We start from the raw sequence: 72,089 nt of genomic DNA on the forward strand, positions 1-72,089 counted from the left end.
ATATGAAAGTTTTAATTTATATACAGTTGTGGCATACAAGGTAAACTCTAGTGTCGAACAATAAAACACGGAGTTTGTGTTCATTTCGCAAACTCAGAAACTGTGGAACGCAGACTACTGCAAGGCTTGGGAATGATGCTGGATGCAGTTTTGGACAACGAAAGACAACATTAATGAATGGTGTTTTATATTGTGGTACACTGGTGATACCTGTGATCGATTAATACCTTAATGTAAAACACTGTTCTGAGCACTGATAGGAGTTCCGTATGTTAATGCATAGAGGCAACACACGGTGTATAGTACACTGGTTAAATAACTGAATGCATTCCTCTAGCGCACTGGCTTGGAACACTGGTACAATGACGTCCGTTTATGCATTTATGGGATATAGTAGTGTCGCGGTTCAGGGACAAAATAATACCAGATCGTGCGTTCAATTAATACTTTCTTGTGATGAACTGATATAGTTCTGTCTGTCACTACATCGTTATTCTGCTCATAAAGTAGTAGGAGATTATGCACTGAAGCAGGACATTATTGTAGTGCATTGATAAAGTATTAGAAATGCCAAAATATAATACCAAATGATAATGCCATCACGCTTACTATTTCAGAATACAATACCACAAGCCATCCAGCTTGGTATATTGTTATACAACTATTGTCATGCCATGATTCTCCTCCATTCCGACCAATGCACTCCTCATGTTTGCAACCATCATGTAATTTAGCTTCACGGTTACCCTGGCAAAACTCAATAGTTTAATCAAGCGGTATATGGATTGAGCGCCTCGTTCGGCTGATGCCACCGCACGATGAATTCACACAGGTTCCGAGCAATTAGAAAAATGAACCAGGCCACAGCGCTAGCTCTCTCTAGTACAGCAGCAATATATTAAGTAAACCTTCATCACAATGAAGGACCACCAGTTCAAATAATATGATCAATGCTAATTATTGTTGTTCTAACAATGGTGTGTGTTAGATAATGGATTCAGTCAGGACATGCAACCTGTATGTTCGGGTATCAGGGTCCTGAAACCACTGGGGCCATATCATGGTTTCGGGGATGCTGCACCTTTTGATGTGAGTATTGATTCTGCTTGTAATTTTATCTTAAGGTAAACCATATGCACTCATAGTGGAATGTATTGATCAAAATGTTATATTGCTGATATGTTACTTCGGATATGATTGGAACTGTTAGATAATCTGGTCGTGGTTTGACGATCACCCATGGTAAGTGATACTCACCTACCCTGTAGAAACCCAGCTCCCGAAGAGCAGTGTGAACTGGGCGGTTCTTTCTGTGTGGCTGTTGTCTGCATGAAAACTGTACATGTCAGTAAAAGTTTGAAGAACCATTCATTCTAATTTCAAAGTCATGTCCTCTCAGATGTATGATGTTGTGAATGTACTTTAGAGACATTGAGTATTCAAGTATCGAACATGATATCTACATAACAGTATGCGATGTAACATTGGGACAAGTCATTGCCGTTGTTGCATTGTTACTCAAATCATTGAGAAAGTATCATATTTTGCCCTGGGACTAATATCTACATCTGAGGTACTATGTACCTAATGAAGATATCTTGGTGGTTGATGCCCAAAGAGGATGACAGAACATGAGCCCGAGTCTCTGTAAGACTCAGAATTGACTTTGGGTAAGATAAAACCTTCACTTCAGGATTCGAAATCTTTTGATGACAAATGTAAAGCTTTCGTGTCCACATTCTGCCTAAAGTTTCATTGTAATATGTCTCCTCTATTATGGATTTATTCAAATGTGGTTTATTGCATTGGCATATTATTCTAGAGGACATTAGATCAAATCACGATCAGCTCCTTACTAATTAATGACCTTCTGTCGCCCTTTTAACACCGGTACAATGAAACCTCCCATTCACTTTGACGTCATGTATTTCATTATAATCATATTCACATAGAATATCAATTCGCTTCATACCATACGGTGTCACATCTTCTCAGAAATCTCTGCATATCGATAAACGATTTCCCATGTGATCGCAAAGCTACTGTTCAGATCAGTCTTTGAAATATTCGGAACAGTTGAAGGAGGAAATCTGAAATATTTAAAATGTCGACGAAAAAACACAGTGTTTGTGAACGCTCTTCGGCTAGCTTGAAATGTTTCGATTCGTTTATGAAAGTGACCTTGGTGATCGACCAATGTGTTATGCAAATACATCTTGGAACAATTAGTCATGGATTTCGCATTTAGAGTACGGTTTGGCGTTCCACACGGGTGTGCCTAAAGGCAGAACGTAGGTTCAGAGACCTTCCACTGTGAATTTACTATGAGAAACTTTTTGGGGTGAGTGTAAAATTAGTATTTGCAATAACAACGACCCACGACCAATATGCTATGCAAATGCATAACTGGTGCAATTAGGATTTCTTGCATAGGAGGACGGTTTCAGGTTGATGTGTTGGCTGGATGAGATATTCTACTGTGACTTTACGAGATGAGAATCTCGTGGGATGAGTGCAGCATTAGCTGTATGTGCAACAACAACAACAGCAACAACAAAATAACAACATCGTGTGTAGAATTTTGCATGTGTCAGCGATGACACGTTTGACAATGCTGTTAAGATGCAGAATGTATGCACAAATGTGATATTGAGCGAAATGAATATTCATTGTTTAGGCATGAAACAGATGCTAAAAGAGATAAGTGAAGCTTATGTGAAGAACCATCCATTCTGTCATCGGCAGCGGTGATCTATAATCAATGCAAACAAATCCATCCAGATCGTACAAAATAATCAAGACGAAGGACATTTCAACGAGTAACCGTTTCCTTGTAAGTTCATGCACAAAACGCAAACTTGTTCTCTGAATCAAAATATCATTTGTAGGAAGTTTTTATATGAGGTTGAAAACTTGCATTAGAAAGGTGAGGAGTATTGACTTGACGGAAGGTGAAGTGATGTGTGGTGAAATTTTGCTTTCAAATTTATTCCACATATGAAAGTGTGTTCGCTGGAACTGTTCTTGAATCCAACCACACTGTGAGATTACATACTCAAATGATTACCCCACTCAGACGCTAATGAGATATTAATTATTGTGACAATGCAACATTGCTGGCATGATACACGTACAATGGGTTTTCACCAAAGTCATATCAGCTTAATTCACGTACCCTGGGTTTCACCAATGTTGTCTATCAATTTAATTCACGTACCCTGGATTTCACCAAAGTTGTCTATCAGCTTAATACACGTACTCTGGGTTTCACCAAAATTGTCTATCAGCTTAACATACATACCCTGGGTTTCACCAAAGTTGTCTATCAGCTTAATTCACGTACCCTGGGTTTCACCAAAGTTGTGTATCAGCTTAATACACATACCCTGGGTTTCACCAAAGTTGTCTATCAGCTTAATTCGTGCATACTGGGTTTCACCAGTGTAGTCTGTGAACACAATTCAAGCACATTGGGTGTTGCAAAAGTGGACTGTCAGATACAAGCGTAATACAAGTACTCAAGATTTCATCAATGTGGTCTCTCAAGTTCATTCATTCACCTTGAGGATCAACAATGTGGTCTGTCTAGTTAATACACGTATACTGAGTTTATCCACTGTGATGAATATTTACTGCCTGCATCGCGTCAGTTCCTAGTTTGGCATACCGCTTCAGTGCTAGGTGTATGTGTGTAACCCCTGTATCTAGCTTTGTTTCGTTTATGGAACACGGCTTATCCATTTTTATTTCGCAACATATTTCGTTAACATGTCTAAAATCAATGAAATTCTATTCAGAGTTTTCCCACACCCGCAAAATAACTCATGCTAGATGGGGAAAAAGAAGTTTTTCAGTTGCTCAAGAAACTGTAGTCATTAGGTATCAATAAATTTTCCCTAGTTGTGACATTTTCTGATAATTTAAATAAGATTGATTAACACTAAATACGATTGATTAACACTAAATATGACTGATTAACAACATATCAACAATGTTTCATCCATCACGGGAACCATAATCCGCGCCATTCCATTCCAATAATAGTTTTCACGTCGATAACGAGTTTTTGGATACCTATTGTTCAAACTGTGTCGTTTTCTGTCACCCATTTGAATTAAAGCAAAAAGAATATGCAGAATATTTACACGATTTATAATGTTACTAACATGTTGCTATGAAGTTCTTACATGTATATGCAGATTTTTTAGATGCTGTGATTCATAGCATTACGATGTTGGTGTCAGCATATTCTATTAACAAGGTCATCATATGTACCTTTCTACTTAAATTCTACTTACATATTACGAGAATTAGTTTTGAAAAAATGTTGCCATAAAAGAGGATGGCCATAGTACAAGATAGATTATGTATGCCCTCAGACGCATCTGGGTATCTGTTCCACCAATATCACGTTTCACATATTAATTCTGTTGTTTTGTGTGAAAGTGCGGCAGATGTAAAACAATATACCTGCATGTATTATATGTTTTAGTGTGAACCTACTAAGACGTATTTTTTTAAAACAAATGGTATATCTTTGTTGATGAACATGTTTACGACTGTGGTAATGCTAAAGGGACACATGCGTATAAAGGAGACTGTCCAGCATCACTGTATTCAAACAATTGCCAGTAGATGTTCGTATAGTGACGATGGCATCAATGGTGGAAGAACATGTTTTATGCCAATGTAACGCTGATCGGGTGGCTATGCATAAAAATACAATTATCAACACTATCAAAGCGTGTGAAATAGGCGATGGCAAAACAAACAGAGAAAAGTGATACAACACTGCAGTGTTGCATATATACGTGCAATACATGTGAAGTAAGATCGATATGGGTATAAACTGGAACTATACCTGTGGAAGTTCAAAAGTTGATGTTTACGACAGAAACGTAAGCATCACTTTACAATTCTTAATGTGAATATTAATGCATTAAATAATACATTTTGTGTCCGAACGTTTAAAATAGAAAGAGATACAGATAACGTTGTTGTTACCATTGAAACTCGAATTGTAACAAATATATAAAATGATCCGACGGGGAAGTTGACTTGATTACTAAACCAATTGTTCAGCTTGGACTCAGTAATGATAACAACCAACAACTAATCCAACAAATAGTGCGAGAGTTTTCAGAAATATACATAGCAGATGAAGTATAAAAATACAAAATATTTATGCACCAGGACTGACTATTCACAGTAGATGTCTGCATGGCTAGGAAATAATGGTCACTGCAGACATGTCTGTATTGTGTTGTCAACGCGTGGTATATGGTTCACGGAAATTACAAGAGACTTTGACGTAGACGAATACTAAGGCACAGTTGAGTTCAGATGTCTTTAGTTGATCGCAAGCAAGTATACAAGACAGAAATGACCTGGGGTGTTCCAGCTTAACCCAAGGGCATTTCCTACGAGAGGCATTATTCCGCTCGGAATAGTGGACCTTACTTTTCCAATATAAATGTGAGCATATATTAATACATACAGTTTTAACAACCCATAACAACAATGGGCAGGCATAGATTCAATAATGGACAGACAAGAAACAATAGCACTTCCTGGGCCAGTCGATGTGCTGGCAGACACAGCCAAGGGAGAGGACCAATAAAGGCCATAAATGTCATATACAGTAATTAATGGAAGTGAACAAGTGGCACAGGGTGTCTGACAAGACTGCAAACTGTGGTAGCGATAAAGATTAAGAATGCAGATTAAATGATAACAAATACGTGTAATTTGGCTTGGCTACATAGTTTCTGGTATTGGAAATATTAGGACGATTGCTGTCCTGAATTTGATCCAATTGTACGTTTTTGGAGTAAAACGTCACATTTTTCATACACCTTTGTCTTCCTGTTGAAATTTGTTTATGCTGTTGACTGACCGTGTTGTTTCTGTAAAATTGGCTTTCTGAGTTAATACGGGATGCGCTCAGCTGTATATAATTGAATGCATATGCAGCCTAAAGGTTTCAGGTGACGCGTGACATTCAGCATGTACAACGATAACTCTTGACGTGTTTACTAGTCAGTCTGGTAAATGAACCAGTACTACATAATGACATGTCTCTTGACAATAGCGGTATGACAATTACCACGATCAGGTGTTTATGATAATTGTGTACTAGGAGTGCATGCAATGCAACATCATGTGCATACTGTAAAGCTTTTATAATGGGACAGCTGGTAGATTCATGATAAGCCTAAAAACTAAACTGAAATGAATATATCTACGCACGTAGTGGAACACCAAACATGGTCACACATTGTACTCATGCACAGAGACTAATCAGACCACTGCCCGAAAACGTAAAGGTTCAGCTGAGCAGATTAAGTTATATTTTGTTACCTTAACTTGGTGCTAGAAATAGTTTCGCCCTGATTGTATTGCCACACATCCTTTGGATATTGCAGTAATGTGATCTGTCATTTTGCTGTAAAATATTTGCAGTTTGTTGTCGCACAGTGTGTTATTGTAAATGCCGAACAACTATAAATGAGTGAGTAAATGAAGGTTATATCACCTTTTATCAGTATTCTAGCAATATCAAGCGTGGTTGACACCAAAACTGGACTTCACACATTGTGGACCCGTGAACATCCAGGGTCAAATAGACCTTCAGCAACCCATGGCTGCCATAAAACACAGCCAAAATAACTTCGTTTCCGGACACGGTAACCTAACTGAAACAAAATGGAAACTTATGTTTCAGTTAGATTTCCGGATCGTTTCTGTACATTTCCTTCAAGTTTTCGACTCACAAGCTACGGTAAGGGTCCAGTGAGTTTCCGTTACCCAGATTCCAGTAAAGTCTCTAGTGGGTTTCCGTTACCCAGATTCCAGTATGGGCTCCAATGATTTTCCGTTACCCAGATTCCTGGAAGTCTCCACTGGGTTTCAGTTACCCACATTAAAGGCACCTATGCTTGTAAGAATCGACTAACGGATCGGTTGGTCAGATTCGCTGACTTGGTTGATAGATGTCATCGGTTACCAATTGCGCAGATCGATGTTCATGCTGTTCTTCACTGGATTGTCTGCTCCAGGCTCGATTATTTTCAGACAGCCGCTTCAACGCTGGAATATTGCTGAGTGCGGCGCGAAACTAAACTCACTCACTGATTCTGGCTATGTCAGGATTCGAACCTGGGTTTTCGTCATGACAAGCAAATGCTTTAACCACTGGACTACCCCGCTTCAATGAATGAAAAAGAACGTCTATTAATGATAGATTCTGCAGGGATGCAGTCGTCAAGTAAGGTTTGTTTTGAGCGAGTGGGTGAGTATAGTTTTACGCCGCACTCAGCAATACTCCAGCAATATCACAACGGGTGTCACGAGATATCGGTTTCCAACATTGTACCCATATAGAGAATCAAACCCAGATCTTCGCCGTGACGTTGTAAACCCCAAGGCCCTCAGGGGTGTTTGTGAGATTTGATACCCGAGACTGACCGGCAAGATCTACTTTTCCCACATGAACATAATGAAGATAACCATTAAAAACACTATCTCTGCCTTTTTTCGTTTAAATCCTTGCATAGTGTGAAAAAAGCATGACTTGTTAAACTGTGAATCTTTCTATCTTTAATCAACAGGAATGAACCTCTAGATCCCAAACCATCCATGAGGTCATACTTTCTGGAGATGCAGGAAAGAGATGTCTGTACTCATCGCTACCACTGATACGTTTCTATCAGCTGTTGCAACAGACAATAGATGTACATTTTGAATAACCTCACGGGAAGGTTTGATGTATTGTAGAGACCATGTGATGCATAACAAAAGCAGGAACGGTGATGGATCATCTCTGTACAGCGATGCTTTGAAATCACAATGATAACATATGATTGTACTTGATTTGGAGAGAACAATAGTGCCTTCAAGACGAAGATGTCGTGAAACAGAAGGTTGGATTTAATTCTGTGAACAATCTGTAAAGGAATCTGTACGTGTTTTGTTAACGTCTATTGTTCACGTGTCCTTTGAGTTGTACCGTAACGTTGAATTTGCAAGATTCACACGAACACGTCCGACAATAATTTCGCTTTGGAGTCTAAATGAAGTCTACTGAAGACCAAATTGTTGACCATGAAGATTCTCAAAAAGATGAAGAAAAAACATAATAATAATAATAAGAAGAATGTAAACAATGCACCAATAGCTCCAAGGATACCTAATTCAATGGATTCAATTCTATCGGAGCGAGGTTCGTTTTACAATAAATAATACATTTTATTCTGATACGGTGTATCTCTAGATATTTTGTGGGTACCAAGGGCATTATGCTCTACATAGGAACTACTGTACTGATTTCACAACAGCGGATATAGTGTGTTGTTAGTAACCTATGCGCAAAACTTTGAATAGGCAAAGAACTTCAGCCACTTGTTCTGGATGTTTCACTAGCAGCCGCCAAGTTAACAGTACATTGCCTCTTTTATCAGCCAGGAAACGGACGAAGCAATGACTCCGTGCTCATTTCGACACAAGAACTAACATGATAATACTTTCAAATGAATCTGGTAGTAAATAACCGTCTTCATCATGCTACATAATTGCCAGAAAAGGGCAATAACAGCCACAGCCCGAGCAGGATATTCATTCCGTGTCCAGTACACCGGTATCTGACACAGGGACTAGGAAGAGTCGAAACCAGCACGTATTCCCCAGCGATCACTATGGAAATACCAGAACATAACGTTTACTATCCATCGCTGGCGAAATCGCATTGTGACCAAGACGAGGAGGCTCCACTTCCATACACAGCCTCCAATACCCTTATAGTGGATTCCAGCAAACGCTTCCAGAAGCCGAGAACTCCGGTAATACAGAAGAGAATTCAGTTCACGGAGATGGAGGACGATGAGGGCACCGTTGAGCAGGTGAGTCCTTATCAGTTTCAAATACCATTATACCCTTGCTCCTACAAACCAGTTGGCAATATTCAGAAATTGATAGATAATGACGTGCATGTTTTATTCATGTTATCATATCAACTGAAACCACTGTTGTATGCAATCTCATTACTTGCTATAGAGAAAGTATAGCTGAATCAGAGTAGCATTATTGAATTTACTTGAGGTAATTGCATGTCGTAGGGTTAGGTAATCAAACTTAGGTTCGTTTGTTTTACTGACGAAGACCTTTGATTTGAGGTCTTATTGTAGATATATTGCGCAATGCAAGCCACAGTTTAATATATTCGGAACGTGGACTGTGTAGGTTGCCTGTGTTAATGGTGGAGATACAGATGTTGACAACGGTATTGGCAAAATTGACATTAAGTGGAAATCCCTTAAGTAAATGAATTAAACAATGAAGGTCACTGATCTCAAACGCAATGACTTTTAAAGCCACCGTTCCATTGTTAAGTGAAATTCACGCTACGAGTCTATGAGAATTTCGAAAACATATTGATTAACGCAATACAGCGGCTTGTACAAATATAGTTTCGTGGCTTGATCGGAGTATATTTGGCGGCATTTTATGTTTCTTATTCGGCTGCACATTCGACCTACAGTTATGTCAATATTGATAGCTACAGGCAGGCATAGGTACGGTGAGTCATGCAGCCAGAGATCTGATATCGCAATCTGGAATACAGGCACAGGTCTAGTGTCACAGTGGCCCATGCAGGGACAGGGCAGATTTCACAATGGGGTATGCAAACACAGTCTTCGTGTCCGGATGGACCGTGCAGACACAGATTTCATGTCAGGATGGGCCATGTAGTTACAATGTACCGTGCAGGCACGTGTCAAAACGGGTCATGTAGACACAGGTCTGGTGTCACAATAAGCCGGGCACATGAAGACCTCGTGTCACAATGTGCCATGCCTACATAAGTTTCGTGTCACAACTGACTATGCAGGTACAGGTGCAGTGTCATACTGGGCCGTGCACACAAAAGCCTCGTGTCACAATGAGTCATACAGACACAGGTCTAGAGACAGAATGGGCCGTGCTGACAAAGACTTCGTTTCACAATAGGTCATACAGGTACAGGTCTAGTGTCACAATAGGCCATGCTTGTCGTAGGAGGTGACTGACAGGATCAGATTGTCAGGGTCGCTAACTGGGCTCTCACATGACATCATATCCGAATTGCGTAGATCAACGCTAATGATGACAATCACTTGATTGTTTGATACGTATTCGATAATTTACACGTCACAGTCATATGGTTGGGAGAGTGGTGTGTGTGATAAACAACCCGCAAACGATCGAGCTCTCTAAGATTCCATCTTGTGTGGTCCTGGCACCGTGCATCGATGAACGTACTGTCAGTCACTGGTTTGTCTGCAGAATACCTGGGGGTTCCTTTCACGAAGGAACCTTTACCTTACCTTTACCTGAACTCCCATTCCATAACAATGCGTTAAGATTATCTTGTGACTTACGCTCACCTTGGTGCCTTGTTAAGGGAGGGACCAGATTTTTGAACATCGAGAATTGTTTGAAGTGGAATGAATGAATGAATGAATGAATGAATGAATATTCCAAACCGCTTGGCTGAATTTATCACTTTATGTCCTTTAGTCATTGATGATGATATACGCATGACAGTTCGTTCACATCGACGTTGCATAAAGAGCCGACATGCGAAAACAATCTCATTCTCAAATGCCCACGATAACCGTCGGACCGCTATTGTCAAGAGACGTGTTTTCATTCTGAAGTGGTTATTGAACTTCAGATGTAAAAATTAATATCATAAAACCTGCACTAATGTCACGACATGATATTTCATTTGCATACTGTAATAAGATGAATATTCATTATTTCACATGCACCCACGTTGGATGCATAATAATATTTTGAATGAATAGTGTTATCAAATAATTTATATCAAATATCAAATATTCTGATAAATATCACTACTACGTCTTTATAGGCACATACGAGTGAAAATCAAACTTCACATTATAACGTTGTAACAAAGTGGGGGTAACTCAGTGGTTAAATCGTTCGCTTGTCACGCTGAAGACCTGGTTCGATTTCCCACATGGGTTCCCCCTTTGTGATGTAGCTGGAATATTGCTATAGGTGACATAAATGCAAACTCACTCACTCACTCATTTTAACAACAAAGTTACAATACACAATTTCATGCTTGTGTTACCCCTCGTTTAGTGAAATTCAAGCTTCATGACCAGATTATCAAGTGATCTCTACTGTCCGTAACTATCTAAAGGTTTTCTTCAGTCAACTCACAGAGTGTCACGATATTATCCATTCTTCATGTTATAGTTTCGACTATCACAAAGACACCGAATACAATCTGTGCGTGTTTTATTGAACACCCTTTGTCAACATTATTTGATAATGATTGTTTTTTATATGGTCCGAAAGGTAGCGGTTTGTTATTAGGGTGGAAATGATTTGCTGTCTTTATTCCTTACGAACATATATACGTGAGGTGTAGACAAACATGGTGTAATGTTCCATTGAATATTTTTGCATGTGCTTAACAGCGTGGATGAGTAGTGGTGTGCCTTCCTGTGCCTGTATGTACCAGTCCGAACTAAACTTGATTTTTTACACCACTCTATTGATATGATATAGTGCTGCTTAACATGGATACCCGAATGAGTGAATGTAAACTGACTGCAACCAACCATTCCTTGTTTCCTCCTCCTGGTGCCAAGCGCCAATCATTGTACCTACAAGACCCATTTTACGGAAGTCTTCAGCATTAGTCATTGCCTTCCGTGGTGCAGGCAGAAACCGTATCTTCTAAACCTACGGGGTTTTCCCATATGTATGACAATCTACACAACACAAACTCTGATTTCATTACATACTGACAACTACCATGTTCTCTGACTTTTCAAGAAGGGATTCACGTCACAAAACTTGATTACTGTAGCAAATGACAGCGTCAAGGCAGACCAAAGGATTACCTATCACCACCAATATCGGTAAATGTCAGATGTTGCTATGTGAAATGACGTGCCAAATGGGAAATCGAAAAGAGAGTCGTTTATTTGTTCTAATAATAGCATTCCACGAGGTAAGATGATATGCAATGAAATGATATCTCATAAAGATCAACATCTCGCTATGCCATCTGCGATCGTTAAAGCAGTGCATATTTATACCGCTGTCATTTCTCTGAGATGGAGCTTTGTATACTGAACAGTAAAATAATCGCATCTCTAGCTTTTTGTCCTTTTTTCAAATAGAAGTCACAACCACGAACGCTTCTTTCTTATCTTTTTTCATGTGACAAATTCCGAATCGAAAGTTCCAAAGATCATGAAATTGTATGATCATAACATACCTTTCTGTGTATATATAGACAGTGAAATGCGAAGACATGAACACGTGCATCTAACACGCATCTATTGTTACAATGACATATCAGTGAAAATACGTCAGAATGAGAACAGCTACAATTTGATTTAGTAAAACCCTTCATCAAATCAACAGTGGATGGTGTTCATATCCAACTGCATCATGAAAATGGTGCAGCGAGTGACAGTTGATGTATAATATGAGAAAAGCGTATACTGCCCCATTGGTTGCACCAGTCGTAAAAGCATCCAAAGGCAAGTCAAGTCAATAGTTGCCCCCAACGCATGAGTGAGTGAGTTTAGTTTTACGCTGCGTTTAGCAATACCACAGCAATATCATGGCGTGGGACACCGAAAATGGACTTTACACATTGTACCCATGTGGGGAATCAAACCCGGATCTTCGGCGTGACGAGCAAACGCTTTAACCTCTTGGCTACCCCACCTCCTGTGGCTATTCAGGGCTATTCAGCAGGGTTTGGAGAAGGGACACAGGTGTCCACAAGATGATTACTACACACAAAATGTACGCAAGTTTCACGATCAATAATAATAATGTGTGACGTAACCAGCATTACAAATAGAATAGTCACCGGTTGCATCTTAGAAAACCGATGTGTCCTTGTGAAGCGGCCGACCCAAACTTCGCCGAGGTGAATATCCGGGTTACAACTGGTCCTTAGCAACCCATGATTGTCGTAAAAGGTAACAACAGTGGAAGCTGTCTAAACCAGCACTCATTGGGGCTGAAGAAATAACCCGGTTGTGACAATGTGCCGGATTGTAGAGCTGATAATAAAGGAACAAGCCAATGTCACGGTTGCTAACTTGCCGGATTGCACAGATCCCGGTTTGGGCAGCTTCCACTGTAACGGGATTGGGTGGTCAGGCTCGCCGACCACAGGCCATTGTATCTCATTTGCGAAGTTCGTTGCGCATGCTCATTACACTGGATAGTCCGGTCCAGGCACAATTGTATTTACAGACAAGTGAATTATTTTTAAGGGCTGTGTGTTCAAGATACCTCATATTATATTATCTTCCACGCACTCTCGTCCGAACCGAGCCTGGGCATTCGTCATCATGCTTTAAACAATAAACTACATGATCCCACTTGAACTGCACTCCTACTCTTAAAAGTGGCGTCCTCGCGATCATCATCCCCTAAAGTTTACACCATGCCCGCACTTTTTGACGGCACGGTAGTCTATCTTGCCCACTAATATCAATAATACCTTTTCACTAAATGCCTATATGATACCTGTTTCTGTATTTGGTTCCAATGCCTCCTCTAAGAATGAAAAGATACGTACTTCACACTTGCCAACTGTTATCTGAGATAGTAAGTGATCATGGCGTTTTGTGGGTTTTAGTAATAATCCCTCAATAACACAATATGAGACTCCAGAAATGTTTCAAATGTCGTTTTAAACTGTAAAACGTGTACAAAACATGACGTTACGGTTGTCCCAGTCATCTGAGGAACCGTTGTTCGCTGTGAAGTGTTGGTCGTTTCGATGGGAAAGCAATCTTTGATACTTTCTTAGCGCTGTATGTGGGAGTTACAAGTGTGATAAACGTTTGATCATGTGGAGTTGAGTAAAATATATTGTTTACGTTAACGTGTTTATCGATGCAAAGCGACATACATTACGAGTCAGAAATGTGAGTCCTTTTTGTGTTTTTTGTGGTATTCTTCTGTCACACAGACATATTATCACTCTTTCAAAATGGGATTTACCTGTGTGGTGAACGTTTGGCCATGACGAGTATAATATATTGTTTAAGTAAACATATTTATCAGTGCGAAACGACATGCATTACATTTTTTTTCTCTGTCACACAGACTTATTATCACTTTTCAAAAAGAAGATCACAAATTATTTCCCTTCTGGACCCTGAAAATGATGTTCAACGGCAAGAAGTATGAGATCTGCATGTGATAATTTGATCTATTTCACAAAAAATCCCAAAGAAGACACTTCTGCTCATCCGATCTCTTTCACAAAAATCTAATATCTATTACAAAATTCAATATCATTTACATTTCGACCACCAACCAAATGTTTTCAACAAACAGAAACCCCAGCCCTTTCGTAAAAACCTTTCGTAATTTTCATTTCCAAACAGCCATTAAAGTTTCTTCTGTTCCCATGGTGCAAGAACTCCAAGGTGAACTTTGACCTCTATAAGTACAAATTAGTTCAGTTGTTATTGATCAGTTGCAGTCCAAACAACGTAAAATCACCGAATGTTTAATCAGTTTTCTTAATTAACTTTCCAAATAAAGACATTTGTTTCGAGTCAGTATTTCATTTTGTGGGTATTTGGCATACTGCGGGTATTAAATCACTCTTTTGCTAAATGAAACGGTATTGGTTGCATGGGAAATCATACCACCATTTGATTCTGTGGTATGTTTTAATACCCTGAGCACAGACAGTTAATTGCTTTGTGAACGCTCTGAATCTATTTTCTGCATCTGGCCTGTTATAAACAACTGTTGACATTTAAAACGTGGTTATGGAGTCTTGTTACACTACTGGGGAGCTGATATCCCTCTAGTATCTCTCAAACTGGTTTTAACATTCTGCATCGACAATGGAACCGACATTTAATGGGATATATTCGCAAAATGTCCTAGCTTCAGACTTGCGTTTTTCCCTCTTCATTTTAACATTCTGCATCGACAATGGAACCGACATTTAATGGGATATATTCGCAAAATGTCCTAGCTTCAGACTTGAGTTTTTCCCTCTTCATGATGGCAGTCTTTACGTAAATGAGACTGGACCAAACAGTATAGTGACTGAAATCATGAGCACGGATTTTCGCAATTGGGATGCGATGACATCGGTCAACTAAGTCAGCGAGCCTGACCACCAGGTACATCTAGTCACCTGTTACAACACAAACGGATACATTAAGACCAGTTCTAACCCGAATCGTAACGGGTCTTTAGATAACTGAATGAATGAATGAGTGATTGAGTGAGTGAGTAGAATTTTAGGCCGCTAATTTGACGTAGGGGGGCACCAGATGTGAGCATCACACATTGTACGCATGTGGTGAATAGAACCCCGTCTTGGCGTGGCGAACGAACTGTTTAGCCACAAGGTTACCTCACTTCACCACTTTTGATTATCACACACGCAATAAAACAGACAGAGCATTAGTTAATGCAATGATGATGTACTTTTCGTGACAATACAGATAACTTCCGAAATTTCTGTTTGCTTTTGGAAAATTGTATTATACCTGTGCAAAAACATTGATGCTACCAACATTAACGAAGGGACAAAATAGGATTCCTCTGTAGCGGCAGATGAATCACACGATCAAATGATTATACTTCATATTGGCAGTGTTAGGTACAAATGTATTATTCGCGATTTTTTAAAATGAATCGATCCTTTGTCAGAGTAATACTATGTACAGAAATTTGGTTTCAGCGATTATCTGTTAGCTTCCTTACCACACAGGTACAATCCCTCTGACCACATTCACGTTGGTGACGGTAATTTCCATTCTCTTCCCACAGAGGTTACCTGTCATATCTTCCTACGAACCTCTGTTCTAATACGGCCATATTTCGCGGTTCTTATAAAATCCCCTAACGCCAAAAATGGCAGCAGATTTATCTCCCTTTTTTTCTGTCCAATCAGAACACGTGTTACATCGACTTAGATTCAACTTGACAAATGCAAGCAATGTGGAGAAACAAAAATGACATGACTGAGTTCTGTCTAGAAGAAACATTTGAGTATCGCGCTCGGGAAGAGGTTGTAGTTTTCACGATGCATCCGGAAATTACGGAGATCTTGCTGAAAGGTCGCTGATTGCACTACTAAATCTGATTGCCTCCAATCACGAGTCTTGAATACCCGCACCACGAAAGAGTCGTATTAGAACAGATGTTACGTAGGAAGATGGGACAAGTAACCACTGTGAAGAGAATGGGTATTATTTATTTATTTATTTATTTATTTATTTATTTATTTATTTATTTATTTATTTATTTATTTATTTATTTATCATTCCTTGTCCGTGAGTCTTATGCCTTTTCTTCACCACAATTATAAGAAACATACTAGGCTACTACAAGTCAGCTGCAACCCCACTACTATGGAGCAGCCTCCCAATCATTATCAAAGAAATCTACTGTAAAGACTCTTTAAAAAAAGCCATACACTCCATCCGTTCACAGCGTCGCTCATAGTTGTTTCAGGCTTTCTACTTCAGAAGAAACAGACGTTATATAAATTCATTATCATTACTGTATTGCAGGTGAGGGTTTACATTCGCGTGGTATTCCTGAAGATCGGCGAGGTGAACACCTTGAAGGAGAAGTATGCTGCGGATGTGTTCCTGCAGGCCCGATGGGAACAGCCCAAACACTACAAACAGCTTGTAAGACATACTCATGTATTTACAGGATAAGTTATGGGAGATACAAAAACGACTAGCGGCCTCAACTTATCGTTCATCTGCTCAAAAATCACATACATACACACACGCACACGCACACGCACACGCACACATGCACGAGCGCGCCCAGGGTCAGGTATATATCCATGGCGTTGTGTTACTACATGTCACAACGTACAAAGGTCAACGACGGCCCCTTCCTTAAAGGCCTGCCTTAACGTTTTTTGTACTGATCGTGCGGAGAAATCACAAAATAGGCGTGTTTTCGGTTTTTCAGTTCCATGTCAGTCCTCACTGATTTTACTGTGAAAACAAAATTTATCATATAACAGTCCTCGATATAGCTAAATTACTATTTAAACTAAGTCATTCGTTGACAAATATGCACTTACCGTCGAACGCGTTTATTGTGTTGGTCATTCAGTAGACCAAAGTGCCTGATCTTTTGTGACGTACTTTTCAATTTCATTTTAAAAATGATCGAAATTATTCAACTTTCAATTCATTTATTTTTTCCTTTTGACAACTGGCGATGCTCAGTGCTCAGCTAGTTATGGTGACGTACATAAAATATCATGACAATGTCATAATAACTTCGGTGAGTTAAAACAAATCTAGTCATGGTGCCAATGTTGACAGGACGAAAATGGGAAGGAAGAAGAATGGGACCCCCAGTTGCAGATCGAGAACGTTCTTGGGGATGCTAAGGAAGAGGAATGGCGATATAAAGAGGCAATAAGTCCAGATCATTTCCGCGTCTTTGAGTGTCGCCGTATAAAGGGAGTCTTTGTCGAAAACCTGGAACTACAGCATTTCCCATTCGACACACAGGTAATCAATTGAATGTCATCGACATTGCCGTTCAAATGTTCTCAGCTTCAAGGAATCCACCCCATACGAAGTTAATCTCTTCTCGTCATGCATGTTGCACACCTGACAGCAACATGACGTCATTTCTGTTATTTATAAATCGAAGATACTGCTAATTAATACAAGATTGTTGCTACAATGCTTAAGATGCATTGTCATATCTGATCATAGACAGATTATGAATCATTTGAAAAAAATATTTTCGAAAAAATCCTACTTGTGCTGTTGGTTTTTAAACATTTTGTTATTGCCAGATACTATATTGAAATTTCAAGACAATGTTCTTGTTTGTTTTAAGACCTTAATGTCGAACTCGAGGAATGATAACATCCCTTTTGAGACCACTGAACAACTTGCGATAAATCCCACAGATTATCCTGGAATTCGACTGACTCGTTATCGAGTTTAGGTCACAACTTTATCCTGTACGAAACCCTTTGAAACCACCTGTACTAAAGCCTTTGAAGGTACCTACCCCGTCTAAACCAGAGCTCCATGTGCATTTGTTTAAGGACCTTTCCCTGACGATCTCCTCTGAGTTGACCGAGTGTGAGGTGGATCTTCTGGAAGACAAGGAGGAACTCAGTAGTGTCAACAAGCAAAGCTTCGTGGACGAGCAAGAGTGGGCACTGTTCGAACACGTGGAGATGTTTCCCAAGGTGTCTGTGAAGGAGTACACCAGTTCCAGGGAAAGACATCCTACAATGATGGTCATGTGTCATGCAGCAAGACGACCGGGTTTCTTTGTGTGGAATATATTTCTGACAATGGTGAGGTAGTATTGAACATACTATACGTGGTGAGGCAAAAATGTTCGTAGAACTAACTACCTCAAGCTGTGAATCAGCAATACCGCCTGTGGTATTGCATACTTTGATCATCCTGTGATACCTGTGAAGGTTTCAACACCTCGCAAGAAACAGTATTAATATTGTGAAGAGAGTTACTCTTACGAGGTGATGAACCTTTCACAGGTACTCGTACTTCTGATAATCTTGAGATGGTGTGGAACATATTCCTAACAATTATGAGATGGACTACATATGCACTGTATTTCTAGCAATGACTAGAGAGAATCGAATATGTTTCTAACAATCATAAAATAGAACGCAATATATTCCTGACAATGAGGAGATAGTATGATGATATTTTTGTATTCTCGTCAGTTGCAATGATAATATATATACATATTGAAACAAACTAATTAACATCTTTTTTTTCTCAGACTGAGCAAATCTAATGAACTGGTGCATAGACTATATCAAATATTTCCATACCATATAAATCATTACGAAAAATACTCGTACGGTTTTTTCATTCACAGAATTATAGGTCTTTGAATTGGGTATTGCTTAATGAATTAATATGCATATTTCTAACAATAACAATAAATGACTAACAGATTGCAGGAAGTATTATGCAATATGTATCTGACAATCATGAAATAGTATGTAATATATTTCGGAAATCATGAGATAGTATGGACAATATTTCTGACAATGAAGAAATAGTGTGGAATCATGAACTAGGTTGGTAACTGTTTCACATTTCATAGATATTTCAGTGGATTGGAATGGTTCATCTGACCTTAGTTATTGGTTAGTAAGTCTTCGTCCAAGTTTATGGACATTTTCACATGTCCTTTTGGATAGGAACATGTTTTCAGCAATTTCTGAAAATGTTTTAAATCATGTTGACCGCCTTCCTTCACGCGATAGTGAAAGATTACTGTGTTCTATTGTTACAATTTTCTTTGATCAGACCCATAAAGATTTTAATTCACACAATTAAATTCAAAATCTCATTTCCAGTTCATGTATATTTCATGGTTGCCAGTCGTTTCATCATCTTAAGTTAGTGATTGTAATGTTCCTGAAGCCAAATTGGCACTTGACATGACATTGTCAGATGACTTGAGGTGTATGTATGGACTGTATTCTAACGACAGTGGTTGCTTTTTAGATGCTGATAACGCTGTTGGCTTTCACGACATTTGCTATTGGCGTGACCCTGACCCAGAACCGACTTCAGCTGTCTTTCACACTGGTGTTAACTGGAGTGGCCTTTAAGTTTGTCGTCAACCAGTCGCTGCCAAGGATATCCTATTTAACATATATGGTAAGGCAAGAATGTGTCGTCATTGATGTTGACGATAGCCTCGATGACAGTGTAATCAAAAGTGTTTTTCAACTGTTGTTTTGAGGACAAATACGATTTTTGTAAGCATTTTGTTGACCCTTATTATTATGTGTAACTATGCTTGTACCTGAAATGTGGCAGGCAAATCAGCAGCAACGATTCATACTGACCAAGATGACCCTAAATTTCAGTAGTATATCAATATTCGCCCAAAACAAGTAAACGCCTATTTTAACAGAACTGAGTTATATCTCGCCAAGGGGAGCCACAGACGTGAAAACGGTTCGCTCATCACTGCAATGTTCCTAGTTCGATTCCCACAATTGTTGCTGCGCCTGAAGTGTCCAACGTAATGTTGGTAAAGGTGGAGTGTGTTCATTTTGTAGGTGGGAGAAAGGTCCAGTTTGATATAGGTCATTAACATGTTTTGTCTTATGTCCATACACGAACCTTTCTCAAGACCAGTGACAACATTGAAATTCTGCTCAAAGCAGCATTAAACTCAGCCAATTAACTCACTCACTTACCCTAGGTGGCATGTATCCTGTTTCTCTTAACCTCAGTAATTTTTGGTAACGTATTGAGTGCTTCATAGAAAATTACCTGTTTGAGTGAATTTTCCAAAGCCGAACGTACATGCATTTTCTGCAACATGAAGTCGATGCAAGAGCCGGTGGACATGTGCATGCATTACATCGATGCCATAGTGTTTGATCATACGGTGCAGCTAGTCTCCATACAGATGATCTGTCGTAATCTATTGATCGTAAAGGCCGTGGATTCCGGGCTCTGTATTTTCTCTATCTTTTCACCCTTTATTTCCCATTATATCGAATAACACACTCAGAATGAGAAAGGTTACTGGGATATAATATTTTACAGCCTTTGAAATTGGATACTGTCGCGCGGATGCAGGGTTTTTCGTTCGCTTTATCTCTGTAATAAGGTGAGCCTGATTTTAATCACACTGGTGTGTTCTGGAATCAGTTGTAACCCAAACCGACAATGAGATCCTAAAATCAAATTTCATTTAATACGCCAAGATATTATCTGTTGCTTTCTTATTACATCGCCGATTATTGTTTTTGTTGTTCGGAATTGACGGCTAATCTCAGGGTGGACAGCACAGTGAATAGGGCTGGGGAGATGGGTAAAGAGCTTGACCCGGGCACCTATGTCAATACCCATTATGATAATGTCAGTAGTATATTATTATTATTATCATGTTATTCTTTCATGTTTAAACAGTTGTATTATCTTTGATGATTGAGACACAATTGTGCTATCACCTGTTTTGAATATAATACATAGTTAAGGTATGGAAAAATTGAAAAAGGTATTAAGTTGTATTTAACTCACAAAGGCACTCATATTTGCTCATCTCAATAAATAAAGAGGCTGCAAACATTGAAAAAATGAGGAACCTATATGGTCAACTATGACTCACTACGGAACAGTAGGTTAGCTGAGCACTCGATTGTCATTTCAGAGCCTCCAGTTCTATTTCCGGATGGAACCCACAGCCGTGATATTGCTGAAATATTAGTAAAGACCACACCCACACTGTTATTAGAGCGATATAAACTGAGTTAATCGGTTCCAAATTGGAAACAAAAATACATTATTCTGTCTAAAGTTATATATAATTTCATGGCTATGAACTGAATGGATCACCAGTGCTGTTTGTCACTGTTGCTCTCAATCAAATCAGCTATGGCTTTGATTTATTAACCCTTGTAAAAATATGACAGGTAAACGCTTCAAGATAAATGTCTTAGATTTGATAGCAATATTGACATTAAAAGTACATGCGCGGATTTACACAGGATAAGTATCATTAGTATCAACAATTCAAATAAAAAAATATTAATGGTGTCAGTTGTGAGTAGGCGAGATTGCACTGATGACGACAAAGTCAATGACGAATCACCATTTGCGTCATTCATGACAACAGTCGTTCCCAATTTTACTCCTCAATATCTTCCAAAAACCAACAGTATTATTTTGAACAAGCGAAATCCGATGATCTTTCTTTGTGCAGCAATCTAAAATACATTTGACGTATACTGCGATGTGCCCTTTGTCTCCTAGTGGTTAATTATAGGATATTTGTCAGAAGCCAGAGACACAATGGTACTTATTAAGGGCGATTTCCGCAACACTTAACACTTGACGCGAACCAATATTTCCTGAATGATCGGAGTTTTATGATTTACATATGACGTCACGTTGCCACGCAGCATTCATAACACACAGGTGAGCAATACCAGCCGAATAATATTGTATTATATATCATGAAACGTCAGTATGAGGAAATATCACTGAAGAAAATGTCATTTGGGAAAATTGGTTTCTAGAAACAGAAGACAGTATTAATTATATCTCAGCCAGACTGCTTTGAACATACCCTCTATCGCCAGAGGGCATGTGGGTCTTGATACAGGAATAATGATAGTACTGTGTTGGGAATATATTGTGTGTTTGGACAACAAACAAAGTCGGTTCGTTGTTAAGAACGATATGTTAAAGAAACAATCACATTTAAAACATTTTTATGGTCACATCGAAAGTATATCAGCCTGACAATCGCATGGACTCATAAAATGACACATGCAGTTCGAAAACTGTTTTTGGAGTTGACCGTGTAGATATTTATTTCACCTACTTCACTGCTTTATTTAAACTCTTTTATTCATTGAGTCATTTGCACACTTTACTGAAACATAATTAACCATTGTCATAGCACTTATAAACTTGTTTCACTGATTTTAATAATTCAGTCGCAGGTGCCATTTTGTTAACATTTAATTTCATATAGCGATCTTCCAAATAAAGTCAATTCATATTTTGTACATTTAACAAGGCGGTAAGATATATAGATACCATGTATGTTTCTCCCTCGGGTAATAAGGTTTGATATACGCCTGTTTGTACAAGTATTACCAGAACCGGTAGTGTCGTAAAATGGTAAGATCGTTTTTAAGGCCGATTAACTTTAATTTCTGTGTATGATTCTTGACTTCGTCACCTCACAGTGTCGAATATTTTCACAACGCCGTCACGTAGCTGGGATTATGCTGAGTACAGCGTTGAACAATAAACAAACAAACAAACCATTCAGCCCCTGCAGTATGCTGAAATTCAGTGAGAGTCAGGGATTCTAGACCATCAGTTCCTGAGACTTGGATGGAAGATAATAGCTTATCACACACCGATCGATTCATTCTTTGGAATTTGAACACGAATATGCTATGATCCAAAATTAACGTCTTTTTACTTTATTGTCTCATTGAAATTATTGTATCAGTAGCTAGTCATGGCGTAGTTGTACTGATGTCTGCCACTAGAACTCGCGCCAAATATAATTTTCGAAAAAATGAGTCATACGTGTATAGATAAATACTGTGACGTCATGCACTGTTCCTTAGGTGCATTACAGGGTGAATATAGCTGATAACTAACGACTCTATGATGATGACATGTGCTGAAAATGGAAAAACGTGATCAAACCTGATCAAAGGCAAAGAAGTATTTTATCATCTTCCTATATCATATCCGTCAATCATGTATCGGTGTTTATTGCAAGGACGACGTAAATGAGCTGAATGTGGCCACTGATATCAAATCGCATCACATTATCTCGCCGTAGTCTGACGTAAGCAGTAGTACAAAAGAAAGCTGGTCAGTTGATGAGGATATGTGTGGAATTTTATACATGTGGTGAAAATAGCAACGTATGACCCGTGTATAAAGTTCGCTCGAAAACAGATGGGAAAAGAGGTTAAACCACGAGGAAAGCTATGCCTATTGTTCTTGTTCTATTATGTTAGCATAACTTGATCAAGTGCCCTCTGGCAATAATTCTATTTAAATAATAAAACTAAATTCATTTTGATAATGTTACATTACAGGCTTATTAGATAAGCATACCCTCATGGTGTAAGCTGTTTTATCGGAAGTAGACTACTACGGTAGTAATGCATAGGTTAATGACCCTTACAAGGTAGTTATTGAAATAACCTCTGCCAGGGCTTAACCCGAACGGAAGTTATTTAAATAACTACCTCGTAAGGGTGATTAAATTAAACCTAAGATTAATGGAGTTGAATGAGCTTATATTTAAGCTAGTAACAACTTAATGGTGGAGGCAAACCAGAAGTGTCAACGATCTTATACACTTATTACGACTGTGATATGTTTTTGTGCGAGTGTGATGCTGATAGACCTTAAGTAAGTGAGTGAGTTAGTTCGTGAATGAGTTGGGTTTTACGTCGCATTTAGTAATAGTCCATCAATATCACGACAGGGGACTCCAGAAGATGAACCTTGAATATCAAAGAGGACGGTCGTAGGTTTTAGACTCAACGACGAACCCCACAGCGAACTGAATGTCAAACTGTAGACGGATATAAACGATTAATGAGAGACAATCCACTAAATGGTAGAAAGCAAAGAATTTGTCTAAAGTTTTGCAACATAACATATGTTTGAATCAAAGAATCTTGAGTTAATCTGGATATATTGACGTATGACGTCATAAGCTTATTGCTGTCGGCGTGTTTAGTCTTCCCTCTGCATGTGTCTGTGACAGGTGGCACTGATGGGACAGGATGCGCTGACGTTCTCACCAGCACCTTAACCATGACGTTTTGAAACAATATATATATATATATACCCATTCTTAATATGTTGTCCAACTAAATAATCAACAATGTAAATGGGCACTAAAGATGAGACTCACGAGGTCACATGAAACCCTCACAGTGTGAAATGTAACTTTTACAAAGTCAGATTGGTACTAAGATCATATAATTGTGGAGATGACATTTGTGGATAAATTGCAATAAGATATGACTGCTGGAAAGGGTGTTGCAAAGTGAGACTTAATTTCACATTGATGGAGTTCATTGCAATTGTATACCGTGAATTAATAATACTAGGTCGTTGACTTATCAGCCATGTACGTTAAGAAACAGAATGGCTTGATGAGAATGTAGCAATGAAATGATATGTCCGTGTATACAGCGTCACACTACACGGTCAGAAAAAAGAGGCGCTGCAATTCACTTAGCAAAGCTGCGTCCAGTGGCTTGTCAGAAACCGATAATTATGAATTTACATCATAGCTTCGACAGATTAATTTCTAAGTCTGCCCATTCCCGCACTCGCGGGTTCCATCATCGTGATACAGAAACATGACCGGAATTCCTTATTCCTTAGAAAGCAACAACCCTTTGTGTTTTAATTTCATTTTGTGTGTACATGAGTGTAATTTTGAAGAATACCCATGATCTTTACATCTTCCATGATTGCCAAACGCAGTCATAGATACCCACTTGAAGAACTTAATACAGTTTTTGAGAGCGACCCGTGAGGATCCAGGTTAGCATTGATCTTCAGCAAACCAAGCTTTTCCAGAGAAGCAACTAACGGGATCGGCTGGTTGGTCGACCCATGTTATTGTATCATGTAGACCGATGCTTAGGTTGATCATTAGATTGTCTGGTCCAGAGTCGATTGATTATAGGCCGCCGTATTGCTGGCATATTGCCGAGTGCAGTCTTAAGACAAAACATATCTTTATTGGTAAAGAGTTCAAGTTTATTTAATGATCGAGACATGACAAAAGAGTTATTCGATTTGGATAATCAAAGGTCATTCAGTACTCTTCACAAACATCAATACTATGCCACCTACAACATGTATAAAAATGCCGATACGGAGTTATCTCTGTTTATTTCTGGTTACACTTCAATACCAAATACAGGCAGTACGTTCATTGAAAATGTTTTCCGAAAAATGTTTAAATAATTGGAAAAACATGTTATCTAGAGTTGTAAACTGTTCAGATTTTTTGGACATTTTTCTGTATGATGCATGTTTTGCTTTATGTTAATTCAGGACAAGTACATCCTCTCTTCCATGGTGTATCTGTGCCTGGTGTGCGTGTGGCACTCGGTGATTGGTCGGCTACATGAGATCGGGCACGATGATTGGGCAATGGACTATGACTGGAAAGCTCTCCTGTGCTTCGTGTGCACCTACGTCTCCTTTCATTTAGGATTCTCGGCATGGATATATAAATATGTAAGTACTAGGACGTGACATATAACGCGTGTAGTTACACGTGTGGGAGTTTCCTGTTTGTCAGATGTAGCAGCTGTGTTTTGGTACATCTAGGACTTCGTTATAAGTATGTAAAATATTGATTGACTCACAAAATGCTTGCCAGATTTTATTTATTTTATTAGCATGTCCTGAATTAAAATGTGACGAAAAGTTAAGGACTTTGGGTTGGTTGGCGTTGGCCAAACGCAGCAACGGATTTTATGCAACAACAATGAGAATCATCAGTAAACTCTAGAAGTGTATGCCTTACTCAAGGGGACCTGCTTCCCGTATTTATCCTGTTCTCATAGTGACCTGAGAATTCATTTAAATATTCTTCAAAACGAGGAGGAATGATGTTTCTTTCAATTCACTATTTTTTCTATATCATCCCACAAACAATATATGCGATAAAATAAAACTCAAATATTAGCAAACAGTTTTCAACCCTAGGTATTGAATTGCCTCAATATACAAAACCAATACCTCACAGTAACAAGTTGTCATATTGGTTTAAGGCCTGGCGCCGTCGACGCCTAATGGAGAAAAAGGACGAAGCTTACAGGGTAAGTATGTGTTGTACGAGTGTCCAAATTTCTGTATTTCAGTTCAAACCGGGTAGGACTTTTCATTTTCATTGTTGTTTATAATCTCGGGACAACAAATCTTTAATATGTTTTCGCCTCCAAGTATTCCTTTGTAACTGACTGGTACGTTGGCTTACCCATTAAGGAATAGTTTACCTATCTGTATGTGGGCTACTCCAACATGTACATGCATACACATCAGAGAGAATTCCAAGTGCCGCATACATGTATGTGATCCGGTTAATAATAGCAAGCTTACTTGGTAGTCGTATTAAAAGCACAATGTCACACCACATTTGCCGAAACAATGTCAATTTCTCTACCGCTGAATACTACTTTAAGCGAACCTTACAGAGTTATGTCCCTTGGAGCGCTCTTTACTAATGGCCGACGCACGGGTTATGATTAAAACCAACACGGCAAACACAGGCAACACAGCGTGCGATAGTTTACGATGTATGGAGCAATTGTTCACATTCCATATATGGCAAATGTTCTTTGTTTAGAAGGTGTCCGTCTCGAAGTTTAAATTGACGATTTCAGGCAAGGAAAGGATAACAAGTCTTTTAAAAAATTACTGCATCAGTAGGAAGCTAAAATGAGTGCAATCTTATAATATTGTCCAAAAATATCGTCCTGAATTTGTCAGCTTTCCCTGAACTCTCAGTTTCACCGAACTCAAAACTATGGTAGTTCACTATTACATATAAATGGAATTAGCTAAATTTACATTCCTGACTCTATCCCAACAAGATTGTAGTACCTCGTCCAAATGGCTATATTTTTCAGTTGTTTGTTTCTATGAATATCGTTTTGAGGCTTCGGTACTGTCTGTAGTTTCTTTCAATGGAAACCTTGCCACAGGCTGCATAGGAAGTCAGTCTTCCTCAAGCAATAGTCTGTTGTGTTTGGGCGTCTGAATCAGCACCTATGTTTGTCGTTGTTTTGGACAATGTTACGTTTGACTCAAACTCAACGAATATTGAATCGGTTGCCTCACTGCGTGTTCAAACATGCCGTTTAAAGTGTCCATTAAGGACATAAAAAGCTGCATTTACCTTAGAGTGAAAATGACCTCATTCCCTTGTGAATAGTGTGCCATTACTTGTATCGCCCCAGCATGCAAATCTAAAAAAGTGATATCATCATCGCATGTCTAAGGCGATGTGTGAAGATGATGCATGATATCGTCGAAATAGGACATTACATTGCGATCTCGTGGATATCTCTTGTGACTACGGAAAGGCTGTTTTCTCTATTCAAACTCGGGACGTCAGTAACACAGGGATCAAAGAAAGAAGATCATATGCTTTGAACCGTAGTTTTGAAGCTTCAGATAATTGCGGTGAGTAATTTAATTGCGATGAGGATAATTATCTGGTAATGACTGTCACTTAATATCACGGTGGTCCATGTATCGTTTGACATTTCAAACTTTCCATACATATCATTTAAATCCGGTAAACCCTACATCGCACACGTAGCCCTATATAAACCTTTAACACTGATTTGATTATCTGTTTACTCACGAAATTGAGGTTACCCCACATTGGACTGACATTAAATATGTGGCACAGAAATATCTTGTATGACATATTTGCACCAAAGTGCTCCGAACATAGTGTCACATACCAAAGTAACCACTACAGAAGAATAGTTTGTTTTGCAAAACTTTATTCCTCCCCTTAAGATATAAGTTACCCCAATACCTATACTAAACTAATTCTACAGGTGCAAATACAACTAACTAATCTAACTACCTAACCTAGCTACATATACAGTTCGGTCTACCACTTATATTGCTAAAGTTATAATAACACTACTACTACCAACTACACTAAAATCCTAATACCCTCACTAATATAGATAATGATTACATATAATTCCAATTGGAAACTAAACAATTGAACTAAATAACAACAAAGGAATTTGCCACTCAGAGAGAACACTTTCTCTTTATAATGTAATAAGAATGTAGGTGCACTTTGGTTCCACTTGGTGACGTCATGGTATTTGTGTGGTATCCCTCACACCCAGGCGATGGTTTCCCTCACGGAGTTTAAGGGGCCTGTGTAATGGTTGATGGCTGTGCCATCCACATCTCACATTACTAGGAGATACATGCTCCTTTCACAACAGGGAAAACTCTTGTCTGTCTCCTTACAGGCGGAGATAATACCCCTCTCCTTACTTTAAGGATAACCGGCCAGTTCCGGGACACTACAATACAATATAAGTAACTACAGTTACTCATTAAGACATGTGTCAATGTCTTATACTTTATACATGTACTTTACTCCGATTTACATATATGAAAGTGGAACAGTTTTTGTGGAACGGTAACATTCAAATTTTGAATGGCTTTGTGGCTATATAATGTTACAATGTACACATATATCTAGAAATACTACATCAGTTAAACAATTTCTTGCTACATCTACTCAATCAATAAATACAAAAGTAATAATGATAATAAAAACTTACGCCAGCCAGCGTGAGATGCAATCCCATACAAAAGTTGAACCCATGCAGGTGAACACAGTGGTGATTCTTGCTGACTGTGCAGATTACTACCCTTCCTCACTATTTATACTGACCTCCCATACCCAAGCTACTCGACACCTCTCTATTGTTTATAAATTAACTCCCCAGCTCTCTGGCCATACCTGGTCACGCTTCCTTGAACATAACCCTGTTCCATTAGTATTACCGAATATAATCTAACAACAACCCCCCAACGATTTATAACCCACTCTAACAATACCATACTACATCTATTTACAGTACCATAAACTAATGATATAATTATATAAACAAAATCATCTGTGATCTTGACACATAGTATGTGTGTCTAATTCAGCATGTGTAGATTTCTACGATTATATTTCAGGATAGAGAAGAGGGGACGATACTGAGCAGTAGACTGCAATCATTGTAACATGTAATGTTACAAGACTCAGACTGATATTATCTTGGGGCTTCGCCCAATCTCAAGCGCTTATAAGGGAACATAGCGAAGAAACATGTTCTACCTCGCCTTGCCGGACAATACCTTCATCCGATCATGTTCTTCAAATTAAAATCATACGATGATCCTTTAGCTGTTATTTTAACGGTTAAGCGCTCGTGTATCGAAATCCACTTTGATGTGTCGAATTTCTGGTTATCTCGATGTAAAAACTTGTGCTCCTCTTGAGGAATCATTACCTGCATCCCTTCAAATTCTACTCAACGATGTTTGATTGTCTTACTCTAGAGAGTTGCTTTATGCAGAATGTGCGGTTTTCGTTCTTTGGCTAAAACAATAGCGGCGATCCAAAATGAGTCTCTATCTTCAGTCCATCAGATCCTATGGGATGGTTCATTTCTAGGAAGAGGGACTGGAGTTTTAAACAATGAACAATGATTTTTATTTACGATGAAAACGGTATGCAACAATATGATCGTGGCTGACAGTGTGTATTTTTCAACATCCAGACGCACAAAACTACAGATATACGTAAACATTTTAACATATCTCCAAATGCTATGTTTCTGAGATATTTCATGATTTTACTTTATAGAACGTTCGTCAAAATGCCCCCGGTGTTTTGAGACCAGGTCGCGTGAACGTACTACCAAATAAGTTTGATAACACGAGAAACGGGCGGACACGGTGAGAGTTTTACAGTGGCACACAAACACTGTCGTAGAAATAGATTAGTAGCTGCACATAGTATTCTAACATTAGTTATTTGTGTCACAAATGCAGACGTTTTTGTCACAATTTATCAAATTTGTTAATTTTTGTCCTCTTCTTCTTCTTCTTCTTCTTGAAAATTAGTCCACAGGTTTATACATTATAAATATGTTTAGTTCCAACTTTGGAACTAATTAAATCCATTCTTCTTCTGTTTTCTTTTTCTTCTTGAGTACATTTATATTAAAATCTGACTTATTCCTTGGAAATAATCCACAGGTTTACACATCATAAACAGGCTTACTTCCAACTTTGGAACTGACTAAATTATTCCACAACAGTACCTCGTTGTATTTATTTGTTTGCACAGGGCCATCGGCCCATGGTACATAGATAATTTGTCCACGGAGTTTCAGTATTCAGTCGCACATAGTATAGTCAGAGCAATACATTTCATACTTTTAACATTAATAACGTACATCATTGATCCATAGAGTTTCAGTATTCACTCTCGTTGTGAGTTTTGTTATTGCTCATTACCCTATATGAATTTTAATGCGGAGGAACAGTTTTTTTAACTGTTTTGAAAGAGGCGCACGAAGAAGTAAGCTTACAAATAATCCGCACACAAATTTCAGAATTTCATGATTTGGTTTGTCTCGAGATACCCTTCTGGCATCTCCATGATGCACTCCGGAAACCGTGCCAGTGATCTGTTGAAGAGTCAAGAACAGATCATTCAATGTGTATAGTTGCATGGGACAAAGCCTAAAGCAACGCCCAGTAGAATCCCGATTCCTCGCTTTTTGGTGACTGAGCTTGCACAACTCTGAAATCACTGCATATTTTCTTCTTTTATAGGAACTTAAATCTGTCCCATTATGCACCATCTAACTATGTGTGTCATGTTGCGGACTTGTCTAGGAACGTCAATCTAATGTTAAGACGGATGATAAAAGTTCTAAAACCTTTGGAAAATTAGTATCCCTTATCTTTCCCTGTCTGATTGCATACAATATCTTCTCGTCGACATGGACCTTGCATTTTACTGATTTGCAGACAACCCTTAAGGTTTGGGTTTTGATTGGTTAATCGGTGGTTCTGTGCTTTTCCTCCCAGAATTCATGATGTGCACCTGCCTCAGCTTTCGTAGAAATGTCAGGGAATGTAATCTTGCATATCGTCCATTCCGTTCCTCCCATCAGTGTGTGTACAGAACTGTTCATGTGATACCAATATACAGAACACATTAATTGTACATTTGTGAAGATGCTAGAACATCAGAAATTTCTCCGTGGCTCGATACCCGACGCGTCAAACGAAAATCATGTCGATATTGATCGTGATGTCATCACTGGATTCAGCGTGAATATATTATCTTGGGCCTTTGATTAATATAGGCTTTGAAACAATACTCCAGTTGAAATATCAGTGACATGAATCATCAAGGGACCAGTAAAAAGGCTTGTGGCCCCGGTGACCAACGTCTAGCCACCATCATTTACTTCCACACACCAGAGGGATTCGAAACTGATAAGATGTTATTAAGTACACCGGCGAAGAAAACGGGGCAATCTTAGCCATGACAAACGGTCAGTTCTAAAGGTATATGTAACGACCAAAACGCCTATGCTGCCAAAACATTTGGAATAATGAATGTTTTAAGATTAAACTTTATTTCGTTTATGTAAGTCCGATACACTGAAAAAGCTTTTCTAACTGCCCTCTGTTATAAATGGGATACACTATCAGGAATGTTTCAGCCACGACTTGCAGTTGCACTTGAAATGTGAGCTAAAGTATGTAGCTCTGAAGGGTACAAGTGTCCTTCTTTCCAGTTCCCACTAGCTATGAATGCATGTGTGTGGGGTAAACAGTTTAAAGGTCTTAGGTACTCCCCATGCCTTAATTGGGTCTGCGTTTTATGATTGCGCAATGCCATTTAGAAAGAGAGTCATCAATAGTAACATGCTTTGGCCTTTTGGGGATTACAGTGCAGAGCTGAGTTCTTTAGTTTCCAGCTTGAGTCCCATCCGGGATTCGAACCTACACTCCCAGAGTCAGGCACAGAATCGCAACACACACAGTCGGACAGCTAATTATTATCCTTGTACTAGTTAGTATTTACGTAATCATATATTCCTTTTGTGTTTACCCTAGGACAAGGTGAAAATGATTTGCCGAGAAGAGTCAGCAACTCTCCTTAAGCGACGTAGAATGAGCGCTTGGAGCCCAGCCGTTACTATGAAGAACGTCCTACAGCCCACGTGACAAACCGCCATCTCGTACAGAAAGGGAGACAACCCAGGCTACAGTGACTACATTGAGACAAACATTGATGACATTGCCTAAAGTCAAGATGATTAATTATGCCCATTGACAAATGACAACAGCAAACTGTGATCCCTGATTATGCATTCCAGAAGGAACACATCCCGGCATTTGTGTTGTTTGTATTCACCAACTGATCATTTTGTGCTGGCTTTTGGTGTATATGATGGCTCTGATATAGTACATCGTAAACACAAAACACTGCTTAACCAATTTATGCTGCTGACATCATTGAGCAACCAGATTTGTTGGAGTATTTTCTGAATATTATTTGAATACTTCTTTTCTTCATGTTATGATCAAAGAAGTCGATACTGTTTCTTTGGGGTTGTGTTTTGAAATTAGGATGATGCATATTGTTATGTTGTTCTTTACCAGATAGGACTCAAGGTCCTGTTAATCAAAGCGACCGTAGTGCTATGACAAGTGTAACTACAAGGCTATAACATAGTGAGATGAGGTGAAATAGGATTTAACTTCGTACGTAAGAACCTTTCGCTCATCTGACGACGTGCATGCGTTTGTATGCACTGTTTGTACTAGTCCAGATTTGAACTGGTTTCATAGTGTCAGCTCACTGAGATACCATGCAACAGTTAAGCATGAATACCACACCCAGACACATTATGCAAAAACTCCGAACAGACCAGCCCTTGTACCCACTAACGCCAAGCGCAGAGACCAGCAAGCACCATACTTTAACGTTTTGGGGGTTTTATTGGCGGAACTCCAACCTTTACACCACGGAGACGGTCGCTTTAACATAGATAACACAACTGTCCTAGAGCTACGGTCGCTTCGTGAAACGTGTCCCAGGACCTGCAGAAAGCGTTCGTAACGTTGGGACGTGTCGTAACTTAATAGTTTATCAGAGGCTTACAAATGTCGTAGCGTTAGGAACGTTTTGTGGATATGAAACCAGGACTCTTTGTCCACAAAACTGCGGAGTCTGGGTTATTCTTAGAAGTGTGTGTCATTTTCAAGCCAATATGACTGTACAATTGCAAACTACGGTTATAATGAACTCAAAGGGACCATTAATTTTAGATCTTTATACCATTCAGTTCGTCATCCATCGGTTCGTCAGTTCATTATGAACGTAATGCTCTGTGCACATGAAGTACATGTTCCAAATCTACCTTTACAAAACTTATGCTTTAAGTCATGTTCTTAGCAACATAATTTGTAATATACCATTAAAAATTAGGATATTGGATTTATAAGATTGACAAAATGCAAATGATAAACCCAAGGAGGAAATAGATGATGAGGAGATATTAAGTGAAATGTGACAATTGTTCTATAACAATCAGTATGGATGCATTACTTATGTACATTACTTATTATCATATCCACTGGCATTGGCTATGCTCGCAAAATGGAATATCCCCTACTTTTGACTCTGTTTTATTCGTGGCTGTTATGTTAAATATGACTGGAGATAAAGCCTTAGGTGTTGTTGTAAATATATATGTTTCTCACAAAGTTGAACCTATTGCATATATGAATTCACATCCCTTTGGGGTATAACGTTTGCACAAGATGCTACTGCTGAGCGGTTCATGCGTTTCAAAATTTGAATGTGAATAAATGCATGCACATATTTTCTATTTTCCAGTCTATGGTAATAGTTCACAGTGTAGAGTCCAACACACAAATCAGGCATGGGCTATCATTGATCCATTTGTATATGAAATCAAACACACAGCTCGACTACGCCTGCAGTTTGTTTGTTGCTCTACGCCACATTTAGCAATATTCCAAGTGAACTATATGGCGGTATGTAAATAAACACGTCTCGACCAGACAATCCAGTGATCAGCATCATGAGCATCGATAGAATGACGCGTGTCAACCATATCAGCGAGCTTGACCACCCGATCCCCTTAGTCGCCTCTTACGAGCCTGGGTTATTGAAGGCCAATTCTAACCTGGATCTTAAAGGTTTTGCGTTACTTAGTAACTTTATCATTCAGTGAATAAATAAATAACATTATTTAAACCCGGATCTCCATGGGCGATCACTGCTGAGGACTATATATGGAGAGCTGACGTCATACCTGTCGACATGTTATCGACAAACAAGACCCTGTCGTCGAAAGTGGCTTCAAAATGGGTAGTTATGGGTCAAAGCACCAGCAGCGGGTGGGGTAGCCTAGTGGTAAAAGCGCTCGAGTTTGATTCTCCACATTGGCACAGTATGCGAAGTCCAAGTCTTTGATCCCGGTAAGGTAGTGATTACATACTCCTAAAAACGGCCTAAAAGTCCTCACTCACCGTTTTATCACAACTTGTCAACAATGTGTAGCGAGTAATACGACCAGGGCTCAGGAATGTACACAAGCCCTGGGTACTTTTGTCTGAGGACAGGGTCGTTCCACAGATACGCCACCCACATCACTACTAGTACAAAGGTCACGTTGAACGTGTGAAGGAGAAACAAGCCGTTTACGTCAAGTCTCTCTCCTCGCCCAGCTTTGATGGCCCAGATCACCAGCATACTGACCAGTGTTATAATGTAAACACTGAAGATTTGTCCCTCTGTTACCAAATACCTGCAATAAAATATCCACAATTAAAATCTTTTCGCACGGAAGAGAGACTTAGGACAAAGTATGTAAACAATATTTTGAAAACACAACTTTATTAACTCGAGGCAGTGAAACCTCGTCAGTACAACCCCATTTTTCGATACAGTGAAAGCTCGTTAATTCAACTCCATTTCCTCGATACAGTGAAACTTCGTTAATACAACTCCACGTACTCGATACAGTGAAACCTGCAACCTATTTGACTGGTAGGGTCCTGTTTAACATGGTTGGTCAAAACAGTCACAGGTTTTCCAGTCTGAACAATCTGTGATTTTATGAATTGGTTCAATGTCATTTAAGTATTGAGTCAGATAATGTTCTAAATACTCGATCACTCAAACAAAGTCGGTCGATAAAACACGCTCTTCCAATCAGAGGCTACCTGTAAGCAATATGCAATCGTCAATTCGTTCACAAAAATATATAAATCGATATCGATCGTTTTCACAGTTGTTTACAGTTACTAACATTGTAAGTTCGTGTATTGTACAAATTAATGAGTTATTATGTTGGTATATTTCCAGCGAGCTGGTGCTTTAGCTTGCATATTTCAGTTACGGGCTGTTTCATACATAACACATACATATTATACACACTACTGCGAACATTGTGACACTCAGCTGTGCAGGGATTTAATTCCCAATGCATTTTCATTATATTAACCCACATGAACTAGCACGGATAATTCAGATGAAAACATGTGGCATGTGACAGCCTGCATCTTGTTTATTATTTTAGGTCAATATATATGAGGTCAACGACGGGTCGACCTTGGGAAACACGTGTTTTGCAATCTGCATAACTGGCCCCAATACGTAATTCTGTGCGGCATGTAAAACAGAATTCCGGTGTATTTATTCAAATCATTTGTTGTGCTAAAACGACTGGTAGGATGAAGGCGTTGTTGTTCTTATTGTTGTTTTATGTTTTACAGATTAAGATAGATATGCTGCAGGGGGGGTGGGGGTGGGGGGGTTGGGGGGTGCATTTCGGGTGATCCTGGCACAGTCAAGCCGGTAAGGTTCATCATCGGCTCAGGGCCCTCGCCCCCTCTACACGCAGCCCAGACAACGAATGGGACTTCTTCCAGGAAACACTGCCTAGTCGAACCCACCAAGAACTTTCCGGAGAATATGAAGGCTCCCCAACACTGCAGCCTTCTGCATTACCCAGACTGTCAGAAGGGCTGTGCTCCCGGGCACTCTCCTCATCTGCGCCAAGAGATCAGGAGGTGCCAAACCAAGGGCACCGAGAACAATGGGGAGCCTGACGACAGTGTACTTGGAATGCAAGCGAGACATTTCAAATGCGAGATACGCATATTTATCATATTTATCATGCTTTTCCTGAATCTTGCCAATCCCATTGTTGTCAAAAGGGACAGAAGATATGCTGTTTGTGCCAAGGAAGGGCATCCACTGACAAAGTGTTGGACAGTCTCTGTAAATTCATTGCAAAGACGACATTTCATGTTCACATTATTATTATTATTATTTACATACATACATTTTCGTAAACCATGCTTGTCGTAAGAGACGATTAACGGTATGGGGTGGTCAGGCACGCTGGCTTATCTTATCCTAATTGTGCTGATCGATGCTCATGCTATCGAGCTGAAATATCTTGTCCAGGAACGATTATTTACTGATTGCCGTCATATAGCTGGAATATTGGTGTGCGGAATGAAACTGAACTCACTCACTCACCCGATATGTGCAGCAAGAGGGTGTGGGTGGTCCTGACACAATCAGTAGAACATGAGGGATCCCCCATACAGCAACAGTGTTGCAGCAAGGTAAAGCGCGCACCCTTCAAGTGGCGGTAAAGCGATAAGACAGATTCCAAACCCAAGGAACCATGGCCAATGAACGTCGGACAACATGGAACCTAAGATACACGCATGGCATTTCGAAGGAAGCTCCACATAATTGCAGCGTTTTCCCCTAATCTTGTCAGTTACATTTGTGTCAGAAAGGAACATATACACTGTACTCCAATGATATATAATTTCTTTCATTTTTCAAAAAAAGGAAAAGATCAAGCCTGTTTTCTAACACACGACTAATGCCGTGTACGGTCATATTCCAAGGAATTCTATATATGTGTGGACATTTCTGATTTCCTATTACGTACTCTGGGCCGTAGGTGGACCTCGGAATCAAAACCACAAGCATGGAGTGCTCGGTGACAAAAAGAAGCTATCGCCATGGCAACGTCATCATGCTACTTACGGCGTTGTGTTTGCATCAGCACTGGCATCAACTGACAAGGTGCTGGACTGTCTCATTACATTCAGAACATAATCTACTTTTCATTTTGTTTTCATTTTTTACGAGTGTGAAGTGACTGGTCCTGGCTATTCTCGAACGTTGGTAGCCCTACACATTGGGCACGATCAAAGTTACTAAGAATTCTTAGTTTTGAGAATAAGATCCCTGAGCAATAAAGAAAGCCTTTTCAAGCCAGCCGGCTTCATCAAAACGAATGGCTCAACCCGGTTGCTTGTCACACTGCATATAGACTCGGTGGAAAGAGCTGACACAGTTTTTGAAGTTTCATTTCGTGGCAAAGTCACTGATTGACTATTTCAAATGAGAAGTGTTTGATTCTAAAAAGCAAACAGATAGTATTCTGTTGCACTGTTCAGGCCAGTCGACTTCGCCTATGCCACTGATGGAAGTTTGTACTTACCAGTAGTATACAGAGCTAACGAACAGCAGGAACCACCAGGAAAAACCCAACTTTCGATCGCTAGATCTGTCTTTTCGGAAACAGCCAAAAAAGTAGAGGAATAGCGTAATGAAAAACGGAATGTACCTGAAAAGAAGTCATAGCGTTAACATTAAAATGTCTTTCCGATTCAACATAACACAATTAAGGCGAATATAATCCCAGTGTGGTAACACAATAAAATCACTCTTAGTATATTGAAGTCATATGATAGAAGTCTACCTTTAAGTCTTATATACTGAACAACAAAATTAACGCAAGTTTCGAATAAATGATACCTCATAAAAGTAAGCGTTCATAGTTATGTCTCTACTTAAAATGTTGACAAGAGTTGCGCTTCTTTTGCTGATCAGTATATATTAACCCTTTGTTCAGTTATGGTGGACGTATCGTGAAAGAGTAAAGCGTTCGCTCAGATACTTTTTCAAATGAGTTGAAACTTTATAATGTAATAGAGTGAAAGGATAATGAAATCTTCGCAAAAGAATGAAAGCATATTGTTTGAGAACATCTGGTGCCTAAATGTGTTATATTTATAAGCACATGGCAGAATCGGGTTATTGCTAACTTCCTGTTAGTGCTACACCTTGTTTGCAAAGTTTGTTGTGGACTCAGCAATATTCCAGCTGTCTGACATGTACAGTGGTCGATGCATAATCGAATGAGAACCAGACAATTCAGTGAGTTGCGTCATAAGCATTAAACAAAGCAACTGGGACACGATGACATGCGTCAACCAAGTAAGCGAGCCGGAACGCTCGATCCCTTTAGTCGCCTCTTATGACAAACACGGGTTACTAAAGACAAAGCCCAGATAAAAACGAATTACCCATAAATATCAAAATCAGACCAAATATAGTGATCAGTACAATCATAAGGAAACTCTCACCAAGCTGTTGGCAATTTGAAGCACAAAGGTACCATTACATCTGCAAGGACCACAATCGAGTAAATTCAACCTGATTTGTATCGTATCAATATTAATAACCCCACTGTGCCCTAACATTTTAATGTTTGTTAGTTATAAGTACAAAGTGCATGTGAGTAATAGTTCTTACCACATCAGGTGACCTATTTCTTCATCGTATGTGTAGAGAAGTTCAAACAAACTAACCTGTGTAAAAGAATAATGTACATTGATTTAAATAAGGTTTGGGCGTTAAATGAAAGTCCGTTATAAAAAAGGCCTAGCAATGTGGAACGATGCTCCAATCTTCCAGGGTCCCTATCCACAACGCGTTCATAGCTCTACGGCCGTTCGTAATGTTACGACATGTCGTAACTCTATAGTACACCATAGTCTTAGGGAATTCGTAGCGCTACGAATGTTTTGTGGATCGTGACACCGGGCCTCGATCCACAAAGCATCTGTAACGCTACGACTTGTCGTAGCGCTATGAACGCTTTGTGGATCGGTACCCCCTAGACTGTAATGCATACTTCCTGATCAGGCATTTCATCCGCAGATACACATTCCTGCACAGAAAGTAACTACTGTGACCCAAAATGACAAAAATGACCAAAAACAGACAGTTTTATCAACTGGATCGAGATGAACGTACGACGTTGATATAAACTTCAAGCTTAAAATATTTTAAGAAATAGAGCAATTTCATAAGTAAATGCATCCACAAGTGATAATGTTTAACAATGTATGTTGTGACGCTGCCAAATAGAGATTACACAATAACCTTCCAGACAAAGACGTTACTGTATGTTAAGCTAACCATTTATACTTCTTACTAGTTTCTGTGGTTTGAGCTGTTGCATGATGGGATTATCTCTGACCGACAGGTGGAGCTCATACCCCACGTGTGGAAGTCTGTGGTTGACGGAGTCTCCGACGAGATGAATGCTGGCCCCCATTACAAAAGTGATAACGGAGATGTAGGACACACTCGGGGAGAGCTTCTGGGGGCTGCGCTCCTGAAGCTGGGGGGAAAAATGTACCTTTCACTGATACTCAAATACATTTGTTTGTTTGTTTAGTACCACACTAAGCAATATTCCACTATATGACACCCTGTAAATATATAAGTCTGGGCCAGATAATCCAGTGATCAACATCATGAGCATCGATCTACGTAACTGAGATACGATGACATGTGTCAACCAAGTTAGCGATTGTGGAAACCCGTTAATCGTATCTTACGAAGGCTGGGTTGCTGAAGGCCAGTTCTAACCTGCATCTTCATCTGTGGCAAGTCCAAGACAAGACAAAATATTCACGTTCACTAGGTTCCCTCGGCAGCAGCTGTGACCAAGGCGATGCATCCATGGCCAGATACTGACAGGGGTCTGAGTCTGGTAGGTTCCTCTAATACAGTGGGGAAGCCTCGTTGTTAAGGCGCCCGCCGAAAACCCGGGTTCGATTGCCCACATTGTGTGAAGCCCATTTCCGGTGTCTTATGCCGTGATATTGCTGGAATATTGCTTAAAGCGGCGTAAAACTCACTCACTAACCCATTACAATGTCACGGTATGGTATTCATGTTATACTCTGAGGGAACCAAACTGGAAAATAAATGGTTATATTTTGTCTACATTTCTCCGAAAGCTTTGTCTTGCAATGTCGATGAAAATTTGTGAATTCATAAAGAAACATAAAGGTTTAAGTGATTTTTATTATTTGCTTGTTTCGCTATATTTATTCATTTGACAGCGTTAAAGGTAGTACATGTAATATGTTAGCAGTTGGTGCTAATACTGAACGCGACTTAATATTTGTTTCCTTCAATATATGTAAACCCCTGTCAACTTTAACAGTTGTCATTAGTAGTAATTTGTTAGCGGTTGGTAATAATATTAAGCGTGATTTGATCTGTCACGTCGGATGTCGAATTAATTCACTCAGTTTTGAATTATATTTCAATTAATATAATTAATGAAAGATATTACATTGATATGCCGGGATATACTAGTATGTGGAATAACCAAAGTAAATAAACTTTGCGAACACATGATACCCGCTGGTTTGATGTTGACTGCGGAGTCATTGAATGCAAACGGATGGTCCAGTATGTGGGGCACAATACTGTTTCCAAAGCTGATAATTGAAATTCACTGTTCGAATTTATAGACAGGATGTTCGGATAAATGACGTATAGAGGTCAGGTCACAAATAAGGTGAAGTTCAGGAACGTTTGGCGGGGAGAGTCCTTGGCTGGGTGACCCTGTATGACAGCTTGACGCCCAACAGTTTCTAGGACGTGAGTTTGTTAGGCAAGTGAAACTTGTTGAAAATTCCCCGTGTTCACCCAGTAGAAAATGGGTACCCGGTGAAATAAGTCATGAAACTACTTACCTTAGTAGTAGTAGTAGTAGTAGTAGTAGTAGTAGTAGTAGTAGTAGTAGTAATGAGTGAGTGAGTGTAGTTTTACGCCGCACTCAGCAATATTCCAGCTATATGGCAGCAGTCTGTAAATAATCGAGTCTGGACCAGACAATCCAGTGACCAACGACACGAGCGTCGATCTGCGGAACCCCTGACATGTGTCAACCAAGTCAGCGAGCCTGACCACCCGATCCCGTTAGTCGCCTTTTACAAGCATAGTCGCCTTTTAAGTAGTAGTAGTAGTAGTAGTAGTAGTAGTAGTAGTAGTAGTGGTAGTAGTAGTAGTAGTAGTAGTAGTAGTAGTAGTAGTAGTAGTAGTAGTACTAGTAGTAGTAGTACTAGTACTAGTATCAGTAGTAACGTTCAGCAAGCGAGGGGGCCGGATTTGGAGGATACGGATAAACGGGGTTCCACCGTACAAATGTGTTATTGTACTCCACATTCTGCAGTATTCCAGCTATATGTCGACGGTCTGTAGGTTGTGCAAATGTAATCATTTGCTTGTGCATATTTTGAGCTACGTTCTGGAGGGTGAGTTGGTGTGGCTTTAAGACCAATCTTGGAATTTCATGCAATTCAGACACAGGTTTTATCGTGTTTATGATTACAGATTTGCCATGCAGGTTATGCACGAATTGGGCCGTGGGGTAGTCTAATGGATAAAGCGATTACTCTTCAGTCTTCATACCGAAGACCCGGGTTCGATTCCCCATAAAACTACAATATGAGAAGCCCATTTCTGGTGTCCCCGTTGTGATATCGCTGGAACCATACTGATTCACTCACTCATTTATAGTCAGAGGGGCATTTATAAAGAAAATTAATAATAAACACACAAAATCGAAAATGACAAATTACATTACTGCAATATCCAACGGATGTGCGATAATCACTTACTGGAAAAGGAAGGGATTTCTTAAAGCGAAACAAAGAATTACCTTTAGTAAGCAAAATGGTGTGATGACGTTGTACGCCATATGGAAGTAGTCGCCGATGCTGGGTCTATTCAGGGGAGACCACTCCAACGGAACATACCACTAAAAAGCAACAGAGGTCATGTTAATAGGACAATAACAACGATATTCCAATCATTACTATGACTACTGCCTTTCATACGTGAACACTACCTTTTGCGCTCATATGACGCAATTCTCACTCGGAAACGCTAGGACGTTCCTCTCATCTACGTCGAGGCTTCTGAACTGTCGATATTTATACGAAGTATATCAGAGTTTGTACCTTGAAAACAACCTAAAGTACGCAAGGAATGGCGCGCCACTTTACTGCACTCATACTGTTTTCATCCTGGCGTCTTCTAGTTCTTTGTGGAATCTGTACCCAAAAGGGATGCCATCGCGGGCATATGTGTCCTGTGTCGCTTTCCTTTTGAAATTTAAATTTTCGAAAAAGATAATACCTAAAGGACGCTAATATGATCTGATGGGCAAACGGATCAACGCATCATCGTTCATTAAACTGGGCACTCAAAATCCATCAGACATCCTGCTTGTTTCTAAAATCCTGTATAAAGCTTGATTTACTAAACTATTTTTTCATTTGAATAAACGTAATATGATTTTGTTTGTTTTTGTTTGTTTGTTTGTTTTGGGGGATCAACCTATACGAAACGACTGCTGTGTAGACTAGTGACTGACTCCATGAACACCGTGGAAAGATTGTCTCCATTCTACCCGATCACCGGGTCGGGCAATGACAAGCATGGAAGATATATATTATTATTTATAAAGGTTTAGTGATTTTCTGCCAAATATCCACTGGTATGATGATCACTCACGCCAGCAATGGGGCGCCCGAAATCGAAGATCCAGTTTACGAGTGCCAGAGTTAGCCATATGTCAAGGTGGAAAGTGTCACTGGGCGCCTGTCTTTCCCGGCGTCTGAAACCACAAAAATTTCAAGCTGACAAAATTAATGTTGTACATATACTTGGAACAACAAGTAATAAATAATCATTTAATTACATGTCTTGATTCCGAGAAATGATGGTTTTCAAGGTGAAACAGCCTTCAACAGAGTGATGCATTGTCCAGTGAGTGCAACGTCTTCTAAGCCTGAAGGCGTTTGAATGTATTAAATGTATTTTAGACACGTGAAATTTCCAAGAGACAGAACTGTATGGCTGTTTCCATAATCATATGTCAATCGACAACAGCAATGCACTTTAATGATATGTGAAGAAATGATTTATTGAATCTGGTCACAGAATGCTTTCCTACATACCTATATCACTTCATGATAATAGATCCTTCTGAGCTTATATTCTCCATGAAACTGCTAGGTATAAGTTCAGCTACTTGCATATCCCACTTAATCAGTAAAGAAACTTGAAAGAAGATTTAACTTTTGTTTGATTTTCTGTACAAATATGTTAAAGCGATTCGAATTAGGAAAGCAAATCATCACCTACTGGTTATCTTCCAGTAACTGACGTGGTAATATACAACCCATCAAAAGTTTCGACTCACTTAAAGTACTCACAATATGTGATATGTGAGTGTTTAGAGACAGTTTTGGAAGGATGTGCTGTGTATAGGAGAAAACACTTCTCCTCGGTTTTTGTAGACTAGGAGAAAACACTTCTCCTCGGGTTTTGGTAGACTAGGAGAAAACACTCCTCCTAGGTTTTGATAGACAATGTAAAACCGGAAGGGGAAGGATTTCCCGACCCCGATGGTTTTACATTGTCTAAAAAAACCGAGGAGAAGTGTTTTCTCTAACATATATACCGTCAGTGATGGGTAAATACAATGTATTAGATCATTCAATGAAGTTACATAACAATAACTAAATCAGTTTAATGACAGTAACTATAAGTAGATAATTTAACCCCACGACCTTCGTCGGCCCGGTGGCCGTGTTGTAGAGCGTCTGCCTACGACTGTGAGATTGACGGTTCCAAACCCGCTTGGGAATCGACGTTTGTATTGCGAGTTTAATCATGAAAGATATTTGTCAATTGATTTCAATCACTCATGTATGTTCATCAACAGGAAAAGTAAAAGCTGAGAAGTGGTCTTCCTAACGATAAGCAAAACCTGGGAAGATGTCTTTCTAGCAAAAGTAAAACCTGTCCCTCCAAAACAAAAACCTCAAATGCGGTTAAACAACACATGGGAAAACGAAGCATGACCTAATACATAGTGAGAAGCACACTTTACGTTTGTATATCACACTGTTCCAGGACTGTCTCAAAACTCTCATGTCTCATTAAACATATGATATGTACATTGTCTACTCTGTTCGGCGCCACGGAGCACCTCAGTGCTAGAAGATAGGAGCTAAATACAAATAATATAATTAATCATTGTTATATCACTATGACAGACACACCTGCTTCGCTCGCAATGCAACATCCACAAAATTTGATAGTGAGGGATAAGCACGGATGTGCTTAATCATGCTCTGTGCTCACACCGTGTTTCCACTTGAGAGAATACCTGTTTAACGTCAATAATGTATAGGTATACACCTGTACAATGATTACTGTTATATGTACCGTTAGCGCAGCAGGCATAAACTAACAATGTTTGTACCACGACAGGCAGAATAACGCATAGTCACTGAATATATATAATTTAGACTGAAACAATAAACTCAATTTCCTGGACTAGTGGTAAATCTGGACTCGCTTCATGCAGACATGTACCATTCCAGTGAGAACACGGATGACAGGTAAATGGTATGGCTCGAGAAATGTGCGACAGGCTAACTGACAGCTTGAAATAATTATTGGACACTCTTAACTAGACTTGCACAAGGCTCCAAAGTTTTAATTGATAGACTAAGTTAAGATCATAATTTCTAAAACATATAAATGACACCCCAACAGACTGACGTCCTTCGGTACATCTCTGCAGCAAGGTTAGCTCTACACTGTAGCAATCATAGCGAGGACAGAACAAAGCATTTATTACTTCAAGCTACTCTACGTGACGATTACTAACGACACGGACAAGAACGCTCCACTGTTCAGTAAACATCAGCCTGGTCGGACAGTAACTAAAGCCATCGACCCGCCATTACATTAAATGCACTTTTAAGCATAACTACCTTACGACTTGTTTGTCAATAGAATCCCTTTCATCTATGTTTGATGTTGCGGTGGTTCTGTTTCTAACGGTACTCTTTTTCGTCATGGCGGCTGTATTGATTTGTCACGTGCATACACGCTAAGCCACGCGAGGGAGTAGATTACACTTCTCCTTTACACAGCTATCGGAGATAAATAGGAGTTCATTCGGTCAGGTCACACAGAGTTCAAGGTCAACTTATACCGGTAACAGTAACACACCCAACAAACCGTTGCTTATGGCGGGAAAGTAGACTAACATCATGTATCTGAAATGAACATATTTCACGTTCACAAATAATAATCATCAAATGTAAAGTGTGAAACTTTCTTTATAATCAGAAAAATGTGGGAATCTAGACTTGCCACATATTTTAAACTTGTATGGGCTTTCTTAGATATATTTATTTCAGGGTCTGTATGACAGTCTTCGGTTTGCTGACTTACAATTCGACCCAATTTCTTTCCCTGACATAATTTTCATTATCTACAGTAGATATATACATGAGCGATTTTGACCTTTTTACGTTTGTTTGGCATGTTCGTATTTTTTAATGTAACAATTCATCTCAAAGACGGAAAGTCGCCAACAGTGAGGCAGGAAACATAGCGGGGCTTTTACGAGAGCATCAGTTAACCAACAGGCATTGCCACAAACATCCGTCTTCAAGATAACGTAGGCTGATTAAGATGGGCTCATCGTCTCCTAACATAGCTCAGCTCACAGGCCAACCCTAGCCCAAACAGAGTTGCGCAACGGAGAGAAAAATGCGAACGAAGCGAGCAAAGGTTGGCAACATACGCAACTTCCTTCGCTTCGGTTCGAAATATATTTCGCATATCAAAATGAAATATTTCCCCATCACAAGGTTGTGCTCTCAGATTTACATCCTCGTAGATAATATTTACTCACATTGAATGACTTCAAACTAAGGTAAATTGGCGTTAATTTGTAAAATCAAATTCCTCTGGTAGATTAAATCACCTAATTCATAATCCACCTAATTGATAAACATCTTGCGTCGCCTTGAAAGTTCAAACCCAACACTAAGAAATAACACAATCAGCACACTCAGATGGATGAAATGCAAATGTAACTGTCATTATTATTTTTTTTTATCGGCATATTTTTAAATGCGATCAAATATATATCGTAGTAGTATTCTGCTTATCATGTCGATGTGTTACAGAATGAAACAATAACTATTTTGGTTATGCTGATGTATTGTCATTTATATCAATAACATTACTCCAGATATATCCGAAAGACATCAATGTATGTGTGTGTTCATACGTCCATTTAACTTCAGCAAAGTGAGCAACCGCAAACCCCATGGATGTGACATTATAATTATTATTTACAACCGGAGTGATTTTGCTTTCAAGTATACTTCCTCAAAATGTCAAACATTGACATGTGTAGTATACGTGAAACTCATTAAACATTGCTCCTGGTACCATACCTTTCTAGTAATATAAACCCGTCCCCGATCGTGTTACCCGTTTGACACCCACGTGTACACATTGCTATAACAATTATTGTTGCCTTAGAGATGCTATAAAATCAAAACAGGTAAATTTTATTCACGTCCTGTTGGAACATGGGTATAAGGAAGCAATCAAATTAATCATGTTGTTTATATATTTGTCATCATTGAGGAAACACAAATTTTAACTAATCACAGGCACATAAATCACAATACTAACGGTACTGATCGTAACGGCAGTTTTTATGTGTGATGTCTCCGGATTTAACCAGCTTAACACCCCCTGGGATTTATTTGTGGTCTGACGGCCACAAGGAATTCCACAGGTACGGAGGGGTCATGTCACAAGTACAAGGGTTGGGGACTATGTTGACGTGTAGGTTGTTCCTTGACAACCCCCTGAGGAATACACCTATATAAGGACCCCGATAACATGACCAAGCAGAGCACTGGTATCGCTTTCCCGAGCGTTAACTCACACAGAAACAAGAAAGATAACTCTTGAAGGCTTCACGGTAACTAGACAAGGTTTGTTGTGAAGTTCCAGGCCATAATGTATAAGATTATATGCATCATCGTCTTTGCTACCGCCTCCAGTGCTGTGTTCAACAACGATGCCCAGGACGCCTTCAGAGATCCCAATGCCGCGTTAATCCTCTACGACATCACTGCACATAAAGGCGTGGGACTGGACCTCAAATCAGCCTTTAATCAAATGAAAAATGTGGAATATGCTTTTAAGGTAGTATAATAACCTTAACACAATGAAATGGCATGTAACTGATAATTAAAGCAAATAAAAACTTCTAAACAAATAAATATGAAAATATATTACAAATATATACAACCATTAGTCATTACATATTTTCTCCATTGTTTGTTTGTTTGTTTTTCTTTGAAAGCGGAGACGAACGGTACGGATTTTCATCAATACATATTTATCTTGGGAACTGTATATTCTATTTAAGTTTTTTTCACAAATCCCTAGTTAATCAAACATTACATTCTTTTGGTTTTCTTCAGGTTCTTGGTGAGGACAGAGCCTTTTTCGGTGAGTTAAATACAATTTTTTCGCATTTAGGAGAAAACATGCTGTGATGGAAAATCATATATGACGAAATTGTAGCCGCTCATAATTTAATTTAAAACCGAACGCGTAGAGTGAGGTTTTTAATGAAAAACTTAAGGCTATTATTATTTTGTAAAGTACCTCTGAGTTTCCAGTACCTCTGAGAGACTGATTAACTAATCACAAGCCAGTATTTACTGAAATCATGGTAGAATAATGTTTATAACAGTTATATTTAAAGGACCACTAGACTCAATTTTTTGTACTCTTTTGGTTAGCCATAAACGAAACATAATTTTTAAAAAAACCCAACTTTTGGTTAATTAATAACAAGCGCTTAAAAGTTGCTAAAAAGCCGTCTGCTTCTCTCTCGCCCGCAAACGAAACCGCAGACAGGTACAACAGATTTCCACCAGACTCAGTAGTTTGTGCTTTAATTGGTTGTTAGTGTGTGCGAAGTGAGCTTTGTGGAAGCCTGTGGTACAGTATGGTTCAAAATTATTGAGAATAGCTAAAGCATTTCATATTATTAAACGAGAACAAATCAGATAAAATTGAATGTATTGTGAAAGTGAACTGACCTTTTCATGTTGTGTAGGTAACAATTTAATATTTTACCAAGTCTCCTTGAGCTTCACGGCACAGTCTAAGACGGGTAGGCATACTTCCTATCAGAGAGGTTAGTGTCTCGTGAGTTATGCTGTCCCAGTATCGGACCACTTCTCTCTTCATGTCTTCAATTTTTGTCAACCCCTTTTGATTCACACATTCCTTCAACATCCCCCAAATGTTCTCAATGGGATTTAAGTCAGGACTATATGCAGGAAATGGTAATGCAGTCACATTTTTCTCCTGAAACCACTGCTTGGCATGTTTTGCGGTGTGTTTAGGATCATTATCTTGCTGCAAAATCCAGTCATTTCCATAAAACACATGTGCACTTGGAAGGAGAAAATTATCTAATATGTTAGTGTAGCGTTGACTTGTCAGATTTCCCTCAAACACACACAGCAGGGTCGTTCCTAATAAGGATATCCCTCCCCATACATGAAACTTTGGGCTGTATTTAGGTCGTCGATACAACGGTGCTGACGCAGACTTTGTCCATATTTTCACATTATTGGGATGTACCCATATTGAGCTTTCATCAGTAAAACTCACATTTTCCCAGTCAAAGTTTTCATGTGCCAAACACCACTCAACACGCCTGTCTTTAAGTTCTTGTTTCATGAGAGGAGAAGGAATTCCAGTCTTTTTCTCCCATCCAAGATCAATCAAATTTCTTCTAACTGTAGATTTTGATACAACTGTTGATCCCCTTTCTATCATTTCATACCTGATGTTGGAGATGCTTGCCCTTTGCTTTTTAGACGCTAAAATGGATATATCGCTTTCTTCCTCGGAAACGAGGTTGTGGTCGAAGTGACAATATTATCGTAAGTAATATTATATTGAGCCCTTATATTGACCGATTCCAAGACTGAAATTGTTATGTTATAAGCAACGTCATGTAAAATCCTAATGTTCATCAATAAAATACATATTTATCTACCAGTAGAAAGTAATTTTGTAAGTCGGTGAAAACAAACTTAAATAGCATTCATCCTCAGACAGGGCGCCGCCATTTTTGAAAATCGTGAAGTCAAATCCATTTGAATTAATGAGATTATGTATGGTTTGTTCTCATCAAGTTAGAAAATCAGAACTACATAAATATGTATTTGAATCATCACCAAAAGGAGTTTGCATGACACAACCTGTAACATAACCTAAGCGAGGTCGGGGTCGAAGTGAAAATGCTGCGCGATAAATTTTTCACTTGCTAAATTTACTTGGTTTGTAATGTTCACTCACCAGTATGTAGACACTTGTCAATATACGTCTTTATACTTGGTCTCATAATCCTAATTACTTTATAATCATACTTGCATGCGTTTGCTTGCAACTTAATAAAAAGAAGTGATCTGCGAATGTATAACAGGAATGTAATATGTAGACATTTCATATATGAATCATAATTCGCCGTCGTCTGCATCATTACACTTAACGACGAAAACAATGATTCTGTTGAAAGCTACGACAACTTATTAAAAACAAAAATGCAAATATTAAATTTAACGTTATAGGAGCAATGTCAGGCTATTACCTTCTTCGAGGAATGTATCCATCAATCTCCACAAAAACAAGTGATATATAATTCATCTGCAGATTTCCCAAGTGATGTGTCTTTTAACAGTCTAATATACGAAAACGTGATGTATCGTTTCAGATTTTTCACATTGCTGTATAGTTTCATTGGTTACCCAAGATAGCACACCTAGCAACTAATTGCATAATGTGCGTCATTCTTTTTAAAAAGTTATTTAGTTAGCCAATAATGAGCAATCAATCGATGTATTGGCGGTTAATCCTTTGAAAGAAGGGTGTTGTTTTACACAGACACAGACACGACAGAGTGTATTCAGCGTAGATTAGTAAATGTACATACATAAACACTACCATTTGACAAATCCCCCAATTAAATCCCCATAAAACTAATTAATCAATCAGCGTGTTAACGGTTAATCCTTTGATCGATCCAGACAAAAGAAATACCAAATGGAGGCCTTTGTCGGGTAATCTAAGTGGCGTTACCACTAATTATACCTGTTATAAATTCATTAACTGAGCATCAAGTGAATAATGACAATAACAAGGGTTGTAACTCGAAAACTAGGCAAAGCAGGAGACAAAACGAAATGATATTAGATTGTGAGAACATATAACTTTCATTTTTCTCAATACCTTTCGCGATTTAAGGTTTGTACAAACCTGTAAACGAAATAGTTTAACCCCTGAAATGTAGATGAATACTGCACAGACCCTCATTTCTATACCCACTATTACGTCACGGAGACGCGATGCTCTGATTGGTTGAAATTTCGTTAGCGGTTGAGAATTGTGCAATGTTGACAAAAAGGTCGATTTAAGGTAATTAAAGACCGAAATGAACAGTTTTAACGGCGGGGTTTCATTTATAACGATGTCAGCAACTGATTTTGCATTTGTACCCTATTAGAGTATATGTGACCTTTAACAGTTTATATTTCACATTTGTAACCCGCTACAGCCACCGTGCTCACATCTTCGTCAGATACATTGTAAGACCACACTCAACAGTGTTCCAGCTACTAGTAAATGACGCCAGTCAGAACAAGACACTCCAGTCATAACAAGACACTCCAGTCATTAACATCACGAGCGTCTATGACATATGCCAATCAAACGCAACGATCCTGTTAGTCGCCTCTTGCGACAAGCATGGGCTGCTGAAGACCATTTCTAACCGGGATCTTCACGGGTGTCAGATATTTGATGTGTCGACGACTGTTCGTGCAACATTAAACAAATGACTGTATTTCTTAGAGTTCTAATGAAGGAGCTCTTAAAACATGTTGCGTATGGCGTAGTCTTGCGTTTCATTTCTACAAAACAGCCCAAGACCATTACGCCGTTCCATTAATAATATTGTAATATACGTTTATTATATCAGCTGCGAGACGTTCTTTTCTGGACCAAAGGATTACATTCTTTTGTGCACATAACTGATGACTGTGCAAATAGTCTGTTCTTTAATTCAAGCTGATATAAAGCATTCAATTAATCGAGATGTCTAGACTGAACGCAATTATCCTCCTCTGGATCTGATGAGGTACACCATGTCCCTTCGACAGATGATTGTGCTTATATGATACTTGAGTACATTGTCTCTAGTGTTCCTTAATGGGAAGTAGGGTGTCCGAGTGGTACCACATCAGTTCGACACTCTGAAGGCCTAGGGTTTAATTCTGCTCATCGGTCTATAGAACATTTCCAGTGTCCCAGCAGTTATACTCCATACATGTTGTTAAAAGCGGTGTATCTGTCATGTTGTCGTTTGAAGAAACACCATAAATTTAGGCTTTCTAGAACTCGGTGATAAATTCAAACATCATACTTTCAATTTCGACCAAAGGTAATGGGAAAATTATTGGTTAAATTGATTTCCCATTTCTGGACACCTGCAGACCTGTCCCCGGAGACACTGTAATTCTGTTCATTTTCTATTCAAAGCGGACTATCGGCGGATGCTGATATGACAAGGCATGCAACTCTGCATTGCGAATTCCCTTGAGGGGAAAGATGTACTTACAACTCAACCAACATAGATTTATCAAACAAACGTAAAGCTCAAGGCAAGAGAGTCACAAGTCTCTATTATCCGCGAAAGACAACTTTCCAGCAAACCTATATCATATTCAAATTCAAATGGATATTTGCAAACTATACTGAACAGCTAAAGAAACGCAAGTTTAGAAAAAGTGAAATCTCGTAAAAGTAAGCCGTCATGGTTATGTCGTCTTTTATCTTCAGTTCATAGTCCTGATAATATTCCGTTCCTTCCTTCAGTGGTTCCCGATGATAACAGATGTGAAACTTTCACCGCTGATTTATCGGGATTCGAAGTGGACGCCCAGCCTATCAGACGACTGAACACCAGTGACGTCCCTGCTTCCTTCAACGACACCAACTTCTTCATCATCACCATCCATACGTCAGGTTAGTTGACTTAATTGATCACTGAGATGTTCCAGCATCAAAGGTTCCACTGGTGGCCAAATCGCACAAAGCGTTCAATCACTGAGTTGCTTCCCTATGACCTTGGATTCGAACACCTGAATATATTTAGTTTGTCTTCCCCATACACCAGTTATCACTACTTTTCCCCCGAGCAGCTTCACTTCAAAGACCCACATCATTCTGACGAGCAGTAAGGTCACTGAAGAATTGTCCAAAGTGGCGTTAAAGGCACATTGTCACTTTTTTCGACAAATATATATATTGGAACATGTGAACTCACATCAGTTCTTATTAAAAGACTTATTTACCATTACGACTTGCCTGAAATCGATAGTTCAATCAGATAAAACGTCCCAGCAGATAACACTTGCCGTATCTAAGATGTAAACGATTGCTCCGCACATAGAAAACTGTCACAGGCGGTGTTGTCGTTGTTTCCCGAAGTGGTCTCAATCAGAAGTTGCATTACACTAAGTGGGTTCCAAGGGACATAACTCTATGGGGTTTGCTTGAAATAAAGTTCGTTCGGCAGAGTTCACAAGAGTCGATTTGACGCAACGTTGCATTAATTCAGTCGAACACAATAATTTCATTTAACCTCTACATGGTAGCTTTGCTGTGTGTGTGTGTGTGTGTGTGTGTGTGTGTGTGCGTGCGTGTGTGTGTGTGTGTGCGTGCGTGTGTGTGCTGGGGGTGGGGGCAGATGGTTTTATGAGAGAAATGCATAATGCAAAATTGATTTTCTAGAGAAGCGTGGCGTGACAGTGCGAGTTCATAAATACTAACTCATTGAACTATGGTGATGATTCTCATACACAATCTTCCAAGGTTGTGTTTCTTCTCACGTATAGAAATCCCGTGTCCAGGTTAATCACATTTACAGATGATGATCCAGGTTAATCGAATTTATAGGGTATGACACTGCATTATGATAATTTTATCTAACAGTATCTAAATTATCACGACCCGAATACACAAAACGTTCGTAACATTACGACCAGTCGTAGCTCTATAGTTTATCATAGGCTTACAGATGACGCAGCGCTACGAATGTTCCATGGATCGGAGCCGTCTTAGCGCTAAAATAGTCGTAAGTTACTGTTAATGAATGGCACTTACGACTATCCTAACGCTATGAGACCTTCGAATATATATGTCCTGGTATTTAGTAATGGTTTTAATTCATGGAATCCTGTTTCATAAAATTAAAGGCCGATTGCCATTGGGGTTTTATAAGACGTACGTTTTACCGGGAACCGCACAGTCCGGATTAACTCGTTAGGGCAGTGCCTGGAGATGCTTCAAGTAGTTACTGACACTTAATTATAGTCCAAGACTAGTTCGTAAATGTGTCCCGATGTTACAGAACCAGACGTTTGGTTCGTGTACGGAATACGATGGTTTCACCTTAGGTGGCCGACGAACGCATTCTCTGTACCATCATCAAGGAAACATAACGGGCTTACGTAAACAGTAAATAGCATACTCGATTAAGTGCAACTCTCTCATAGCTGGAATGTTGCCCAGTGCGGCGTTATACAACAACCAATCAAAACTGCAACACATCAGCTCATATCCTGAAACCAATTTTGACATTACGATCTTATGGTCTTTCCAAATAGTCAGCCGCACAATATTGTACGATATTCCATCTCAGTGTAGCCTTCTACTTGATTCCTTATGACAGAGCCAATCAGAAAGTAAGTCGAGGTAAGTGCCACTGGGTATTTTCTCTGGATATGTTATTAGGCTGGAGATTCCCATAAGACAATACACTATATGTCATCTCATGCATGTGGCCCGCCTGATTTTATCTTAGTTGGACAAAATAAGGACAGCGGTCTGTATCACTGACAATGTAAGCGGTCGTTCTCTTTGGCGATGTTGTGAAGTGTCCAGTCGGTGAATAAATGAAATGCCTCTATGTCTCTAACAGTATATGATGTTAAATTCGTCCTAAGGCTTATTCATGTCATGACATTCAAGTGTAAGATATGTCAGGGAACATGTAGAGAGAGCAATACAATCCATATATTCTTGTTTAACAAAAAGAGTGTAAATACAGTTTATTCTAGTCATTATCTGGTCAGGTTTTCATTAAGAGAGAGTTCATTTAAAAGAGTTTGATACTTTGTGTTAAATGTATATATGGAAACATTGTTTTGTGTGTATTTTCCCCTATCCATTGATTATGTTCTATCACGTTTATATGAAATTAACCCCAAACCAATACTGATGGAAACGGATAACAGAACTCAATGTACAACTGTTCCGTTACCTTGTTTCGTTGGTTCCTGAATTTTACCCGCAATACAATATAAAGCGTGCTAATCTGGAAAAAAAATTAAGGCTTTTTGTACTTGTACGTGCCCCAAGTGAGTGAGTTTAGTTTTACGCCGCACCGACATTTTACGTCCCCCGATATTTATTCTATCAGTACATGTTAACATACATAATATCCTATTATCGATTTTATGTCAGTTTCGCCAACGTCATGATACTGATGAATGCTGTACACCACCGTCTTTTCTTATCATTTTCAGGATTCATTTCGCACAGAGTTAGACTCTGTATTCTGTGTGAGAAAAATGTGACATATATAAATGGCAACGTGAAATATTACACGTATTCTTGTATTTACGTTTGTGCGTTAACTTGGAACGATTTTTGTATTGATTAGATTCTATTTATTAGTCCAGATAAAAAGGGCAAAGGTATTTGTGTAGTTTAGGTAGAAAAACAAATTCGATAGTCGAGGTCAGGCTTTCATGTATCCGTTCATGCTAAAGTCTTAACATACAATCATGTAGAGATGTTTCTTTTTCTTTCCTTATCCAAAGATTTGAAACGTCTGTTCATGGATAAAGCTGTTCATGTTCGATACAAAATGTATTCTGTTATTTAAATTTCGCGTGATACGTTGCATGAACTGAAGTCATTTTGGTAGTGAATCTTACGATATGCGAAAGTATCATTTGTGTCTGTTGTTTGTCTAAAGAAGGTGATCTTGGTTTTTATAGCTGATGTCAATGTAGTCCTGAGTTCTGCCCAGCAAAACTGTAGCGACTGTATCAGAGCCTTTGAGGTCCTTGGTTCGAAGCCAAAGAAGGTAATGCAAGATAAAATACCATGGCCAGATTACTTCATAAACAAAACATGGCCATGTCATATTTGGATGTAATGATATAATGTTTTAGTCACATTCCTGGCTTTACAAGGAGAAAACCGATCAATTAACTTTCTAGTAGTATAAGAGTTTATATAACTTCAATACGTTTTGCTTATTTTGAGATAATTTCAATTCGTAGTGTCTGAAATAAATATTACTTGGCCATTACATTATTTTGTTCCATATGAATATAATTGCCAAATTATTGTTGTATGATGAGGGGTGTAAATTATACAAACGATAACGTTAATGCGGAGAGGTATGAATTATACAGATGGTAACTTTAGTCCTTTGCTACTGATGTTGTGTTGTACAGTACATCCTCGTCGGTAACATACCCTTGGACCAACTTGATGTCATCGTCAGCTCTTTAACACCCGGTCAGGATGATGCTGCAAAAACCAAACGTGTCATCGACTTTGACACCTTCGCTAAGAAACATTCCACCGCTTGTATCGACGTCCACAAACACCATGATGTCCACAAGCCTGTGCATGTTGACTATAAACCAGTCCGTGTCGATTACGAACCCGTCCACGTCGAGCACAAGCCCGTAAAAGCCGACTACCAGCCTGTAAATGCAGAATATAAGCCTGCTCCTGCTAGAGCTCCTTCCAATGGTCCTGGCAAGTCTGACTCCCTTCGTCAGAGCTACGTGCCAAAGACCCCGATTCACTACGTCCCTCAACTTCCAGAATCCCCAAAGATTCACTTCCCCAAGATCGAACAGAACTTCTACGGCCAGACAGAACAAGACAAGCCTGGAGACGCGAACTTCAAGAACATGAACTTCCAAAGACCAAACAACGGTCACACCGGTTATGTTCAGCCTAACTTCAGTGGGTTTGGCGTTCAGACAAAGAGCCATGGATTCGATAAAAAACATCCAGGATTTGGTCTTAATCTGCATAATAATCCAAGTTCTCCCTATGTCTTTTAATCATACGGCGAGACTTGTCTTCATTGTCATATTTCCAGTCAAGTGTAATCATTGAGAGTTGTGGGCAGGATCTTGTACTATTTCATGCTATTTATTGTAATCATTATTGGTCAACGATAACACGTGAATAAATTTTTACAACACCAAAATTATTATGCTGTTGTGCTATGATACGCGATAGATAACTAGATTATCTTTCTGACTGGAACACAAATCCTTACCAAAATAATTCGGTGTATCTCACTGTCTTGCATCTGTTTGTCTAAACCAATCCCCCAAAACAACGTTTACAAATACTTTGTCCATTGCGCCAAATGGCATTTTGTTTGTGAGGATAGTTAAGGCTGGGTATTGTTTTCCTCTGGCGTTTTAGGTCAATTTGGAAACCGAAATTCAGTCAGCAATGTTTGGGTCTGAACTGACATCACGAGAATGATTCCAGCTACATCTTCGCCATATTGTATCCAAAATGTAGAAGGTCAGAAAATGGTGACCAAGTTCCAGACGGAGAACTTTAATCTAGGTCAAACAATCCCCGTGAATGTTTTACATAACCAATCTTCACACAGGCATCAGTTGCCAATTCTCTATTGTCCTCCTGTATCTTGTTCTTGTATATGGCGATGAAGAAGTCTCTTAAGTTGCTGAGATACAGAATTTGTGTCGAATTTGTATCTGCTGCATGTACCCGACTGTCAGGCGCAGCATAGAGAATATGAGAAGTCCTTTGATATGCGAGCGAAGCGAGCAAAGGTTGGCAAAGTACTTTCCTCGCTTCGGATCGAAAAAAAAATTGCATGTTAAAATAAAATATCACCACCATCAAAGGTACACTTCCATTTCCTCACTTGACTGTGCTCTCACATTTCTCTCTCACATTTAGTCATTACTCACGTGAAATGTGTTTTATTCCACATTTTAAGCGCCACTCGTGGTATTCTGATCGTTCTTCACCTCCATTACTCCTGCCAGCTTCCGCTTGAACGAAGTGACCGGACAAGAATAAGTAGAAATTAGAAAGAAATACCATATTCCCTAATTTGATCATGAACCTGTTGGAGTTAATTTGTCTTATCTGTCGTCGCTATTGGTAGAATTTTCGTAACATTATTCCACCTAAAACACTTCTGGAGCAATCGGCGAATGAAGCAGGGGAGGTAACTGAATAAGAATAAGACCCTCCTGCTCCTTCACTCCGTTCAACCGGAAGCTGGAAGGGGGAATGGAGGCAAAGAACGGTCTGATATACCAAAAGGTCCGCTTAAAATGTTGAATAAACAATATTTCAAGTGAGTAATTGTTCAACCAGGAGTTGGAAATGTGAGAGCACCCAGTGAAGAAATAGGTGAATCCTTTTGATGGTGGCGATATTTTATTCTAACTGAAACGAGGAAAGTACGTTGCGAACTTTAAATTCGTTTGCTTCGCCTGCATGTAAGAAGACTGGTCATTTTCTCTAGTTTGCCTATGGGCTGTCCCACACAAGCAGTGTTCCAAATCGACAATACCGTCTATATAAAAAATATATTATAGGACTGTTCTTATCATTGACGCGATGGTTACTAATGCTAGTGCAACAATGCTTAAGTACACTATAAACACCAATGACGTGGAATATCCATGTTGATTATATCAGATTCTGTCACAGAAAGGTGGTTTTAAGATCAATCGCGAATAGCTTCTAAGTGGATTACACTTATGAGCATCTGAACTGAAGCCACTTTGAGGTACAGCATCAAAGTAGTGTCCATCTGTTGAGTAAAAGGTAAAGCAGTGATGAAAATTCAATTTAAAATAACAAGTACATTATTAGTCAGTGTTGACGCCAAGTGAATCATCCACACAAGATGAATACTGGACCATGAAAGGAGACGTCGTCATCTTGCCAGTTGTTAATATGAACTAAACTGTAAACAGTCGACAATATGGCTGCATAAGAGGAATGAGGATCGAGATCACATAATCACCTTTCCGGTCCATTTCAGAGATGAACTGTATCGTCCGTCTGTTGCCATATTAATACATTTAGTCAGGGAGATGAGATAGCAGTTCTCACAATGTTGTCCCCGCGGATATGTCAGTCTTGGTGAGGTCTGTCATTCGATATTGTCTAGAGTATGATATTTGTATTGCCTTCCCACGCAATTATTCTCACAGTATTCAGGTTTGAATACATTTATACAAGGGCATCGCTGTCTGCTTAGCATGGGATTCCCAAAGTAGTACTGGGCTCTGCCAGTCATTTGTGGCCACAGGACTGTCAGTAAAGCTGACCACCCTGTATACTTTAAGTTACGCCTACACCTTAACGCAACGATTCGGAATGTCTGTGATTACGTCGAGAAATCAGCAAAGTCACGAAAGTTGTTACACATTTGACTAACTAACTGAGAATCCTTCCTCACATGACGTCACTGCCTTTCGCTGCAGCGTTCTGGCGACAGATTTACGTAACCTGTCTGTGGTTACGTTGGTGGAACAGACGAATTTTTGGACACTTCCAAAAGAAGTTTTTTAAGAATGAATTTGGTGTTCCGCTTGAAACTAACCACAGGTCTTTCATGCGTAATGGTTAAAAGCGTACGAAAGTTTATTTGTTCTATAAGGAAATAGTGTTTGGAGAGGCATGGCCGATGTGGCTTTGCATTCATTTGTATTAATTTCATTCCGGGTTTTTAAAATTCTGCTCATCTTGTGAAAAATGGCATGCTTAAACACGTGTATATTGTTTTTCGTGTAGCTTCTCAAATTTGTGTTGTGTTAACGGATGCATAATATATGCATCTGTGTCGTTGTAAGAACAATGAATAATCGAGTTAAATAATCGAGTTAAACCTTTCATCCAGCTTGATGAACATAACATTGTCGAGGGTGTAACTGTTTGGGATGGCTCCATTGTTATACCCACGGGGTAGGCAATGAACTATACTGTCCCATAAAAGAAACGCATAAATTTATATTTTAAAAAAAATCTATTAATTACCTGTTGTGTTCAAACAATCGTCAAAATATGTAGCACGTGTGCTGATAACATGCTTTTACGCAACTGCACAATTAAAAAATCGATTTTACCTGAAAATCTTGATTTGATGAGATTTATTACAAGGATTAGAAAGGAATCACCACAACACAGAAACCACCTTCCAGTTGACATTGTGCAGCAAAAAGCATTCACTGTCTGGCAATAAAAATCCAGATTACTTTCAGAAATGGTATCGCCACTGAAAGAATACATGCTGGTGATTACTAGTCTTCTGTTGCCAGGCGTCGTCTTCATGTTGGTCTGAGCAAGATAGCACGGCTTGCAGTTCGTTGCAACTAAACAGGTATAACAAATGATCGTCCCCGTACAGGAAGACCTAGAGTTACCACTGCAGCCAAAGATCGACACATCCGGGTACTACAGCTGCGTGATAGAACTGCCACAGGTGACAGAGGATATGCAGTCAAACTGTACGGAACAGGTTGAAGGACATTGGTCTGAGAGCCAGGAACCCGACCTCGGAGTCGTGATATGTCAAAGCCATCGCGCTCATCGTCCCCGTATCTAAACGTATCCACTCAGTTTTATAGACATTACCTTCTTCCAAACTGGTGTAAAATGTCACGCACTAGAGTGTATTTGTGGATGAGTTATACATGTTTGAAAATACATTTTCGCAACAAAATTAATGTATCGTCTATGCGTTTCTCTTTTAATAGTATAATAGTATTAGAATATACTCATGTCAATACTGATCGATGGACGGGTGCGACTACGTCGACTGAAAGGAGAAAATTTCTGTGATGACTTTGTTGAGGGTTTCATTCAGGGTGTAGGTGGATCTGTACATGGGTGAGGAGGCATTCGCCATAATGTTAAGACTGAGTTACTGGTTCTACAGAAGAACGTCAAAAAGCGGATCTACGGACTTGTCGTTGAACATGCATGCTCGCCGTGTTTATGGCAATAACCTTTTGCTACAAGACGATAATACACGTCCTCATCGTGCTCGAGCAGTTGATGGTTTCCTGGCAAGGGAAGGTGTGAACAGACTACCCTGGCCTGCCAAAAGCCCAGACATGAATCACATCAAGCCCATGTGGGCCCTCAAATAAGGAAAATGGATCGTCCTCCATCAAATATGGGAGATTTGGAGACACCATTGCTGAGAATTTGGAACGATGTGGCCTTATTTGATATCATCAAACTCACTGACAGCATGCCAACCCGGATTATCGCACCTTATTGACGCGCAAGTGGGACCAACACGTTACTGGCATTACACAAATGTTTTTGAATGATCAGACTCTCTTTAAGAGAGCATTGTTATGCATGGCCATGTATTTATGATGATGAGAAGTGCGAGTATTAAATCTTTGCTTTTCTATCATTGCTTCGGTGTCTTTTTGTACATTTTCCAGTCCTGTTAACAAAATTAACGCGGATGAAAGCCAGTATTGGCATGAGTATATAATCATCACATCAAATACACTTTGATATGCTCTTTCATAAAAAAAGGGGAACTTTGAAGTCTGGTAGAAAGGAAACCCTTTGGGGAACGTTACAATGACATTCATCTTGTGTGAGCAGCATCATTTCACGTTATCACCACACGCAAACAAAATGCATTTAAAGCACGTGCACAACGTGGGAGCCTCCTACACGTGCATGGGGTGTCATGAATCGTGACGTTTTTCAGGCAAGTCGGTAAATCAATGTAGACCATTTTTTCCCATAACTTTCTTGTATCTGTGCATGGTCAGGGTTTTCAGGGTCACATCACACACGACTGACTGAAACTTGTAAACCTGTAATTTTCATGTCATACTCCAGTCATCTAACAAGGGGGATAACTGAAGGAACACCTTTACTTTGAATGAAATCCATGTGGTGATGCATTCTCAAAACATCCATTATCATTGTAACATCATTGATTCAATCCCATATATCTCCCAATTTCGGCAATCGTACATTGAAAGTAATGTTCCCCTACTTTTCTTAAGAATATATTAATCATTTTGTGCTTATGATTAGATACAGAGTCTTTTAGTGTACAAAGTCACTAAAGAAGTTACAGAGGTATCCCTTGGGTATATGTGCGACGCAATGTGTTGCATTGTGTGTGCAGTGAGTCTTTCTGTTATATCATAAGCATTAATTAGAGTAGCAGTATACTGCACGACAGCGATGTTGATGCATGCTGCGTTGATGATAACTTTGCTTTATTTGTTATGTCACTAGTATTACAGGGTCTTTGATTTCAGTAACTGACATGGCAAAATTCCATGTGTTTATTGGCTCTACCTTGCTGGGTTTTTTTGTGCTTAACATAAACGTGAAAACAGACCTGCAAGTCACGTATCCGGTCAGACTTAAGCAATAATGCCGCTATGTTTACACTATCATAAAAACGGAAATGCTTTAAGGAATGAAATTGGAATCAGACATCGAATCCATCCATTCTATAGTCATTCAATCTGGAAACTGTTGTTTCGGGATAAGATCGGGCTAGAATTTTGTAAGCTTCAGGAAGCAAAACCTCTTCTAAAATTGCCTAATTGATTAGTCGTTGGGCAATCAAATGCAATGGACTCATATATGTAGTATGTGCAAGACCACCTTTCAGCTTCACTCAGTCCATGGAAAGTCCATATAATTGTTTTAGGATAAACTTGAGCATTAGGAAGACTTCTTTGCATCAGAACCAGAATGCAAACACAACATACACGAAAACATGTACTATTTAAATTATTTGGAATTCAGATGTTTGTTTCCAGATTATTCATTAGCTCTAATTACTGAAGCATATGAATTATTCAATCAGGCATGTGCTGCGACCTCCAGTCTCCAAAGGTGATCGATTGATAACGCGTCTTGCGATTGGTTGGCTTGACTTTTTTAAACTGTGACGTCAAGACCTCTGTAAGGACGCGTATTGTCATACTCATCCCCAATGGCCTGACCTACCCACTGGAAAAATGATATGAATATAAGAAAACAATATGGTGCACATGACCTCACGAGTTATGCTCCCTGCACAACCGTCTGATCCGTCTTGTTAGCCCAGGCCAATATACTGCCAGCACAGTTCATATGCTCTTAGATGGTGCCGGATAGTGTCTCTGTCCCTGCCGTTTCCATCTGTAAACGGGTAAAGAGAGTCTCGATTCATCAGAAAACATGTGGTATTTCACCTTCAGGCTACAGTGCCCTCTGTTGAAACGACAAACGACGTCTGTTTCATAACCGCAGACGTTAGAAAAGTCTGATTCCTTTTGCAGCTTTTATGTTGTGTATTAAAGCAAGGGAACACATGTTCCTCAGGTCAATGGTACGCACATCTCAGTCAGGTGTATTGGTTGTCTTTCCTGAACTTCATCACCCTAAACTTTCCGAAGGTGTTCGAGGAGTCAAGATTTACCAAAGCGTCTGGCAACTGCATTACATGAAAGGTCACAGTTGTCTGCCATGTACACATCTGGGCCATATTCCTCCGATGTTCCCGATCGATAAACAGTGTTGCTGTTATGAGTATTTGACATAGTAGCCATGAGTTGCCCTCCCAGACGGTCAAAGTGACGTAAAAAAGCTAGGATTTAGTAGGCTCTTGAATCTGGGTTGACCAATAATTTGGCCTTCAGTGGCAAGATTACACTGTAACTCTCGTTCTGGCAGGACTGATATTTGCATGTAGATCGTGAATAAGATCGTGGCAAGAACTTGACAAGACCATAAGTAGATCATGGCAGGATGTCGTTACAACATTAGTAACTGAGATGACAGATTTTGGTCTTGTTGTTGACTTGCTTGTCAAATTTTATGTTAGTTTGACAGAGCGATATTTCTATTAATGAACTATTTTCCGATCATTTTCAGTTTAATTCACAGTATTTTATAGTTTCCCACATGGACATGACTGGTTGGTGACACTATTAATATTCATTCCCCTGAACAATTTCACGGTATGTTTAATATCATCGCAGAACTCTTCATTGGGTTTGAAATCTATCAAAAACATAATAAGTGTATGCAAGCAGGAATTGAATGAAAATACAAGATAAAAACAACAACAATACACTATTGTGACAATATTTGTTAAAAACTAACTTTGGTTCTGCAAAGAAGAAATCTGAGAAAACTCCACACTTTCCATACAAAATCTCAGCCTTCGCTGAAAATCTTTCCAGAAACCAATGTCATTTAAATGTGGCTCACGTTGATTTACGGCATGCATGTTCATGCACTACACTAAAATATGTTTCGAAAGTAATGGCTATTAATGCTATTAATGTCTTTCTATTAAAGAAAGGTTGCCTACATCTCTAAAATGTATATCTACATGTAGAAGCTTTGGTGATACAAGTTAGATCAGGACCTGTTTTCATGACTTGATCAGATCCAATTTTCGTATCAATAATAGCTGTCAGTTTTGCAGCCAATTGTGGGTGAACCTGCGTGACTATACATGTTGACACAGATTTTTTTCATTAAATTGCACACGTTAATCCGTGTTGTTGTCCACGAAAATGAATACTATAATTAGCAAGTCGTGTTGTCGCCCCCTTAGTACGAAGGACTCACTATTGTCTATGAAACAAACTGATTGTTTAGCAGCCGCTTTGGTAAATCGGTCAACTTGCTACTGCAAACTGTTAAGTTATAACATCAATTTCCCTAACGGCAGTACGTATAATCATTTTGGTTGACTGTTTCACGAATTTTCCTCAACACGAGCCAATATTCTGAAGACAATTATTGTCAAGTGGCAAGGCATATGGTGCAACTATTATTGTCAAGTGGCAAGGCATATGGTGCAACTATTATTGTCAAGTGGCAAGGCATATGGTGCAACTATTATTGTCAAGTGGCAAGGCATATGGTGCAACTATTATGTCAAGTGGCAAGGCATATGGTGCAACTATTATTGTCAAGTGGCAAGGCATATGGTGCAACTATTATTGTCAAGTGGCAAGGCAAGGCATATGGTGCAACTATGTCACTGATGAGGTCAATGACAAATCTGTTCACACTCTAGTTTCCCGTTTCCTACTGGACTGTGTCTGACGAAGGTGAACAAAAGTCTGCAGCCGCATAAAAGAAGTTATTATCATATCTGACGCATAAATTACAATCGGTCGACATCCTTTCTGGAAAAAACGACGGTCTTAAGTGGATTTCTTTTAAAGGTATCCGGCGTTACTAAAGTTTCATGTATTAAAATATTATTTTTGGATTGACATCGTATGTTGTTGGCATCATATGTCCTGGTTCAAGGACGGGAAAACATGTTATAGTAATATTCTGTATTCTCTGTTACCTTGAGAACATTTCATGTCAGTAAGTAAAGTCAGCACATTTGAGAATGGCATGATATACTGGAGCAGTTTTACGGGAAGACATAGCATCATCACTCGTGGTTCAGAGTGAGTGAGTGAGTGAGTTAATATTTAATGTTACATTGGCAATATTTCAGCCACATCGAGACGAAAACAAATTATACAACAACGATGAAAACGTTCTGAACAGTAAAAATACTAGAGTATCACATATATGAATGCTAATGTAAAACTGGCATGCAAAACTATAACTAAATTTTAATTAAAGAAAACAATACAGTGAAAAACATGGGCTATCGATCGTCAACAACTGAAGGGAAATCACCATGGGTCGTAGTTCATGAAGCCATGCTAAAGACATCGTGAAATCGATTCAGCTTTTGACGGAATTTTTTTTATGAATATGGAAATATTTTTACGTTTTTATTAGACATGATCTCCATAAAATCGCCTGTTTCCTCGCGTCGGGACCGCTGTAATTGTACAAAAGGATGAAGTATCATGTGTCACCAGTATTACATGTACATGTCTTCCATGTCCGTACACTGGCGACAACGGGGAAATAAAGCATCAGCGGCAGAGAATAATCGGTGTTAGGATCAATACCTGCCAGACCAGATATCACCTGGCGAAATTGCAAAATAGTGGTGACAACGATATGAACGAATCACCGAAAATCAGTAACGGATTTGGTCGCGAAAGCACCGATGGAACCCGCAACTCACTCATTTTCATAAGTGTGTGGTGCCTGATGTCCCAGCTGAGTATTCCAGCCGAAGGGCCTCATCCTGTAAAGAGTGTTGTCTTGACAAGATAATCCTGTAACGTAACAGCGAGTTTACCGAATATCTTGACACGATAAACGACATGTTCTGTGGAAGCACGCATAAACGACAGTGGTTTACACATCATTACATTAGCCATTACATATCATAGTCATTACACACCATTACATCAGGAAATGTAACAATCCGATGGGCTTGACTGTTGGATATTTATCTTGCTCAGCACCGACCTGGACCATACTCCAGCTATATTAGGCAGTCTCTAAGTCTGCGAGTCAACCAATCCAATGGTCGACAGCATGACCATCGATCTGCAATTCGGTATCTGCAAGCTGGTATCCACGATTTACAAGGTATTTGTTCTTAAAACCACCAAATATGTAATATTTTTATTGTATTGTTTAACGAATCTTTCGTGCAATGGTATGTAAAATATCAAGTCTGCATTAGACGATCCACTGAGTGACGTCATGTGTGTCGATCTACGCAAATGTAATACGATGACGTGGCAAGTCAGCGAGCCTGGGTTCCAATCCAGAAAGTGTTCGTAACGTTACTACCTGTCACAACACTGTATTTCATGATAGACTTACGAATTGCGTATTGTTACGAATATCTTGTGGATCAGGACCATAAACACTTGTTTTTCGTGAGTAGCCTCTTATGACACGCATGGTTGATGAAAATCACATTTAACCAAGATATTCACGAATACTAGGCTCAAATATCATTCTATGTGGCAGAGCGTAACGTTTTAATAGTTTAAGTCTCACGCCTTCGCTTTCGTAGGCGTTGTTTATCAGCTCACGTTTTTTGGCAATACAATTTGTCTTTGAAGCATCATGGGGGTTCCAATTCAATTATGGTTCAGTAATTGGGTAGACTACAGTCGGTTGTAACATAAGATGAATTAACTTACAACTGAAGTTCAGATGTCATACTGCACTCCTACATCAAAAAGGCAATTTCCTGTTTTTCCGCACTTGTCACCAGAACCAGTTTCTGACAAGAACAATCACAGCTCATTGAACTGCACCAGAAGGTTTTATCGAAATCTTGAACAGGTCATGTGGTCACAAGGATCAGTTCACAAACCTGCGAACAGTGCTAAGGGCAGTGTGGTGCCCGTGCCTTGACATTTTATGTGTAATTAATTGTCTTTGTTTCAGGCCCACTTCTAATATGTACCAGTACTGCCTTCGGAGAACAGCTGTAGGATCACCTTGCAGAAAGGAGTCAAGACTTTGTACGATAGCATTATCAAACCAGCGTGGGTTTTTTCTTTTCGATTGTTTAACCTCTCACTCTGTGGTACTACAGCTGTATGACGTCAGTCTGTAAATACCTGAATCTGGAACAGACATTTCATTTATTGTCATCATGGGCATCGATTTACGCTAATGGCATACGATGACATGCTTCATCAAAGCGGGCCAGTCTGACAACCTGACTCCGTCAAGAGAAGAAGAAGATCCGGAGTAGAATAGGTCTTTAGCAACCCATGCTTGCGACCAGGTGACTATGTTTGTCGTAAGAGGCGACTAACGGGATCGGATGGTCAGGACGTGGTTGGCACACGTCATTGGTTGCAGATAGATGCATCTTTGTTTGACATATCCTGTTTTTCTGCATTGTTTCTAATCCAAAAAGATTCTGTCTTCCAGTATATAAGATGGTCCAGAGCATCCTTAGCTTGACGTAAGAGGCGGCTAAATGGATAAAGTGATTAGACGGGGTCATTGTGTTTTAATTTACCCCAACGGCGTTGATTGTTAGCCCTAATATCAACCACTGAATGGAATGGTACATCATCATTTACAAATCGACGTAGCTCGAATATTGTTGGAGGGAGCTGGAAGGACAAACAAATGCATTTCCTAAAAACCTACTCAAGAGTTTGGATACATCGTACATCTAAGTTCATCAAGTAGTGGCAGCTGGTCAAAGATCAAGTTCTGGACAGCTGAGGCTGCACGGCAATATCACGTTCGCTTGAATGAAAATGTTTATGCAAGCGAACTGTCAATTGCATGGCATGTATATGACACTGATAATCTTTCTGTTAGTTTTGGCTTCTTTACTATTGATAACAAGTGGGCCATTGTGTTGAAAATGCAGCTGTTTTGATTTCACATCCCTACTCCTACGCCCTACCTACGCACTTAACCGGACATTGCACATTAAATGATACGCGCATACCCGTCGTTTCACCATTATGTGAATTTGTTCATCTCCAGTTTGTTGGCTTTTAATATTCTTGAGAATGTCAGTTGATTTTCTATTCTTTACTAATGGAACTGTTTCATTTCTTGTATGCGGACGTTGATGAACGTGATTTCCCACGGAGTTCCGGACACAGAACATTGTTATGAGAAGCCGCGTCACACAAACCAATGTAGAAATAACTACTAAAGAATATGAAACCTCTTTTTTAATTACGTTGGATTACACGTTAAAACTGATATTTTCAAATTAGAAATGAAAAGCTTATTTGTAACCATGTAAATAATGTCTATTATGCCTCTTCAGACCTGAACAATCTGCATTAAAGTTTAAGGGCTTGTCTCTGGTGCTTGTATGACACGTTGGCACGTTACACTTGGACCTGACATCCTCCGCAGTTGTCAGTCTGCCTTCGCATTGCGCGACTACTGGTGTGCAGAGACAGGCAACAAGCTATCACCGATTGGTTTTTTTAAATATGAAAACTGTGTAGGTGTGGTTGAAGTAAGGCAGGGCATTTTACATGTTTCGCGAATGCCACGTTTAATCAGTGTTTGTTAGTGATACACTCATAAACTTTTAAACTTTTCTTGGCTTTATTTGGCACAGGAATCTGTTTCAATATGTACATAATCGCAGTTGATCTGAGGCCTCTGGGGTTAAATAGGGCTTCATGTGCATGCAATTTCTCTTAAAGGAATTTAAAGGGTTAATCTTTCCAGAATGTCATTCTTCTGGATAATAGCGGAATGTGGCGTTAACAAAGAAGGAATCAAGGAGGCAATTTGTCATGCCAAAGACCATGTATATACTGAACGAAAACGTCATGCATATACTGAACAAATACGTCATGTATATACTGAGCAAAAACGACATGTATATACTGAACAAAAACGTCATGTATATACTGAAGAAGAAACGACATTATATACTGAACGAAAACGTCATGTATATACTGAACAAAAACGTCATGTATATACTGAACAAAAACGTCATGTATATACTGAAGAAGAAACGACATTATATACTGAACGAAAACGTCATGTATATACTGAACGAAAACGTCATGTATATACTGAACGAAAACGTCATGTATATACTGAACAAAAACGTCATGTATATACTGAACAAAAACGACATGTATATACTGAACAAATACGTTTGGGGATCTTGCATATTGTTGAGGATAGTTTGTAATGGTGAAGACTGATCACACATGTTTCTTTTGAATGTTATATCACATTAGGTCATTACTTCAAGGATGTACCTTTTTATACGATGTTATACAAATTAGCCAAACAGTTCCAGGATTTAGTTCGACACAAATTTAAACTCACTACACGGTCCTTAAATTGGAGAGATCTGATTCATTGTTTCACAGAAAGTAATTCATATCATGGTTAAAATCAAGAAATTGAGTACAGTACAGTATACAAACGGGCTATAGATCACCAACCACTGAAGGATGATCACCAGCATCCACGATAAAATCTCCTCGTCTCAGATCTAATACACATTTTTAGGGTTATATGTAACAATGCGATGTGACAATGCGACCTTGGTGACATTTTACGTTTTCATAAATGTATAGCTGAAAATATGGAATCAACCGAAGTCACGCGTATTTTTTAGGACATATTTCGTGAAAGATGTCAACGGAACCAGTTCTTCATTTCTTATTCCTTCAAAGTGGAACCTTTTTGTAAATTTAAATTACCAGTTGACACGTGTTTGGGTTTTCCAAATGAATGCCACACATGTTGACACAGTTGATGTTACAGAAATTATTTTACTCTGATACAGACAAGGAGCAATTATAAAACTGGGTTTTGTTCTTGATACGTGATGAAGCAATTGTTTTCTGGCTCGGATGTTAATGATTAGTGAAACATACTGAAGGACCATATTTTACGCAACGTGTTTCATTTATGTACCAGCACATAATCAAACAAAAAGGACAGGTTTTATATCATGACAGTGGTGACTTGTTTAATGATGGCTTTTGTTCGTTAATCTTTCTTGCACTCCAGCAAAACCCACGCAAGGAAACGGTTTATCGAAAGTGTGTATGAACAGTCACTTTGCGAGGGGTGTTTGGTGTGATACACAGAAACGTTGTATTTAGTGAGTCAGAGAATGGTTGAATTCACTTTGTAGCATTACTCCAGCAAATTAGATGCTTCATTCGCATTTTAGAAGATGATATCTGGTGAACATGGGGATATTTCTGGGTTACACCCTCTTTTCATGGTTCAGTTACTCTTACTGTTTACTTATACTTGATGATGGGGCTAGAACAAACCCGGAAAGGTTGTACTCCAGAATAAAATGAAGATGTAACCCAGAAAAATAACTCTTTGTACATTTTTCCAACACGCGGGCAACACCTGAAATGGACTTGACACTCACATTGTACTCACAACTGTTTGTTAGTGGCCAATACGACCACTGCATTGCGACGTTAATAATGATGATGTTAATTTGCTGATGTTTTTAATACGTCATTGATCTTGCGGTGGCGGGTTTCAGTGTCCATGACATAGGAGGCATATGATATGGTACTAGATGAGCACAGTCCACAATTTCATGTGGCCAGGGGAAAGACTTTATTGATTGATGTACCCAAGTGCGGTGACGTATTTCAGTGTCCATGACATAGGAGACATCAGGTATGGTACTGGAAGACCAGAGTCAACCATTTCATGTGGCCAGGAGAAAGACTTCATGCGTCCAAGAGCGGTGTCACGTCCGACAGCATCCAGAAGACTTCACAGCATCCAGACCATTGACTGCTACAGGGAATTTGAAGTGTTACATCAGTGCATTTAGAAAGAAAACATCTCGATAGGTTCCAACCACATTCGAATAAATATATAGAACGGCATACTAGTGCATTTGAATGTTTTGTACAGAACGAGAAGATGTCATGGGAGCAGAGAAACAACGAGTTCGAGGAACTATACTGACCGCCAAAGGAAACGCGAAATTCAACAATATCATCTGTGACGTAAATAGACAGTGTTGAATAGGTTTCTGATATGTCATTGTTTCCATTAATACTGTTTTTTTTTCACTTCAAAAGAAAAGTGTTTACCACAGAAGCATCATGTCACTAAATGTGATTGATTGAATAGTCGTGACAGGTGAATGACCGGTCGTGAAGTTAACAGAATTGCAATGTTTGCTCTCACGACGCTACGTAAGAGACATCACTTAACGTCTACATTCGCTACATTAGCAACAGTGAGCATGCCACGTTCAAGTGCTAACGAACGTCAGAGAGTGATAGGGAATACTGAGACTGGTTGGAGCATTCAACACGTCGCCAGGCATTATGGAACACATCAGTCCACAAGCTACAGACTGCTTGACCTCTGTAAGCAGAAAAACGTCACTGACCACCTCGTACGTCGGCGGCAAGACCGCTACATTGCGACCTCTCAATCGCTTCATACCAGCTCCCACAACAGCCCGTAACACCATAGGAAGACACAACAGACTCATCAGTGACAATACTGTACGCCGTAGTCTCACACGGGCTGCTTTACGTTGTCTTCGATCATGCGTTGATTCACGTTTGACGACACGACATAAACGTGCTCGACTGAACTGGGCGGCAGTCCATCGCAACTGGCGCAATATGTAGACATCGTCTTCTCAGATGAAAGTCACTTCTCTGTCGACACCGCGGACGGCAGAGCGAGAATGTGGCGGTCAAGGGGAAAGATTATTATTTTTTTCATTCATTCATATTTTGTTCATACTTTGTTCAAAGACGTCATCTTATTTTTAAGCAAGATAACTTTCACACAGCAAGACTGACACAGACATTCCTTCAGAACAACAACAACCACGCCATGGGTTATTTAATCGAACTAGTGTGGGATGAGATGGAAAGACAAATTCTTCAACAGCGAATACGTCCAGCTAACACTTACAACAGCTGCAACGGGGTGTTGTTTACGCTCACAACAACATTCCCAACAGGTTCATTCGACCTCTCTTCACACCCGTTATTGTCGTTAGCATTTGTTTCCTTTTCAGGGAAAATAGCTAAAGATATGTGTTATGTGGTTTCCATGTTGAATGACTGGATTTTCATGTCATGTGGAGAATAAACACACTAAGTGCTTTCTTTTGCGTTATCGTTGTGTCGTTTGAAAGTAAAGTTAGTAGGCAATATGCCATGTTTTCACTCATTGTCAATATCATCATTTTACACTATTCGCGCTTCTTTTGCAGATGAGTATATATTGGTTGTATTGAAAGTTTAGACTGTGATTCTTTTCCATTATTATTC

At 39.3% G+C, this 72,089-nt stretch overlaps 2 protein-coding genes across 2 annotated transcripts; one reads left to right on the plus strand and one right to left on the minus strand.

Annotated features, from left to right (window-relative positions):
• The first annotated feature begins 8,335 nt into the window (after nucleotides 1-8,335).
• LOC137278291 (cys-loop ligand-gated ion channel-like) lies at nucleotides 8,336-34,056 on the plus strand. The gene is made up of 8 exons (XM_067810538.1): nucleotides 8,336-8,897; nucleotides 16,599-16,721; nucleotides 17,379-17,570; nucleotides 18,122-18,379; nucleotides 19,572-19,727; nucleotides 25,650-25,835; nucleotides 26,375-26,422; nucleotides 32,283-34,056. Exons 1-8 carry the CDS (start codon nucleotides 8,694-8,696, stop codon nucleotides 32,391-32,393), a joined length of 1,278 nt encoding a protein of 425 aa, XP_067666639.1. The 5' UTR covers nucleotides 8,336-8,693; the 3' UTR covers nucleotides 32,394-34,056.
• On the minus strand, nucleotides 33,762-45,297 carry LOC137278293 (ceroid-lipofuscinosis neuronal protein 6 homolog). Its single transcript, XM_067810539.1, has 7 exons — nucleotides 45,180-45,297; nucleotides 42,904-43,006; nucleotides 42,047-42,145; nucleotides 39,518-39,706; nucleotides 38,833-38,888; nucleotides 37,736-37,861; nucleotides 33,762-35,008 (listed from the first exon to the last, which is right to left on the minus strand). The coding sequence occupies exons 1-7, from the start codon at nucleotides 45,263-45,265 to the stop codon at nucleotides 34,738-34,740; spliced, it is 930 nt and encodes a 309-aa protein (XP_067666640.1). The 5' UTR covers nucleotides 45,266-45,297; the 3' UTR covers nucleotides 33,762-34,737.
• Nucleotides 45,298-72,089: the final 26,792 nt, after the last annotated feature.

The sequence above is a fragment of the Haliotis asinina genome, chromosome 3 (genome assembly GCF_037392515.1).
Source record: "Haliotis asinina isolate JCU_RB_2024 chromosome 3, JCU_Hal_asi_v2, whole genome shotgun sequence".
NCBI classification, from domain to species: domain Eukaryota; kingdom Metazoa; phylum Mollusca; class Gastropoda; order Lepetellida; family Haliotidae; genus Haliotis; species Haliotis asinina.

Coding starts and splice junctions, on each gene's coding strand:
- LOC137278293 (XM_067810539.1), bottom strand. CDS start 45,265: ATGACGAAAAAGAGTACCGTTAGAAACAGAACCACCGCAACATCAAAC. Junction 42,146..42,903: donor TCGGGCGCCCCATTGCTGGC/GTGAGTGATCAT, acceptor GTTGCTTTTTAG/TGGTATGTTCCGTTGGAGTG. Junction 35,009..37,735: donor GTTAGCTCTGTATACTACTG/GTAAGTACAAAC, acceptor ATTTTATTGCAG/GTATTTGGTAACAGAGGGAC.
- LOC137278291 (XM_067810538.1), top strand. CDS start 8,694: ATGGAAATACCAGAACATAACGTTTACTATCCATCGCTGGCGAAATCG. Junction 8,898..16,598: donor ATGAGGGCACCGTTGAGCAG/GTGAGTCCTTAT, acceptor ACTGTATTGCAG/GTGAGGGTTTACATTCGCGT. Junction 26,423..32,282: donor AAAAGGACGAAGCTTACAGG/GTAAGTATGTGT, acceptor TGTTTACCCTAG/GACAAGGTGAAAATGATTTG.